This window comes from Chenopodium quinoa, unplaced genomic scaffold, assembly GCF_001683475.1.
Source record: "Chenopodium quinoa cultivar QQ74 unplaced genomic scaffold, ASM168347v1, whole genome shotgun sequence".
Taxonomy (NCBI): domain Eukaryota; kingdom Viridiplantae; phylum Streptophyta; class Magnoliopsida; order Caryophyllales; family Amaranthaceae; genus Chenopodium; species Chenopodium quinoa.
The window spans coordinates 3772190-3826563 of NW_018743593.1; the positions used below are offsets into that span (position 1 = coordinate 3772190).

Below are 54374 nucleotides of genomic sequence, written 5' to 3' on the forward strand. Positions count from 1 at the left end.
CTCTTTTAAAGACCCATCCAAATATTAAATCATTGGACCCAGATTATGGACCAAAATAAATGGATTAAACTTTTTATAAAAAGGACACGAAATGAATGATTTTAAAGGACATGAAATGAATTATTTTGGGTTTAAAGGCACGAAAAGAGAAAAATAAGTTATGGTTTGGGAAAATGGGCTAGGAGTTGGGTTGATTTATGAAATGTATTGGGATTGAATATGGATTTAAGCACTTCAAGATTAAATACTCAACCCGACCAATAATGGCGGTGAAAGGTTGTTCATCATCGGGTTTGGATTTGAGGAGACATTTTTAGGTGTCTACAATGCTGTTAAGGAATTAATGTAATATATGGGTATGTTGATTAAAGTCATTTAAAAGTACAAATTACATCGGTGTAAGCCTACGAGTGGGGTATTAAAGTATTGGTAATGGGTGTTGTGATTGGAGGATTGGCAAACTTGGTGATGCGATAAAGGATATTAGAGGATTAGCAAAGTGGGTGGTGCGATTAGGGCGATTGGAAGATTGGAAAATTGGGTGGTGCAATCAAGGTGATTGGAGAATGGGAAAACTGGCTGGAGCGATTAAGGTGATTAGAGGATTGGCAAAATGGGTGGTGTGATTAAGGCAATTGGAGGTTTGAGTGGAGGATTGGCAAATTGGGTGATGTGATCAAAGCGATGGAAGGATTGACAAACTGGGTGAGGTGCGATCAAGGTGATTTTGGAGGATTAGTAAAAGGAAAGTTGCTTGCATCAGTTTAATGTGTTAATATCAACCCTTACTCAAATTTAAATGAACATAAACAAGTGTGGTTAGACTCCTAATTTAAGGATAAGTATTTTTTTATAATTTAAATACTTATTGATATTAGTATATAAAATAAAATTTGAAAGTTACAAGCAAGAGAGGGAGGTCAAAAGAAAGATGGAGATAAAGAGAAGCTGGGAGAGATAAAGGGATCAATTTCTTCTTTCTTTTCTCCTAGACCCTCTCCCCCTCCCCTTAATTAAGCACAATGTATTTGTTAAAATTGCTTATATATAATTCATGTTGACTACGAGATAATCAATAAGTTTATTTCAAATAAATCCATCTCCTCCCAATCTCTCCTTTTAGTTCTTATTTCAAATAAATCAATTAGTTCAGCTCAGCTCAGTTCATCTAAATTCAGTAAATGTGAACAAACCCTTATTCTCCTCCCAATATCTCCTCTTAGCACTTATTTCAAATAAATCCATCTCCTTCTCCCTCTTGCCTTGAATCTTTTTTTTTTATAAAAAAAAACCCTTGAATCATAAATTGACATAGTTTTGAAATTCATATTTTATACAAAACTATACTATTTCATACTGCAAGATATCGTCAAAAAATGCTTTTGATACTTATTACAAGCTAATAAATCAGTTGATGAATGTAGGGAATATTTCAAGCATTACCCCAAACTTGAACCCCACTGTGATCATACGTACATTTAAGCATGGTGGCGTCCAAAGGGAAGGAAGCTAGAGTAAAAGAGTCGTCAACAAGTTTAAGAAACTTGTAAACCGTTCACGGGGTGAAGGTTACACCCCTTAACGATCCACGGGATCATTAACTCCAATAGGTCTGGAACCAAGACTGGAAGTTCGGGGATGAAGGTACAAATCCAATCTAAAAGAGAAAGAACCTGCCCTAATATATAATAGGCCTCTACTTTATTCTACTCGTACTCATGTGCGCTTTCTTACTAACATGCAATCCTTAGGTTAACTCTAAACTTGTTTAATCTATGTTGGTTGAATATTAATGCACAAATAATTCTATTATTGGTGATCACTTGAATTATAATCATATTAGCCTTAAACCAAATTATTAATTATCTTATTAAGCGTGATTACAAGTATAAATTCCCTTTAACCATGCATAAAAGGTGTGATCAAGCAATAACAATAATAATCATCAAGCAACATAATAATAATAATCATAATAACAAAAGTCCAAATAATTATAATCAAAATCATAATAAAAATAATCATGTTAAAGCATAATAATAGCAAGATTCTAGGCATGATACTAACAAGATTAATAACAAACCCTAGCATGTCACTAAACATTATTAAAAATCAAAGCTTTAGCCCTAACATGATACTAACATGCTATTAGAAAAGAAAATAGGAAGCATCATAGAAATCAGAATTGATATTAGAAATTTTATTCATTACCCTAAACATGATACAGGAAGCAATAAAACATCCTAACATGATACTAGAAATCAAAATAATAATCTAAACATGATTTCTGTGTCAAAAATATCAATAAAACAATTAAAACACTTACTTGGATGCCTCGTACCTCTTTCTAATAACAAAATACACATGTTAGTAACTTCAAGGAAAATAATAAATCAAAACAATTAAGTTAAATAATTGAAATAGAGATTTGGGACCAAACCCTCAGAAATATCAAACCTTTCACGTCTAGGGCGAAGGCAACTTCGAACTTGGCTAGGTGTGACTAGTGCTAATGTATGAGGAATTGTGTTTGTAAAAGGCTAGGCTAGAAAGAGGGAGAGAGAGAATAAGCTTTAGCTTAGAGAGTGAGAAGAATTAGAGAATTCTGGTTATTGAAAAACTGAGGTTCAGGGACCCTATTGTAGGCGTCGTTCGAAGTGCGCCTACATAAAAGCATGTGGTGAATATGCTTGGCACTCATACGAAGTGGGAATTGACATAATACGATTAGGGACAAGGAAAGTAGGGAGCCGCCAACAAGTTTTTAAGGAACTTGTAAACCGTTCACGGATCATAAAAGGCAACCACGAATAAAGGGACAACGAAGGCAACAACGATTGACCCGTGAAGGTTACACCCCATTCATAATCCATGAGATTACTAACTCTATATGGTTCAGAATCACGAAAGGAGGATCGGAGATGATGGTACGAAGTGAGTCATGGAGTCACATTCGCCCGTATTGGCCTCTACTCAATTCTTATAGAGAAAAGTGATTCCTGTGATCTCAAAGGCATACAAACAAAATATTCAATTTTCTCCAAACTATTATTAGGCTAAATTGGTTAAATATTAATGCAACACATAATTCTAAAATATTTATGATCACTTGAATTAAATAACAAGATTAAAAAGGAACCTAAACCGGTAGTCCAAATTATCTTATTAGGCGTGATTTTCCATTACATATTCCCTTTAAACATCCAATATGGTGATCAATAAAAATAATAAAATAAACATTAATATTGGAAGCAATTTAACAATAATAACGTTAGTCAAATCAAATATAAAATAACCCTAATCATGATGCTAGCAATATTAAAATAAAATAAGAGTAATTAAATGATTAATTACTCACTTTCCACATTTCCTTGAATTGCTACATCATGAATAAACTGTTAGTAAATTCAATTAAACTATAAATCAAATGGAAACTAAATTAATTAAATAAATGTATATTTGATTTGGTCCAAATCCTCAGTTAATTATACCTTTCACGCCTTGGTTTAAGTATAGAACTTCAGGTATTGTATGGACTCCTTGGAGTGCTTAGGGGAAGTATTATGAGAGAATAGGGTGGCTAGAATTTAGGCTAAATAGGGAGAAGAGAATTATTTGTGATCAAGCTTATTATTGATTGAAAAAGGGGTGATATGACCTCTATTTATAGAGAAAAAAAGAAGAGTCGAAGAATTAAGATAAGATCCGAATTAAATCGGAATAAAACTCGATAGACTGCAGTTTGTGCGGTTTTTGTTTTATCATATCTTTTGATCCAAAAATTAGAATAAGAAAAATAATATATCGTTGGAAAGATTTTGAATTCTACTTTCTAACCCAATTAAAATCAGATTAAAATATTTTTTAGAATAAAATATATGGCCGAAATAGTGAGACGGTGTTAGTTTTGGATAGAGTTTGATATTTTATTCATATCTTTTCCGTTATAGCTCGGAATTGATATTATAATATATCATTGGAAAGATAATTTCAAGGGCTATCCAACCATATAAGATTCAGATAAAAACTATAAGGCACGAAAATAGTATCTTTCTATCTTTGAACGTCTTTCAATTCGAATAGAATTAGGACTTTCAAAAAGAAAAATTTAATTCAATTTCAAACTCTTTAATTTTATCTTTTCAAAAAGGATAATTAGGATCTTTTAGAAACTTATAGAAGTTTCTAATTAATCCTAATTGGTATAAGAATTGGATTAAATCATTTAGGCTCTCCACATGATCATTGGGTCATAGGTAAGGTGGGCTTAGGTTCAGTTTGGGCTCAGCTTAATATTTTGGCCATAATGTATTCGTTATAACTCGGATTTGGGCTTATAATATATCGTTGGAAAGCTCTTTTAAATACTCATCCAACTATTTAATTATTGGACCCATATTGTGGACCAAAATAAACTGGATTAAACGTTTTTATAAAAATGACACGAAATGAATGATTTCAAAGGACACGAAATGAATTATTTTGGGTTTAAAGGCACGAAAAGAGGAAAATAAGTTATGGTTTGGGGAAATGGGCTAGAAGTTGGGTTGGTTTATGAAATGGAAATATGGATTTAAGCACTCCAAGATTAAATACTCAACCCGACCAATAATGGCGGTGAAAGGTTGTTCATCATCGGGTTTAGTTTTGGGGAGACATTTTTAGGTGTCTACACCTATTTATAAGAAAATAGTCCAGAATTGATAAAAGTGAATCAGATTTCAAAAAGGAATAAAACACGCTTTTGTCGCCAACGATAGGGCTTGTCGCCAGGCGATAGGCTTTGTCTCTAGGCGACAAACCTGTCGTTTGGCGATACAGAAGGTTTTCCACGCGTTTTCAACGCGGAATCTACCTTTTGATAAAATCAAGTCGTAAAGTTCGTACGAAAGGTAAAAACGTAATTTCATTTAAAACACTTCTTTTATTCCAAATAAAACTCATAAAACATAATTATCAATCCTAATAGGACCTATTAGGATTCAAAAGAACCTTCTAGAAGATTTTAGAAGACTATAATCAATCCTAATTGCATTAGGAATGATAATTCATAATAGGCCCTCCTCTAGATCATTGGACCGCATATAAGAACCAAACCAGGCCCAATTAAGTATTTTGGCCATAACTTCCTCATTATTCACCAGAATTGTGCTTATAATATATCGTTGGAAAGCTTTTTTCGAGCCCAATCCAACTACACCATTATTGGACCCTTGTCATGCACCAAACTAAACTGAAAATTGGCTATTTTCATAAAATAGAGTTGGTTTTCAAAAACAGGAAGAAAGATTTTTTAATAAAAACTAACCACAACACTAGACTTTCCACACTTTCAATTCATTCGATTATGATTCGACGCGAAAGGTATTCATCACTGGATTTGGTTTTGGGGAGACACAAATGGGTGATTTCGAAGCCTCTCAGAAAGGTGATTTCGTTCTCATGAAGTGATTTCGGGTTCCTTGGTACACTAGTTAGCCCCTATAAGCAATTTGACATGATCAAGTAGTCGGTTTGATTACAGTCTAAGTGATCGACCTGACGAAAGATCGTCTCACTTAGCTTAAGCGCCTAAAACACTGGCTCATTACAATCGGTTCAAAAGCAAGCACTTAAACGACAACATTTTCAAAGATGGATTGCCGCGCATTCTTATTAAACGACAAAGTTTTCCAAAAATTAGATTGTCACCCCCAATGGATTTTCGTGCATCTTCTTCAACGACAATTTTTCCAAGATTGGATTGTCATATCTGGCAAAGTTTCCAAGCATGGATTGTCGTGCTCCTTCTTTGTTTGGCAAGTTTTTCCAAGTTCGGATTGTCATACATTCATAGATCACTGGCAAGTTTTCCGAGATTGGATTGTCATACACCCAGTTCCCTATGGCAAAATTTCCCAAAGGATTGTCGTAGGACTCTATTCATCATAAATTTCGGCAAAGGTTCCTCAACGTGGATTGTCATTCATTTCAATAAGTGGCAAATTTTCCCGAAGTGGATTGTCGGTCGACTCTTTTTTGCAAATGTTCCAAGACACGGAATGTCAATTGTGGCAATATTTTCCTAAAAGGATTGTCGCATAGCATTGGCAAATTTCCAAGGTGGATTGCTTTCAAGAGTTATATTCCAAGATGTGGATTGTCGATCGTAGCAAAGTTCTTATGAAAGATTGTTACGAAGCATTGGCAACTTTTCCAAAAATTGGATTTTGGCAAATTTTCCGAGATACGGATTGTCGCTTCATCGTGGCAACATTTCCAAGGATGGATTGTTACGTGGCATTGATAACTTTCCCTAAATCGGATTGTCATACATCATACAACAGTTGTGTTGGCAACTATTCCCAAAGAAAAGAGGATTGTCATCACAGCAAAAGCACCGACATACTGGTTCACAAGCAGCAAAGCGCCGACGTACAGGCATAGCGGAAGCAGAGTTCAGGCGAACTTTTAAAGATCGACAGGCGTGGATCTTCGGTAATTTCCTTTGGAAGATTATCGCATCAAATGAGGATGACTTCAAGAGAAGATGTCTTCGACAACATTCCCTAGCTTGCGGAAAGTTGTCACGAACAGCTGAAGGTAATTTCTGGCGAAGTTATCTTCGATGGTATTCCCTAGGATGTGGAATATTATCAATGCGGATGGAGATTGTTTCAAGAGAAATAATCTTCGATGATGTTCCCTAGGATGTGGAATATTATCAATGCGGATGAGGATTATTTCAAGAGAAATAATCTTCGAAAGTATTCCCTTGGACGTGGAACATTATCAAAGCGGAAGAGGATCGTTTCAAGCGAAGCAATCTTCCAGATTTGGTAGCAGTTACAGGCGTAGCGGTTTTCAAGCGGGATGGCATTCTCTAGCTTGCAGGAGGTCATCAAAACGAATCGGTTACTTTCAGAGACGTGTGTTCGACGGTGCAAGATACGCGTTTCTTAACTCTTTTATCTGTTTAATTAACGCTATTTTTTCAGGTATCGGCGTTACAAGAGTGATTTAGGATCGCAGAACGTTCTGAGTCATTCTCCATCCCTATCGCTACTTTGGCTTTCGTTTTTCGATACTTGCGTTTCTCCAAACTCAGTCAAAGTGGGGGCTTCTGTAGACACCCATTTGTGTCTGCCCAAAACCAAACCCAGTGATGAGTACCTTTCACATCAAATCATAATCGAATGAAACGAAAGTGTGGAAAGGTCTAGTGTTGCGGAAAGTTTTTATTTCTTTTCTCTTCTCTCTATTTTTGAAAACATATTTTAAGAAAACAGCCAATCTAGTTTGGTTGGACCATGATATGGGTCAAATAGTAGTGTAGTTGGATGGGGCTTGCAAAGACCTTTCCAACGATATATTATAAGCCCAATTCCGATGAATATTAAGGAAGTTATGGCCAATTTACTAAACTGGGTCCGGTTTGAGCTTTATGTACGGCCCAATGATCTAGGAGAGGGCCTAATATGATTTATCATTCCTATTGCAATTAGGAATGGTTTTAGTCTTCTAGATTCTTCTAGAAAGTTCTTTTCATTCCTAATTCAATTAGCATTGATAAATTGACTTTTGTTGACTTTTCAGAGTTTTAATCAAAATCAAATAGCATTTTTGAGGAAATTATATTATTTTATCCTCCAGTACGGTAAACTTATCGGATTTTCAAAGACGCGTTGGAATCAAGCTTGGCGTCTGACCCCAGGCCTTGGCGCCTGGCGCTAGCCATTGGCGCCAGGCGCTAGTGTTGGTGTCTGGCGCTAGCTAGCCAGGGTTGGCGCCAACTCTGTTTCCTGAGCGTCAGACTCTGTTTTGTTAAATTATCTTTTTTGGCTGATTTTCTCTATAAATATTGTATTAAAAACTCCGTTTTCATTCATCAATTTCACCAATTCTCCTCATTCGCAAGTTTTCATCAACAATCATTAATTCTTTAGCATTCTTTAAATCATTCATCTCTCTTAAACATTCAATTCTTTCTTACTTTGCTTTTTACATACAAAATTCCGCATTCGCAAGATCTAGAAACACCTAGCCATATTCGAAGTTGCCTTCGCTCTAGACGTGAAAGGTTTAATATCTGAGGGTTTGGTCCCAAATCTCTATTTTAATTATTTAATTTAATTTTTTTTATTATTATTTTCCTTGAAGTTACTAACGTGTGTATTTTGTTATTAGAAAGAGGTACGAGGCATCAAAGTAAGTACTTTAATGATTTATTGATTTATGATGTAGAAATCATGTTTATATTGTTATTTTGATATTCCTAGTATCATGTCTAGGGTAATTTTAATATTAAATATGATTGTTACGATGCTTCCTATGTTCTTCCTAATATTTATGATTGTTAGTATCATGTTAGGGTTAAATATTTGATTTTTATTGCTTAGTGACATGCTAGGGTTTGTTATTAATCTTGTTAGTATCATGCCTAGGATCTTGCTATTTTTATTATGCTTTAATATTAACATGATTATGATTATAATTGTTATAATTTATGATGATTATGAATATTATTATTATTATTATTATTATTATTATTATTATTTTGATGATTATTTTATTTATGATTATTATTGTTATGATTATAAATTTATTAATATCATGATATTGATATTTATTATATGTTGCTTGATATTTTATTGTTATTGCTTGATCACCTTTATTGCATGTTTAAAGGGAATTTGTACTTGTAATCACGCTTAATAAGATATTAATAATCTTGCTTAGGGTTAATTGTGATTATAAATTCAAGTGATCGCCAATAATAGATTTATTTGTGCATTAAGTTCAACCAACATAGATTAAACAGGTATAGGGTTAATCCTATTGATTGCATGTTAATTAGAAAGCGCACATGAATACGATCAGAATAAAGTAGAGGCCTATTATTAGGGCAGGTTCAATCTCTTTTAGGTTGGATTTGTACCTTCATCCCCGAACCCTTATTTGGTTCATGACCTTATGGAGTTGACGATCTCTTGGATCGTTAAGGGGTGTAACCTTCAGCTCGTGAACGGTTTATAAGTTCCTAAAAAAACTTGTTGGCGACTCTTTTGCTCTATCTTCTTCCCTTTTGGACGCCACCGTACTTTAGTGTATGATCACAGTGAGGTTCAAGCTAGTGGGATTTAAAGGCTTGAAATTATTCCCTACAATGGGTGTCTACAATGACGATGCTAAGTAAATAATTATCTTTAAGGCTATTCATTAATTATAACATGAGTAGTTAGTTGAACTTTAAAATTGATTGATGGTCTATTTATGTATTTTTTTTTCTTCAAAATTTCTATATTTTTTTAAAAAAATATCTTCTAATCCTAAAAATCTTATCTAAAAGTTCAACGAATGAGAAAGAGGTTAATTTTTAATAATTTACATAATAATTTTTAAAAAAATAAAAATTTATTGAAAAATTAAAGAACAATTAAAAATTTATTTAAGTTATTTAGTTTACTAATGGCACATGTTATTTATAAAATTTCCTCAATTTTTCAAATTGTAATCTACAAAATTTCCTCAATTTTTCAAATTGTAATCTACCATTGAAATCTCGTTGTTGCTCAATTAAGTCGGTAGAAGAATACAGCTTTGTAGAAAAACCTAAAATATTACAAAGACGCAATTAATATTTAAGTAGCCACGATATAAATTAGGAAACTCTAATCATTCACCTTAAAAATGGCTTAAGACATATTTCAACAACCACTAAGTTGTTACTGAACAATTAAGATATGATGTTAGCTTTTTCTACAACTGGATATACAAAATTAATTGTCCTTATTCATTTCCATAAAGAAGTAAGACATTGCTTTTTCCAAATTCTAAAATGAAAGCAAGTTTCGGAAAGAAGCATCTACACACATTAACAATATTCAAAATTATAAATAATAAAAAAAAAATTAAAAAAACTATCGACTAAAGTAAGAAAAAGCTCTAGATTCTAGAACTTGTGAACCAGTTAATAATTATAAGAGCACTAAAGTTAGTAAGGTATCACCGCTTTTTCTCTCTTTTTTTCAAAAAAAAATTTATTTTATACCCCAAAGCCTGGTTATATCATCACCACAAACAAAAGTTAGCCTTTTGACTCTTACATAGAAGACTTGGATCCACCTATACACATTTTCAAGCAGACAAGCACTTGATCTCGAGACAATCCTGTACATTTGTCTATCTTACGACATTGCGTGTGCTGTTAGAGCAACAATTGGATTGTGAACCCTTGTTCCTGATTCAAATATTCGAATCTCTTTTGTTGATTCAAACATCTTCAAGCAGACTGTATATTCTTATTAACTATTTTGAATACTTTGGATAATCAGTATAATTCAATGAAGTGTATTACTTGATAGTCCATTATATTTAAGTCAAATGGAGGGAAGTTCCGGCTTAGAGTTGAAACTATACTTGCTGCTCCTTTGGTATGCTAGAGTGATGTTGTGCAACATCCTTCATCATTTAGAGAGGATTTGAGAGTATTTACTGCCTGTAATTCATATCCGACACCCATCAACCTAGCTCCCACGTACTTTTCCCCGTATTATGGTAGCCACTCTAAGATCTATCTTCTGCAAGGAGGATCTTAATTCCTTCTAAGGATTTATTCTGTTCACTCAAATTCTTTACAAAATGCACATCCTTCCTTTCTTCAGAAATCAGAACTACTGCTAATCTTTTATTGTCGTTAAAATCTCTCGGACTAAGAATGACCCTTACAACCTTAGAATTATCATCCCTCTCTCTCTCCCTCTCTCTCAGATTAAGTATGACCCTCTTGCTTCTTCTCTCCATCCCCCTCCTCTGCCTCTCTCTTTACCTCTATATTTTTAAGTTTTAGATTAATATTGTTCTCAAATTAGGGTTCAATAAGAGGGAAAAATGCGGGAAAACTGAAAATCGAGGAAGAAGAGGGAAAGAGAAAAATAGAAGAAAAAAAAGGGCCATTAAAGTGGTCATGTGTTATGCACCTGATTTATTTTGGCCGGGAAATTTTGGTCAACGCCGGAGTTTGGTCAACGGATTCTCTTCACAACCCAATCTCCATATAAGGACTTTTAGCGCCATCTGTTTCATAAAAGGGTCTTCCTCACAAGGTCGACCACTTAAAAGGACATTCCTCGCAAATTTTCCTAGCTAATTTCAATCATTAATGGTCTAGTATGATTTGGTGACACATCAATTGCCAAACGACAAAATTAGTGACACATGGCAAAATAACATGTCTTGCCATGAGTTTTAATAATATATATTGATTTATGTTTTATAAGTCAAATAATATTTCTTGATATTAAAAGTAAAACCCAGTGCATCGCCCGGGATACACACGGGTTAGTTTATTATTATACGGAGTATCAATTAACAAAGTGCATACGTGTCTATCAGTATGTAACGTGGCAATTAACAAGACATCACTCTAAAAGTTGATACACCTTCATACAACAGTCAATTATTATAGATTGAAGAGTACCAAATAAGAACATTTTGTGCCAAAATTAAATATTAAAATACTAATTAGAAATTAGGAAGGCTTTTTTTTTTTTTTTTTTGGTACTAAAATATTTGATTTTGGTATAAATATGCACTCAAGGCTTGTTCTCTTCAACTTTTTTCATATACTTATTACATATCAAAACTATTAATTATCATTTATTTATGGAAAATTCTCAATGGGAACCCCCAACTTATGTAGTACTGAAATGGTAATTAACCTCTTTCTTTTTCATTATACAAAATGACCTCAATTAAAAATTTATTCTCACTTATAACCTTATTTCACTAAATGGTTAATTTAAACTAACTATGGTTAGGTTTTTTTGTATTTAAAAAAAAAAAAAAACAAAATCACCAACCAACCACCCACATCAGGCCACCACCTCCATATATCTGCCAGCCATTGTCACCACTCCCCTCTTCACTACTGACACCAGCCCATCCTCCCTCCGATGGTGACGATATCCAAGTCCCACGACACTCTCTTTCTCTCCTCCCACCGCGACTCCCCTCCCTTTCTTCTCCGCCTAGATCGAAACCAGACCACAATGGTTAGGGTTTCGACTAAGGTGCAACAGCTCGGGTTAGGGTTTCAAACCACCGCCACCTTGGTCTAAACCCTAAACAGATGGTTTGGGTTGTGGATATGGGTTCTGTCTAGGCGGAGGTGAAAGAGAGGGTGGTGCTGCAAGTGACCCTAGTGTGGGTCGTGGGTCGAAGGAGAGAGAGAGAAAGGGTAGGAAAGAGGGTTGAGGTCGGGTGATGGGCTGGTGGAGGCGAATAGGTGAGGCTAAGGTGAAGGCGTAGGTAGTGGTGGTGGCTGGGAGACGGTGATGGTGATGGTGGCTGGTGAAGGTTGTCGGAGATGGTTGGTGTAGGAAACATTTCAAGCATTAATCCCTAGCTTGAACCCCACTGTGATCATACACTAAAGTATAGTGGCGTCCAAAAGGGAAGAAAATAGAGCAAAAGAGTCGCCAAAAAGTTTTATAGGAACTTGTAAACCGTTCACGAGGTGAAGGTTACACCCCTTAACGATCCAAGAGATCGTCAACTCCATAAGGTCTTGAACCAAATAGGGTTCGGGGATGAAGGTACAAATCCAACCTAAAAGAGATTAAACCTTCCCTAATAATAGGCCTCTACTTTATTCTGATCGTATCCATGTGTGCTTTCTGACTAACATGCAATCAATAGGATTATCCCTAAACCTGTTTATCTATGTTGGTTGAATATTAATGCACAAATAAATCTATTACTGGCGATCACTTGAATTATAATCATATTAACCCTAAACAAGATTATTAATTATCTTATTAAGCGTGATTACAAGTACCAATTCCCTTTAAACATGCATAAAAGGCGTGATCAAGCAATAAAAATAAATATATATCAAGCAACATAATAATAACCAATCATAATAATCATCATAATAATAACCATAATCATAATTAATAATCATAAATCATGTTAAACCATAATAATAATAATAATAGCAAGATCCTAGGCATGATACTAACAAGATTAATAACAAACCCTAGCATGTCACTAAGCATTAAAAATCAAAGCTTTAACCCTAATATGATACAAACAATCGTAAATATTAGGAAGAACATAAAAGGCATTGTAACAATCATATTTAATATTAAAGTTACCCTAGACATGATACTAGGAACATCATAATAACAACCTTAACATGATTTCTACATCATAACATCAATAAAAACCATTAAAATACTTACTTTGATGCCTCGTACCTCTTTCTAATAACAAAATACACACGTTAGTAACTTCAAGGAAAATAATAAACAACAATTAAATCAAATAATTGAAATAGAGATTTGGGACCAAACCCTCAGAAATTAAACCTTTCACGTCTAGGGCGAAGGCAACTTTGAATATGGCTAGGTGTATCTAGATCTAATGAATGCGGAATTTTTTATATTTGAGAGAAGCTAGTTTAGAAAAAGAGAGAGAGAGAAAGAGAGAAAGTAAGAATTGATAGATTCTAGATGAGAACTGGTTATCAAAAACGGAGTTTTTACGACGTTATTTATAAAGCAAATCAGCCAAAAAGATAAAATATAAAAATAGAGTTCTAGCGCACAAAAAACCGAGTTAGCGCCAACGCTGACTATTGGCGCCAGGCGCCAACGGTAGCGCCAGGCGCCAACAGTAGCGCCAGGCGCTAGGCGCCAAGCGTAGCGCCAGGCGCTATTGCTGGCGTTTGGCGCTGATCTAGAAATTCACGCGTTTTCTTAAAATCAGATAAAAATTGCCGTACAGGAGGATAAAATCGTATCTTCCTCCAAACTGTTCTTTGATTTTAATTAAAACTCTGAAATGTCAACAAAAGTCAATTTATCAATGTTAATTGAATTAGGAATGAAAATAACCTTTTAGAAGAATCAAGAAGACTAAAACCATTCCTAATTGCATTAGGAATGATAATTCTATATTAGGCCCTCCCCTAGATCATTAGGCCGTATATAAGGCTCAAACCAGGCCCAGTTCAGTAAATTGGCCATAACTTCCTCAATATTCATTGGAATTGGGCTTATAATATATCGTTGGAAAGCTCTTTTCAAGCCCCATCCAACTACACTATTATTGGACCCATATCATGGACTAACCAAACTGGATTGGCTGTTTTCCTAAAATAAGTTTTCAAAAACAGAGAGAAGAGAAAAGAAATTAAAACTATCCGCAACACTAGACTTTCCACACTTTCACTTCATTCGATTATGATTCGACGTGAAAGGTACTCATCATCGGGTTTGGTTTTGGGGAGACACAAATGGGTGTCTACAGAAGCCCCCACTTTGAATGAGTTTGGAGAAACGCAAGTTTCGAAAACAAAAGTCAAAGTATCGATAGGGACGGAGAATGATTAAGAACGTTCTGCGATCCTAATCCACTCTTGTAACGCCGATACCTGCAAACTAGCGTTAGTTAAACAGATAAAAGAGTTAAGAAACGCGTATATTGCACCGTCGAGCACACGTCTCTGAAAGTAACCGATTTGCTGCTGCTTTGTCGTTGTTTTGATGGCCTCATGAGAAGAGAATGTCATCCCGCTTGAAAATTGCTACGCTTGTAACTGCTTCCAATATTGAAGATTGCTTCACTTGAAACGACCTCCTCCGCTTTGACAATATTCCACGTCCAAGGGAACACTATAGAAGATTGCTTCGCTTGGAACAATCCTCTTCCGCTATGATAATACTCCACGTCCAAGGGAATACTATCGAAGATGACTTCGCCTGAAATCACCTTCAGTTCCTTTTTGACAACTTTCCACAATCTATGGAACGCCATCTTGTTGTTTTGATGTTCACTCGTCTCTGAATAAAGAGCTTCTTTTTTATATTCTTTTGATATGTTCACGCGCCTCTGAACAAAGAGCTTCTTCCTTTTTTTTGGATATGTCCACGCGCCTCTGAACAAAGAGCTTCTTCTTTTTAATATGTCCACGCGCCTCTGGAGCAAAAGAGCTTTGATGACATGCCCGTGCGTCTCTAGAGAAAGAGCTTGATGGAAATGTTCACGCGTCTCTGAACAATAGAGCTTGAAAATAGGATGCCCACGCATCTCTAGAGCAAAAGAGCTTTTGAATATATGTCCACGCGTCTCTGAACAAAGAGCTTGAATAATATGCCCACGCGTCTCTAGAGCAAAAGAGCTTGATGGGAAATGTTCATGCGTCTCTGAACAATAGAGCTTTGATGATATGTCCACGCGTCTCTGAACAATAGAGCTTGAATGATATGTCCACGCGTCTCTGAACAATAGAGCTTGAATGATATGTCCACGCGTCTCTGAACAAAAGAGCTTCGAAGGAAATGTCCACGCTTCTCTGAACAAAAGAGCTTCGATACTTGAACGTTTGTTGCGATAATATTCCGAAGAAGACTAACGCTTTCCGATCTCTAAAGATCGCCTGAACTTTGCTTCCGCTAAAACCAGTACGTCGGTGTCTCCGTGATGAGCCAATTCTAAGGCGCTTTAAACAAGCAACCCGAAATTGATGTATGAAGTCGAAAACACCTTTCTGAGAGGTTTCGAGCTCTGTCACTGCTGAAATATCTCTGGCACCAAGAATTGACTCTGCCACCAGACGCTGAGATCTAGCGCCAAGCGCTGAAATCTGTTTCCATACGCTAGATGTTGTCATCTGGCGCTGGAGTAGGGTCTTCCCTATTCTGCTGCGCATGTATTTATTTTTTACTACAGAAGTTTGCCAATTTCTCTAATTATCTTAGGGTTGAACTAAGGTTTAATGTCGCTTGACTCATTGATTTGACACGACTCAAGGTATGAACTTAACTCTCTGGTACTGACTCGAGGTTGACTCGACTCGAAATGAAATGACACGTGTGACTCATGACGCGTGTGTGCATAGTGTTATGATTGTGCGACTCGAAAATGCAAAAAAGCAAAAATTTTCCGTCATTTTTGTGGAGGGTACCGACTTTCTCCCGAAAAAGAAAGACGCGAAAAAGAATCGAAGTTTTGAGGGTGCATGTTGAATGAGCTTAGTCAAATGTTGTTTGATACTATCTCTCAAGGTGAAAGGATTAATCCACCCTAGGCTATCTCAATGGTTGACTCAATAATGAAAGCATTTGGGTAACTTAGGCACGGAGGCTAAGCACTTCATACTTCGTGATGCAATGACAATTATGATTGATGAGTAATGTTGATATGACAAGGTATGCTTCAGCATTGTGCTAAAATTCCATGACAAAGGGTTCCTAAGGGAAGTATATTTGGTCATGTATGTTTGCGGTGTGTGATAGTGACACTAAAGTTAGGCCGCAAGAGCTAAGTGTGTGGGAAGATATATTGTTTTTTTAAAAAGAGTCAAATGGTGGTGACTCTTAGGCTAGGTAAGCTAATGATGTAGGGATCAAGCCCCCAAGTCTAGCTCTAAATGAAAAGGGATGAGCACAGAGATCCCTTGATATGATCAATTGTGAATGTCAATATGAATGCATTTTTATTACGGTCGCGCCTCGATGTGAGGTTGCCTACGTATCCGTTAGGAATCAGGCCGAACGTAGCTCTAGCCGAACCTCGCACAAGTATGTATACCTCAAAAAGGTCTTTTTAAGGGTTGTAACGTGGTTAAGCTAAAGGTTTGAAGAAGGAGGGGATAAAGGCACAAGACCCTAGATAAGCCCCCAAGGTGTGCAACTTTGCTTTTGAATATTTGTATTTTCATTCTTGAGGTTTATTTCATTTTTATAAGTGTGGACAATACCAATCATGCAGTCTATCACTCACTTGGCATTCATGTTTCTCAGGCACGGTACCGAGCACTCGACAGAGATGCAATCTGAGACGTGTTCTTATCAAAGATATTTTCATATCAAAGACATTGGAACACTTGCCCTTTTGTACACTTTTATTTTTATTTTTTATTGCTATTTCAATCTTTTGAAATCACTCAAGCCTTTTTGAAATTGCATAAGTTACACACCATCCCATCCCAAGGTTAGGTAGATGTAGGTTGAAAAAAGAAAGGTTTATCGTTAGACGAGGCTCAAAGTGGTTTATGAAGAAAGGATGTATAATTGAAGGGTGAAAGGTAATATGATGTGGCTACAAGAGGTGCCTCAAATCATTGGTATACCTTGTGCTTAGCTCGACATGGATTTTGTTTTCCTTTTTTTTTAAATGCAATGTAATGAAATGATCATATGTAAGGAAATAAATGCTCATATTATTAAAAGGGAAAAGAAAGAAACTACAAAATTAATCTAAGAGAAAAGAAAGGGTGCCTATGCTAGACTTATTGGGGAAAGGATAAATAAATAAAAAGAAAAACTGATGTCATGAAATCTCGTCGTTGAAGCTCGCCTCTTGTCTTGTGGCATTCGCTTCATCATCACCCACTCTCCTCGCTAGCTAGAGGCAATGGGATCTTGTTTGCTTCTATGAGATCTTGAATGAGATTTTGAAACCTGTAGCATTCATCAGTGGTATGACCGTTTCCTCGATGGTACTTGCAATAGGAGTTTGGATTCCATCTCGAAGATCGATTTTCTGGTGTTGGATCCTCGGTAGGGCCAATAGGTTTGATTAACCCTCGGTCATAGAGACGATCAAAAGCAGCATCATTGGTCATGCCAATGGGTGTGAACTCTCTCCTGGGTTTCTTTTTAGATCCTTGATTGTCCATGGCTAATACACCATTATGGTCAAAGGTACTAACATTATTACTAGAGTGGGCATTTTCGGAAGAATAAGGATTGTCGTTCTTCTTTCCTTTCCAGCCACTGTGGTTACTATTGTTAGTAGTTTTTTGTTTTGCAAGGTCATCTTCGATTTCAATTCCAATGTCATAAACGGCCTTGAAAGTATTCAGATTTTGTTGATATTTTAAATGCTTCGAATACTTCTCTTGGATATTCTTGATAAACATCCTCACAGATTCTTTTTCAGCGGGCGCCTCAATCATCTTAGCGGAAATTTCCCTCCATTTATTGAAGAAAGAAGTGAACCCTTCGTTTTCTTTTTGTTTTAACATCTCGAGTTGTCTATGGTCCATCTCGTCTTGAATGTTGCACTTATATCTATCTATGAAAGCGTTTGCTATGGATTCCCAAGAAGAGGTTTTCTCTTTGTCAAGGGAAAAGAACCACTGCTGGCAAACGGTCTCGAGAGATAGTGGGAACAGAGAGGGGAAAACCTTCTTATCGATACCCTTAATGCTCATTATAGTTTCAAAAGCTCTTAGATGAAAGTAAGGGTTATCTGTTGCCTTGAATTTAGGGATGTCAGTGGCGTTGAACGTATGCGGAAGAAGTTCCTTGTCCAGCGAGACCCCTTGTGAACTAATGTCCTGTAATTTATAGTCACTAGATAGCTTGCTCAAACTTTCTTGCATGAAGGTCATTTGTTGTTGCTTCACAGGGTCGTCAATTTTGAGGGTTAAAGCCTTTAACACCTCAGTCACATCATTCAATTGATTCCTAAGTTCATTGACCTCTTCTTGACTTGCCATTATCTTTTTAGCTTTCCTCTTTTGACGGATTGGTTTATCAAAAAGTGAGACTTGAATAAAGAGGTTGTCCTTGATTAATCGTCCTTCTCTCCTCGACCAAGTATTGTGGAAAAGGAATTTGGGGATATTCATTGTTAATTATTTGACTCAAACTTTATTCAATATGCAATGGATGGAGGAAGTGAAGAAAGATTGGAATAGAATGTGAAGAAAAATGATGTAGATGGAGGGATATGAAGAATTAGGAATAGGATGTACCCCAACTTAAATGACGGAAAGACCGACTCATGCATGGACCTAAGACATAGTCATGGTGATATATATACTCAAAGTGCGTGCTAAGACTAGTGAGTGTAGGTGATATGTTAAGACTCGTGTCATGACCATATGGCTAGACTATGTGACTAGACTCAATTAATGACTTAACAAGGTGTTATTGACAGCGAAATTAAACCGAATTAATTAGCAAACTGGTTAATTAGACACTAGGTGATGACTCGAGCAATAATCCGAACTGTCGGCAAAACAACAGGACCGGCGTCGCACTGAGTGGTGTAGCGCCAGACGATAGAGTTGTCGCCAGGCGCCACACTCCACAGAGTGGTGCTACAGTTCAAACTTTGGTGCTAATGCTGGAGCTTCAATCTGGGACTGTTTTCGGTGTTATTAATCAACAGGGGAATGCCTAAAGTTGTACTAGGTCAATTCTGATTAAAATATTAGACTTTATTGATTCATATTAATTTATTAATTAATTAATTACCCAAAGTTCTTTAAGCCATTAATTTATTAAATCTCAACACAAGTCAAACAAACGGTTAAGAGAAACATAAAATATATGCACAATAATTAATGCACAATTAGTCAAGTAGGCACGACATGATGCAATGAGTTTGCAACCTAACCATGGCTCTAGTTCTCTAAAGTTTGGGATATGGTTTAGTCAATAGAGGGTCCATCGTTAATTGTCCGGATGCACCGCGCGGAAGCCTAACCGTGAAGGGTTGGCGCGAGTGGATGACCGCGAGTTTTAGAAAAAACTCGCTTCCATGGTTTGGTGAATTCAACATTCTCGGATGTACACTTTGTTGCTCAGAGCGTTCAATCAGGTAGATGGAGCATGAATTCCTAGAGGGTTATGTCCATATGTAGGATCGAGCAAACAATTAATAAATTAATGGCTTAAAGAACTTTGCCTAATTTATTAATCGGGAAGTAGGATCGAGCAAACAATACGAAAAATTGGTCGAAATTAGAACGCATATTTCTGGCTCGGTATTGGAGGAATTTGGCGCCAGCAAACAGAGCTTGGCACCAGGTTCTAACTGTAGCGCCTGGTGACAAGCCTGTCGTCTGGCGCTACAGTTAGAAGTCTAGCGCCAATGCTCTGGTCGCCGACGCTAATTCCTACATGCCTTAGCAGCTTTCTGTGCTCGATAAAATTTTCCAGTTTCGCGCAGTGTTATTTCGGTCCTAGTTGTGAAAGATATTTCTCAAATTTCCTACGTATAAAATCCTATGTTTTTAACTCATTACGGATGGTCTTTCCAATGAGATCTTTTTTATGCATATGACAATAATGTTAATCAAAATTACACACATGAAATACTTAGAACTTTTCGAGTCTCATCCACTTATTCTAAATCATTGTCGAAACAAATTCAGGAATTAAAATAGAAATCCTCCCCAGTGGAGTCGCCAAAAACTGTAGGGAATATTTCAAGCATTAATCCTTAGCTTGAACCCCACTGTGATCATACACTAAAGTACGGTGGCGTCCAAAAGGGAAGAAAATAGAACAAAAGAGTCGCCAACAAGTTTTTTAGGAACTTGTAACCGTTCAAGAGGTGAAGGTTACACCCCTTAACGATCCAAGAGATCGTCAACTCCATAAGGTCTTGAACCAAATAGGGTTCAGGGATGAAGGTACAAATCCAACCTAAAAGATATTGAACCTGCCTTAATAATAGGTCTCTACTTTATTCTGATCGTATTCGTGTGCGCTTTCTGACTAACATGCAATCAATAGGATTAACCCTAAACCTGTTTATCTATGTTGGTTGAATATTAATGCACAAATAAATCTATTACTGGCGATCACTTGAATTATAATCATATTAACCCTAAACAAGATTATTAATTATCTTATTAAGCGTGATTATAAGTACCAATTCCCATTAAACATGCATAAAAGGCGTGATCAAGCAATAAAAATAAATATATATCAAGCAACATAATAATAACCAATCATAATAATAATAATCATAATAATCATCAAAATAATAACCATAATCATAATTAATAATCATAAATCATGTTAAACCATAATAATAATAATAGCAAGATCCTAGGCATGATACTAACAAGATTAATAACAAACCCTAGCATGTCACTAAGCATTAAAAATCAAAGCTTTAACCCTAACATGACACTAACAATCGTAAATATTAGGAAGAACATAAAAGGCATTGTAACAATCATATTTAATATTAAAGTTACCCTAGACATGATACTAGGAATATCATAATAACAACTTAAACATGATTTCTACATCATAACATCAATAAAAACCATTAAAATACTTACTTTGATGTCTTGTACCTCTTTCTAATAACAAAATACACACGTTAGTTAGCGCCAACGCTGGCTATTGGCGTCAGGCGCCAACAGTAGCGACAGGCGCCAATGCTAGCGCCAGGCGCTACAGCTGGCGTTTGGCGCTGATTTGGAAATTCACACGTTTTCTTAAAATCAGATAAAAATTGTCGTACAGGAGGATAAAATCGTATCTTCCTCAAAAATGTTCTTTGATTTTGATTAAAACTCTGAAAAGTCAACACAAGTCAATTTATCAATGCTAATTGAATTAGGAATGAAAAGAACCTTCAAGAAGAATCTAGAAAACTAAAATCATTCCTAATTGCATTAGGAATGATAAATCTATATTAGGCCCTCCCTTAGATCATTGGGCCGTATATAAGGCTCAAACCGGGCCCAGTTCAGTAAATTGGCCATAACTTCCTCAATATTCATCGGAATTGGGCTTATAATATATCGTTGGAAAGATCTTTTCAAGCCCCATCCAACTACACTATTATTGTACCCATATCATGAACCAACCAAAATGGATTGACTGTTTTCTTAAAATAAGTTTTCAAAAATATAGAGAAGAGAAAAGAAATTAAAACTATCCGCAACACTAGACTTTCCACACTTTCACTTCATTCGATTATGATTCGACGTGAAAGGTACTCATCACCGGATTTGGTTTTGGGGAGACACAAATGAGTGTCTACAGTTGGGTTGTTTAATTTTTTTTTTTTTAATCAAATAAAATTCATTAATGTCGTTAATAGGATAAATTTTTTAATAAGGGTCATTTTGTATAATTGAAAAAAGTGAGAGTTACCATTTTAGTGTTACACAAGTTGGAGGTTATCGTTATTGAGAATTTCCCTTTATTTGTTGATAAATATCGCTAGCTATAAATATCATATAAACATAGATTGGATAGTAATACCCGAATCCATACCAAGGTTTTTTTTTTTTTTTAATACTCATTTTTTTCGAACTCTTTTTGTTATGCCGATGGACTAAGACTTTGATGTTGTTGTACTCAAATCCTACCTAAACTCTTAGGGTCTAAAATTTTAAGACCCTACTCGACCCTATTAATCTAATAGGGTTAGGATAGGGCCAGACTCACCGAAGTCTAATTTTTGACCGAAGTCTAATTTTTGACCTGTGGTTTAGTAAATATCTCAAATTAAAAACGATTGAGATTTTATATTAAAAAGACGACTAAGATTAAAATATTACTCGATATAAAATCATTGTAGAATCTTTGGTCCTACTCTATTTATAGTTATAGCATAAAATTGGCAGATTCACACACTTCCAAACATAGAAATGACCCCACTATTTTAAATTGTTTTTCTTCCTAACCACTACATGATAAGAAAACGTGCATAAATAAGCTAACCGCTCTCACTCATAGAAAAGCTCTACTCTTCATTCTACATACATTCATCAATGGCTGAATCTCATCAACCCACCACCATCCGCTTCGGCATCCTAGGCTGTGCCGAAATAGCCCGAAAAGTCTCTCGTGCCATAACACTCTCTCCTAACTCCACCCTTTACGCCATTGGCAGCCGCTCTATAGAAAAAGCTCGAGCTTACGCGGCTGCCAATGACTTCCTCCCTTCCACTAAGATCTACGGAAGCTACGAAGAAGTTCTCGGGGACCCCGATGTTGACGCGGTGTACGTGCCTTTGCCGACTAGCTTGCACCTTCAATGGGTGGTTCGTGCCGCGGAGAAGAAGAAGCATGTGCTTGTTGAGAAACCTCCTGCTTTGAATGTTAAAGAGTTGGATGTTATTTTGAGTGCTTGTGAGTCAAATGGGGTTCAATTTATGGATGGTACAATGTAGGTGCATCACCCTAGGACTAAGGTTATGGCGGAGTTTTTAGCTGATTCTCAGCATTTTGGCCAGCTTAAGACTGTAAGCTTTCTTCTAATACCTTGGATCTAGTTGTAAAATAATTGGTACATTTGACTTTTTGAAATTCTACTTTTGTTGTATTATTTGAATATAAATGGAAAACTATTAGCAAGCTAAATGCTTTCCCTGATTTTTTTAGATCCCCACTTGTGGCTCCATAAATTTGCAAAATCGAGTGTAACAATTTTTTTTGTTTGAAAAAAAGCAGTATATGATTTTTATTTATTTATTTAGATATTTTGTTTAAAACTTTATATAATAGTTTCAAGCTATAAACGTAGCATGTAGTAGAGGTGTTAATTCGAAGTGTTCGGGTCATGTTTGGTAAGGTCGGCTTGGCTCGGCTCGAATCTTTTTCAAATATAAGTCATGCTAATTTGTGTATATGTGAGTCAAAATTTGGATTGATTATCTTTTTTTATCGGTTTGAATTAGATTGGGTCAATCAGGTCAAGTTTTGACACTCGAAGTACAAAGTAGTGGGAAGTTAAATTTAACTGAAATTATTTTGAAATAAAGAAAGTAATTTTTTTCGGTGTATTACTACCTTCATTAATTTTTAGTTGAGACTTGCAATAACAGAATTTTTTGTTTACAAATAATACTCCTTTGCTACAAGTAAAAACTAATCAAGGTGGTACTTTATTGCAAGTGCGTGGAGTAAATTAAAGTGCACAATTTTTTGTATGCGACCTGTTGTACTGTGTGGCAAGCTAAGGGTTACTCGAGTTGCCGAAGTTACTCTAGATTCTCAGTGAAGGGTTACTCGAGTTGCTAGGGTTACTCAAGTTACTCAATCAGGGGTTACTCGAGTTGTCGGGATTACTCAAGTTACTCAGTTAGGGGTTACTTGAGTTACTCATTTGCATAATTTCTAGTCTCACAAAATTTGTTATTCTTTGATCTCATTTGCATAATAAATCCATTTCAACAATCATCATTATTTGATCTCTTTTCCTTACAGTTTGTTTCCTGCAGTAATGTGTTTGACAGGCTTCTAGATAAGGCTTGAAATCCCTAACCCGGCCTGAAGTTATTGAGAGAAACCCAAACCCGAACAATCTGAATTCGACCCAATTTTACCCAAATTTCATATTTTATAATAATATTAAATTTTACACTATTTTCAATATTTTCTAAGCATAACTGTTAGACATATGAGATATCGAAAAATATATGTGTGATATATTTTCCGTAAATATCATTTAAGAGAATAATATATTTAGGTTTATTTTATGTTAAGATATTATTTAGTGAATATATCATTAGGATATATGGTATATCTTTTGAGAAGATTGTTTCCTATCTTATGAGCATAGGTTTTGTATAAATACTCAACCTATTAATGAATAATAATCAAGCAATACAAAAGCCATATGGTTTTGAGCTGGAACCTCCTTAGTCGTATAAAGTGGACAGTTGTGACGGGTGTGGCCCAGACCCGTTTATCATGGTATCAGAGCGGGTTAGATCTTGGGAGTGTTCACAAAATTTTCCCCCGTGCCGGTGGGTTAGAATATTAAACCCACCGGTGGGATGAACTATTATCCAACAATAATTATTTCCCCCCCCCCCCACCCCAAATATTAAAGGATCTTGTTTAATGCATGAATCTTTATAAATTGATCATGTGTGACTTTTGTTCTATTGAGACTAGCTTGTGGTTTGTGCTGCTTGCTCAAATTAATCATGAGATTTTTTGTGAGTTTGTGGATTGACGAGGTGATTGAGGGTCTAAGCTTAGACCTATGAAAACAAATCGGCTCTCTTGTGTCGTGAGACAAGATATATTTGGTTCTCCTTGTACCGTGAGACAAGGTTTGTGAGTTGATTCGAGCATGATTTTGCTCCTTTTGATATGAGTTTGGTTTACTCTTAAAACACCAAGAGATTTGAGTTTGGTTTACTCTGAAAGACCAGTAAAAGATTTGAGTGTGGTTTACTCTGAAAGACCACTAAAAGATTAGAGTGTGGTTTACTCTGAAAAACCAATATTTGATTGGAGCTCGGTTTTGCTCTAGAAAAACAAAAAATTGTTATATTTACAGGTTCGAAAAGAATGGCGTTCCTGTTTGATTGATGACTGATGATTTCAAAAAAATGAACGTTCTTATCGTTGAAAAAGAAGAAAGAAAAAAAAAATGAAGGCGACATCACAAGAGTGTGCATCTCGGCTTCAACAAAGTGAAGAATTTCCAATCGCAACGTTCGCGTTACTGCCGTTACGATTGCGGGAGGGTGTTAGACATATGAGATATCGGAAAATATATATGTGATATATTTTCCGTAAATATCATTTAAGAGAATAATATATTTAGGTTTATTTTATGTTAAGATATTATTTAGTGAATATATCATTAGGATATATGGTATATCTTTTGGGAAGATTGTTTCCTATCTTATGAGCATAGGTTTTGTATAAATACTCAACCTATTGATGAATAATAATCAAGCAATACAAAAGCCATATGGTTTTGAGGTGGAACCTCCTTAGTCGTATAAAGTGGACAGTTGTGACGGGTGTGGCCCAGACCCGTTTATCAATAACACAAAATTGACCCGAACTCAACCTGTTGACCCGGATTGCCACCCCTACTTCTAGACAGTGCTAAATCATAAGTCCTAGTATTTCAGAAACTATTCTCAATTTAACATTGTCTCAACTTTTGACAGGTACACTCAATTTTCACCTTCATGGCTAACGACGATTTCCTTCGCAACAATATTCGGGTGCAACCTGGTCTTGATTCTCTTGGTGCTCTGGGTGATGCAGGTTGGTACTGTATCAGAGCGAGTCTGTGGGCTGCAAACTAAGAACTGCCTAAATCCGTGACTGCTCTAAGGAACCCGGTTACAAATGATGCAGGTGTCATATTATCCTGTGATGCTTGTATGTGTTGGGAGGATGGCAAAATAGCCACCTTTCATTGTTCTTTTCTTGCAAACTTAACCATGGATATAACAGCTGTTGGAACAAATGGGACCTTACATGTGAATGATTTCATTATTCCCTATAATGCTGCAGAGGTTTTGTAGACATCTAAAAATGTCTCCCCAAAACCAAACCCGGTGATGAATAACCTTTCACCGCCATTATTGGTCGGGTTGAGTATTTAATCTTAGAGTGCTTAAATCCATATTTTCATTTCATAACCTCTTTTCGTGCCTTTAAACCCAAAATAATTCATTTCGTGTCCTTTAAAATCATTCATTTCGTGTCCTTTTTATAAAAACGTTTGATACAGTTTATTTTGGTCCATAATCTGGGTCCAACGATTGAATATTTGGATGGGGCTTTAAAAGAGCTTTCCAACGATATATTATAAGCCCAAATCCGATTTATAACGAATAAGTTATGGCCAAAATATTAAACTGAGCCCAAACCGAACCTAATCCCACCTTACCTACGACCCAATGATCATGTGGAGGGTCCAAATTATTTAATCCAATTCCTAAACCAATTAGGATTAATTAGAAGCTTCTATAAGTTTCTAAAATATCTTAATTATCCTTTTTGAAAAGATAAGATTAACGAGTTTGAAATTGAATAAAACTTTTTCTTTTTGAAAATTCTATTTATATCCGAATTGAAAAACGTTCAAAGATAGACAGATATTATTTTCGTGCATCATATTTTTATTTTATATGGTTGGATAGCCCTTGAAATTATCTTTCCAATGATATATTATAATATCAATTCCAAGCTATAACGGAAAAGATATGAATAAAATGTCAAACTCTATCCAAAACTGACATTGTCTCACTATTTCGTCCATATCTTTTATTCTACAAAATATTATAATCTTATTTTGATTGGGTTAGAAAGTAGACTTCAAGAGCTTTCCAACTATATCTTGTTCATCTTATTCCGATTTCTGGAACAAAAGATATGATAAAAACAAAAATCGCAAAAACTGTTGTCTATCGAGTTTTATTCCGATTTAATTCGGATCTTATCTTAATTCTTCGACCCTTCTTTTTTTTTTCTCTATAAATAGAGGTCATATCAATCCTTTTTCAATAATCAACAAGCTTGATCATAAAATAATTCTCTTCTCCCTCTTTAGCCTAAACACTAACCTCTCTATTCTTCCATAATATATACTTCCCCTAAGCAGTCCAAGGAATCCATACAATACCCGAAATTCTATACTTTAACCAAGGCGTGAAAGTTATAATTAACTGAGGGTTTGGACCAAATCAAATTTACATTTATTTAATTTAATTTCATTTGCTTTATATTTTTATAGAAGTTACTAACAGTTTATTCATGATGTAGCAATTTAAAGGAACGCGCGGAATGTGAGTAATTAATTAATTTAATTACTCTTATTTTATTTTAATATTGCTAGCATCATGATTAGGTTATTTTATATTTAATTTGACTAACGATATTATGGTTAAATTGCTTCCAATATTGATGTTTATTCTATTATTTTTATGATCACCATATTGCATGTTTAAAGGGAATATGTAATTGAAAATCACGCCTAATAAGATAATTTGGACAACCGGTTTAGGTTCCTTTTTAATCTTGTAATATTTTAGAATAATATGTTGAATTAATGTTCAACCAATTTAGCTTCATAATAGATTGGAGCAAATTGAATCTTTGTTTGTATGCCTTTGAGATCGCAGGAATCATTTTTCACTATAAGAATCGAGTAGAGGTCAACACGGGCGAATGTGACTCCATGACTCACTTCGTACCATCATCCTCGATCCTCCTTTCGTGGTTATGAACCATGTGGAGTTAGTAATCTCATGGATTATGAATGGGGTGTAACCTTCACGGGTCAATCGTTGTTGCCTTCGTTGTCCCTTTATTCGTGGTTGCCTTTTATGATCCGTGAACGGTTTACAAGTTCCTTTAAAACTTGTTGGCGGCTCCCTATTTTCCTTGTCCCTAATCGTATATGTCAATTCCTACTTCCTAAGAGTGCCAAGCATATTCACACATGCTTTAACGTAGGCGCACTTCGAGCTACGCCTGCAGGTTTCATTTTCAGCAGCATCCAAAACTTGGTTTACTGATAAGGCCTTGGAATGGACTCACAAATCGAGTGAGCATGTTGTGAGGACAGATCTTCCTCAGGAAGCTCTTATGGTAAAGGAGTTTTCGGCTTTGGTTGATGGTGTAAAACACCGCGATTCAGCACCAGAGAAGATGTGGCCTACTATTAGTAGGAAAACACAACTTGTAATTGATGTTGTGATGGCTTCTATTGACGAAGGATGTCAGCCAGTCGAGGTAGTTTATTGATTGGCAAACATATATTGCCCTTGAAATGTGGAAGTGTAATGCTTAATTTGTTGTTCTTTTGTTGTGTGCTTATGTTTTTCTTTTAGACATTTGAAGTGCTATAATGCATTCATGTTTGTTTTAGACAATGTTTGTTTGCATTCAACGAAATGTGTGTATTTTTATTGGAAATAAGTTGTTGCGTTTGATAATTTGAGCCTTTAAAAAAGTCTTCTATAATGCGGATCTACGTTAATTTTATTGAAAGACGGTCAATTTGAGGGTAACATTAACCATTTTTATGATAATTTTTACTCATTTGAGGGTAATTTTTAATTTGTGACGAATTTAATTTATATAAATGTGTACTTTATGATAAATACATGTAATAAAAGCTAAAATGATTAATCTAATACTTACCTTCGTTTTTTATTAGTTGACACGTATTCCTTTTTAGGAAGCGTTTTTTCAGATGACATGTTTCCTTTTTGCGTAAGTTTTATATCTTGCTTTTAAATGTACTCCACTTGCTTTATCATTCTCTTTCACTCTCTCTCCTCTCCTTAATATGTGTCCCTAAATTGAATGTGTCAACTAAATAGAAACGGAGGAAGTATATTATAAGTGTTTTTCTAAAAGTAATTTATGTTAGAATTTAAAAAAAAGGTAAATTTATACTCCATTTAGAGGTGTACAAAAACTTGCCCGGTTGAAAACCGACCTGAACCGAACCTGTTGGGACCTGACCTGATCCTGACCTGTAGATTCAGGTCCGGTCCCGGTCCTTGAAATTCAAGGATTCCAGGTTTCAGGTCCGGTCCAGGTTAAACCCGGAATTTTCAGGTCCGGACCTGAAACCATTAAAGCTACTTTTTATAATTTAATAAGTCTAAACAGGTGCATGAACAGGTCCAAACTGGTCCATAATAGGTCCAAACAGGTCTAAATAGGTCCAAACAGCTCAACAATTTTATATTATTTAAAAAAAACGAAAAAAATCAATTAATCAAGTCTATTGAGGTCCAAACCCGGACCGGGCCTGATTTTTCAGGTCTGGACCGGAACCGGACCTGTTAATTCAGGTCCGGTTTCCGGTTCTTAAAAATCAAGGATTCAGGTCCCGATCCAATCAAATCCGGTCCGGTTTTGGACCGGTATACAGCCCTAACGCCATTTGTCCCTTTATTTTTGCCCTATTGTCATTTTTTGGGGTCAAACTTTGTAAATATTGACCGTAAATACCATTAAGCTATAGAAGATATATGCGTTCTTAGACACGTTTTTGAGACTATGAAAAGTCAAATGGGAAAAAAATAAAGACAGAGGAAGGTATTATATTAAGGATAACTTTATTTTTTTAGGGAAACTTTAACAAGTCTTACAATAATTTAACGTGAGTCTGCCTTAAATATAAATTTGTGTTTGTATGTTTACAATTATTCCAAAAATGTATAATCGTTGTAAACTTGCAAATAATTAATACTCCCTCGGTCCAAGGATACTTGAGACGTTGCGGTGGACATGTAGGTTAAGAGAAAACTATAAGTAGGTTAATTTAAAACATTTTTTTATTGTGTAAAGGATTCTCTTTTGTATAGAGATGGATGGATCGGGTTTGGGGCGGGTGGAGCATCACTCGCACCACCACCCGCCTCCATCCACCCCACCCGATCCATCCACCACCCGCCAATATATCCACCCGAATCCATCCATCCATCACCCACGGGTGAAACGGATGGATCGGGTGGTAATTAGATATTTAATAAAATTAAAAAAAAATTAAATTACTCTTAGTTCTTCCCAAGAAAATTCACATATATATGAACCCTAAAAACCATAAATTAACAAAAAAAATTGTGGCAAATTCGTGAAAAAGGACAGAAATCAAGAAAATATATGATTCATGTATATAAACCATAAAAACAAGCAGCAAATTCATGAAATTAAACCTAAGAACAAGCAAAAAATTCGAATTAAATTCGAATGAACAAGGCAAAAATAGCAACAAAAAGTCAAGAATATATCTTAAGAATGGAGGCCATCGTAGTTTGCCTTGCTTAGGAATTACAATATTGAAATATTCTTTAATTTTGCATTCTCAATAAACCCAGAAAATTAAGATATAGATATATAAATGGAGTTTTGGGAATTCTGGGTGTATTTGAGGGTTCGAGAGTAAATTGTGAAGAAGACCCTCCGCGACTTTGATAGATGCGAAATCTGTGAAACCGCTTCAATGGAAAACTCATAGTATGCTATAATGGAGGAGAGAGAGGGGAGGAGGAGAGAGAAAAAGAGGGGAGGAGGCGTGTCTACTGAGTACTGAATACATTTTTTTTTTCAATTTAATAGTCAGTATTCTTTTCTTTCTTTCTTTCTTTCTTTTATTTTTTTTAATATTCGGGTGATGGATGGATTAACGGGTCGGGTGATGGGTGAAATTTGTCCACCCGAATCCGATCCGTCACCCGCATCCGTTAATCCTTCATCCGCCTATCATTCCTTTAAATCGGGTTTTTCACCCATCCAATAAGATGGGTGGACTGGGTAAGTGGGTAACCCACTGGATATTTCCATCTCTACTTTTGCATTTTTATGTAGTAAGAAACATAAGCGGGAATGTGAGATTTAATTAGGATTTGGAGTTTGCGGTCTCAAATTGGAAAATATTTTTTTATTAACGGTCTCATTTCATATTTAGTAACGTGTCAATTGGGACTAGACTTGGCAACCGGGTCATTCGGGTCGGGTATGGGTCGGGTCATTCCGGGTCAGGTCAAATTCGAGTTAGCAAATGTTCGGGTCGGGTTTGGGTCGGGCCGGGTCATTTCGGGTTTCGGGTCAAGTTCGGGTCAATAAATTATCGGGTCGGGTCAGGTATCGGGTCAACTTTGGGTCGGGTCGGGTCATTTCGAGTCGGGTCAGTTTTTGAGTCCATGTATCGGGTCAAGTTCGAGTTGGGACAAGTTCGGGTCGGGTCGACTTTAGGTCAGGTCATTTCGGGTTGATATTTTGAGTCAAGCAATTAAGCTTAAAATAGTATATTTGTAATTTTTATACGGATTAATTATTATTATTTTTTTTACTAAAAATATAGTTGTTTGTGTTAATATCATCATCATCATCATCATCATCATTATTATTATTATATATCAAAAATAGAAAAAGTCATACAACTTACAAACAATTACTGGGAAGCCAAGATACAATATGAGCCCCTACTCCTCTAGCTACATCAAAATCAATCCTAATGAAGATGTGAGCAACAACACGTTTCCCAATGTGTTGAGTTTTTGAGAACTTATGTACCCGCTTTGGCAACACAACAAGAGAAAGAGAAAGAGAAAGGAAGGAGACCATACCCAACCACCTAAGAACTAGTTTCATACCTAACCTGCTAACAATTATTATTATTATTTATAATACTCCCTTTGTTTTTATTTACGTACTCCATTTTCATTGGATATTTATGCAATAATGCAGATGCGTGCAAAACTTTGACATATATTTTGTAATTATCAATGAGTATACAAATAAAATAGTTGAATCTTAACAGACTATTCAACGTGACTAGCTCATTTTGCGTATAAGGTAGTTTTAGTTTGGGTCACACATGTAGTACAGGCTTAAATAGATTTAGGTCATTTTGCATATAAGGTAGTTTTAGTTCGGGTTAGTTTAGGTTTTGGGTATGTTCGAGTCAATTAATTCGGGTTGAATTCAGGCGAGGTCGATTCGGTTATCAGGTCAATTAGGGTTGGGTCATTTCGGGTATCAGGTTAATTTCGGGTCGGGTCACTTCGGGTCGAGTTATTTCGGGTATCGGGTCAAATTTGGGTCAAGCCATTTTGGGTCGGGTCAATTTCGGGTCGAGTCAATTTGGGTATCGGGTCAACTTTGGGTCAGGTATAATCGGTTCGGGTCAACTTCGGGTTTCGGGTCAAGGTCGGGTCAACTCTACATCGGGTCGGGTCAATTTCGGGTTTCGGATCAATGTTTTCGGGTTAATTTCGGGTCATGGGTCGGGTTATTCGGGTCGGATCATCGGGTTCGGGTCAGGATTGCCAGGTCTAATTGGGACAGACGAAATGGGAAATGCATCAGGTATTGTAAATTAGAGTGAGAAATTGAAAAAAATTTACTCCCTCCATTTCATTTTGTTATTTAGATTTAGAATCTCTTTTAACTATTAAAATTTAATGGAAATTTTCTAAATTTCTCTATATATATATAAGAACAAATATAGTCATATGAGATCTAATTTTAGTTGTCTCAATAAATACTTTATTAATATCTAATTTTTACTCCCTGAGTCCCTAAATGATAGTCCCTTATGGTCTATTTTTAGTCCCAAATTGATAGTCCCATTTGTTTTTTTCAAGTATCATTAATATCAATTTTTTTTATCAAATTCCCTCCAATTGCAACAATATTTTTGCAAATTTAACTTTTCCATGTAAATTTTGTTTTTCAATGTACTTTTATTACTTTATCTCTCTACTATTTTACATACCCAATTAGGGATGGCAATGGATCTGGACCCGACCAGGATCCGTGGATCCAAATCCGTTTGGGTCTTAAAATTTTGGACCCGACGGATCCGGGTCTTGCTGACAAAAACGAATTTGGATCTGGGTCTGGACCCTAGACCCGGATCCAGATCCGTGGACCCGTTTTTTTTATTTTTCCTATTTAAAAAAAACTAAAATTATTTTTTCTTTATTAAAAATGTTGATAATGTTAGTAATGATAAAGATTAACCCTTTCAAGAGATGAATTTTGGATGCTCATATTATATACATTATCGTTGTTTTTTCACTAGTTCATATGTAACATCGTATTTTTTTGTTGTTTATAATTTTAATTCAAAATATGAGTCTATAAGTTGGTTAATTTGGGGTTGAACTTAATAACCAACAACGTAAGTTTGAAATAAATTTTTTGACCCGAACATTACATTTATTGCAAAAAAATTAGGCAAAATATATTGGACCCGTTTTGGACCCGGATCCGTTGGACCCGATGGATCCGGATCCGGGTCTTCATTTTCTGGACCCGACGGATCCGGGTCGGATCTGGATCCTATATACGAAAACGGATCTGGATCCGGGTCCATCCGGACCCTGTCCAGATCCAACCTGTTGCCATCCCTATACCCAATGTAAATTTATCTTTTCAATCTAATTTTACTACTTTTATTTAAGGGTTCGTTTGACATTGCTGTGGTTTTCTGTTTTTTGGTTCTTTGTTGTATAAAAGTATATGATATATATCACATAATGAATCAAAAATTATTTAAACTTATTAAAATCATAATAATTTTGAAAACTGACAATAAAAAAGTGGAAACACCTTTTTCTTGTTTCCTGTTTTTGGTTTTTAGTTTTAAAAAAAACAGGAAACTAAAAACAAAAAATGATGCCAAAAAGGCCTAAGTTTCTTAATTCCCGTAATTTTTGCCCATAAGGGACTATCATTTTGGGACGGAGGGAGTATAATTTTTGCTAGTGTGTGATTAAATAGCTTTATAATTAAAAGATTTACATCGATAGAAGCGATGAGCTCATTACACAAAAAAAAAAAAAAAAAAAAAACCTAGCCTCCTTTTCTCCCTTTTCTCTCCTAAACCTAGTCTCCATTGTCAATTTTAAAGGGGCTTCCATCGGATTTCACCGGTGGAAAGCCCCAATCTTTATTTACTTTTAAGCCTTTTGTTTTAGATTACAATATCGTCTCTCTCGAAAGAAAGAGTTTATCTCCTTTGAAAGACAAGATTTTTTCGATATTTTTCGAAAGACAAGGTTTTATTTGTGCTTAAGTTGGTCTCCGGTTCGAAAGAAAGGGGCTACTATTGATTGTGGCTCGGATTCGGGTAACGGAATCAGCATAAGAATTTACTTTCTCGCAAAAATGCGAAGCAACGACGAATCCATTCAAAAAGTTGTATGAGACAACGAATCGAGAATATGCCGAATTGTTATATTTATGTATTTGGATTCTTAGCTCTTCCCCGATTAATTCTTGTTTGAATTGTTACATCGATATATGTAAATGAATAAATAACACTAATTAACGGCGGGAGTATTGATAATGACGTGGTAGTGCCGTTGATATGACACATATGAACGGTATAGAACCTCCTAATCTACTGAAAACAAACAAGAATATCCTGATTCTGGCGCTTTCTCAACAATTCAATACCATTCACTCTTTCTCTGTAACTCCTCCATCATTCATCAATGGCGGAACCTCATCAATCCACCACCATTCGCTTCGGCATCCTAGGCTGCGCAGACATAGCCCGCAAAGTATCTCGTGCCATCCTCCACTCCCCAAACTCCACCCTCTACGCCATTGGCAGCCGCTCAATCGAGAAAGCTCGAACTTACGCGGCCGCCAATGGCTTCCCTTCTTCCACCAAGATTTACGGAAGCTACGATGAAGTTCTCGATGACCCAGAAGTGGATGCCCTTTATGTACCCTTGCCCACTAGCCTCCATCTTTATTGGGTGGTTCGTGCTGCGGAGAAGAAGAAGCATATTCTTGTTGAGAAACCTCCTGCTTTGAATGTTAAGGAATTGGATGTGATTTTGAAGGCTTGTCAGTCAAATGGGGTTCAATTTATGGATGGGACTATGTGGATGCATCATCCTAGGACTAAGATTATGGGGGAATTTTTGAGGGATTCTCAACGTTTTGGTCAACTTAAGGCGGTAAGTTTTTTGTGATTGATAGTTTCTTTGTTGTTGTAGTAGTTTTCGTTAAACAATAGGCCATATTTCTATTTTGTAATTGTCCTGTTTAATCCATGTTATTGAATAGATAGGCTAAAAGGGTATATTTAGATTAATCAATCATAACTTGAGATTACTTTAAGAAAATGGGTGAAAATTGGATTGTTTAATATCAAATTATACTTTGTGATATTGGTTTTATTACTTGATTTGGTTGTAAGAATATTATAGTGAAGTTTGGGGTTATTTTAAGCATGTTAAATGAAATAGTAAGTTTGGTTGAAAACTTAGAATTAGTAATATTGTGGAAGAAGGGTTTTAATGTTTGAAGATATATAAAAATCTTGTGTGGAATGAAGAGTTTGTGTTCTGTAGGTAGGTTAGTTGGCTACTGATGTTACATTATTCAAATTTGTGTTTGTTGTGGATCGAATGAGGACAATTTGTTTGTTTGAGGACAACTGACCAATTGACATCCTTCTCATTCACTTTGTCAGCAGTTCAAAATTTTAGATTTTAAGATGTTGGTCATGCAATGGTATCCAATTCCCCAAGGTTTGAAGTTTGAATACATCTAGAGAATTAGATTGGTTAGGCTTTGGTTGCTAATGAGGAATGATTTGTTTGCGGATTTGTTCGAATGGTTAATGCTGTTGTGGTGACTATGTTCTCAATTTTGCATTAGCAAAAGTCTAGTATACTATTCTTCGAAAAGGGTAAGACAAGGAACACTAAAGAAGGCTTACTTAAGTTGCATCTGAAGTATCCCTTCTTTCATTAAAGGCATGCCATTTTATTGTATTGTTGCTCCTCCGTCCCAACTCCAAGTATTCATTAAGAAATTACATGCCTTTTCTTTACCTTTCTTCCATTGGCCTCCACATCGCCCGTTCAAAACAGAGGTTATTTTGCTGGATGTACTATGAAGGCATGCTATTTTTTGTTGAAAGACTTGAAACTCATTTACAAGTTGCCACTTACCAGCAATGTAATGTACGTCATATACAAGAATCTTCTTAACGGTGTTTTTCATAAAAAGTCAGAGAACCTTGCTCATCAGACTTGTAATTTGATTATATTGCTGTTTTTTAGTATCCCAGGGCCCATTCCTCTAAAAACTAGGACAAAAGGTTAATCTTCAAAGCTTACTACCTGTCAAGCTTAGGCTTACTTTAATAAACCTTGTGAGGATTTTTGCTGAAAGCTTGGAGGTGAATCATCGTATGTTGGTTGATTGCTAGATGTTTAGATAGTGTACAATATTGGAGCTTGTCTGTTGCATGTACGGGAAAGGATGATAATTGCAAATTTCATTATAAGGTAGTGATTTAGAAGAAGTGCATCCTAGCATAGGTGCCAATGAGATTGATTCTAACTCTAATTCCCTTCTATACTTGGGGGACTTTCTATCTTGGCTGTTTGGGATGGATGTATGTAAATTATTTCTTGTTTCTATCTTAGTGTGTGTTCTTCCTAACTTCTGTTAATAGTGTATCTTCTTCTGGGCCTCTTGGTTGTTTGTTTCTAGACTGTCTACCAAAATAACTTTGTTGTGGCTTAATGCTGTATGGAATTAAGTCTTTGATTGATTGATTGTGTCTTAATGCTGTGGTGAATTTGTATTTAAAATCGAATGTTATGTCTAGCCTTTTTGCTAGAATTCTAAAATTGAAATGTTGATCATACTGTGTTAGGCATTTACGCTTACCTGGGCTGAGAATTGAATTAATTCTCAGCCCAGGGGAAGTGATGAAAGATTTATTACAACAAAAAATACCCTAAAAGTAGATTAAGATTGTAGCATCGGAGGAAAAATAAGAGTTACCTGCACAATTTGTTATACCAATGCTTCAGCTTATACCAATATTCATTTATTAATTCATCATCAGATCAATTAATGGTTCTAATTAAAAGACCAGGAAAAAGAGTCATGGAAAAAAAGTTAGGAAAAAAATAATTACAGAAAATGCATTTAGATAAAATGAGGTGGCATGTGTCCCCAAAAATACTAGGTCTAGCTGATGGCAAAATGTTTTTTGAGGCTTGTTGAGCATGTATTAGCTGCGGATTCATTCTTTCATCTAACTTAGGGTCTGTTTGTTTTATTTTCTTTTAACTTATTTTATCTTATCCAAAAAATTAATGAAGAGATTATAATAATCACTAAATGTAATTTATACTTCTCCTTGATTTGCATAAGCATTGAAAAGTTAAAAGATAGGTGCTGAATTGATTCATCAAAACTCCACCGTGTCAATGAGCTCTTTACATAAGATACGTGAAATTGTGAAGTATTGGCCCTGTTTTAAAAAAAGGTGAGCATCCAACTAAGGCTGGGATTACATCTTTTGTTTGAGACTTCCTACTATTTGTTGAAACTGGTATCTCATGTGTTGTATCTCATAGCTGGTGAGTGTGACTATGAGAGCTCATAGGTCAGAGCCTGAATATACTACGTGAAGTCTAGGATTAGATGCCATGATTGAACTTCATTCAACTATTGTTTAGTAAAAGTGTAGGATGTTATAGTATGTTAAAAAAGGATGCAAACAAAAGGATAAGGGAAATTAGCCGTAAAAGCCCCTGTGATGAACAATGATGGGATGACTAAAAGAGAGCCAGGAAAGATTCCCTTGTCTTTTTTGTGAAATTAGACAACATCAATAGATGTTTCTCAACTCTTTTCAGTTCCAGGGGATCCTTCTCATGATCTCTTTCTATTATGATAGATCAGAAAACACTTTCCATTTACGTATGTGAATTACAGGAGGTAATTGGGTTAATCTTGTTACAAAGATAGTCTTTTGGGACTAGCTGAGGTACTGAAAATTTACTTGTATTACTGTTAATTCAGATTCTACTGAAGGTTGGGTGAATTTGATTGAAGATAATATTGAGTGAATCCTAGTTGTGGGACCAGTGACAATAATTTAGGCTCTCCTGAGTGCCAAAAAGAACTGAGGAAACCTTTTAGCATTCTATACTCTGGAAGACTATATGGTCTAAAGTATGGATATCATAAGAAAATTTATACATTCACCATAAATTTTTGGTTCAATTGGCTGGCGTCCTAATTTTTGTTTTGAGTGCTTTGTCAATACATTGTTGTGATCTTTCAGAAGCTCTATTCTCATTATCGGCCCACATTTTACAGGTGCAATCATCCTTCACCTTTTCTGCTGATGAGGACTTCCTTGAAAATGACATCCGGGTAAAGCCCGATCTCGATGCTCTTGGTGCCCTAGGTGATGCTGGCTGGTACTGCATCAGGGCAAGTCTGTGGGCTGCAAATTACGAACTTCCTAAATATGTGACTGCTTTAAGGTTTCCTATTAAAAACTCTGCTGGGGTGTTGTTATCCTGCGATGCTTCCTTGCACTGGGAAGATGGCAAAGTAGCCACCTTCCACTGCTCTTTTCTCTCCAACTTAACCATGGATATAACCGCTATTGGCACCAAAGGCACCTTGCAAGTGAATGATTTCATTATTCCATATAAAGAAGTGGATGCCTCTTTCTCAACAGTCTCTGAAGCTTGGTTCACTGACAAAGATTTGGAATGGAATCAAAAACCGAGTGAGCACATTGTTACTACGGATCTTACCCAGGAAGCTCTTATGGTTAAAGAGTTTTCAGCTTTGGTTTATGGCATAAAACACCATGGTCTAGCTCCAGAGAAGAAATGGCCTACTATTAGTCGGAAAACTCAACTTGTAATTGATGCTGTGGTTGCTTCCATTGACAAAGGCTTTGAGCCAGTCGAAGTAAACTATTGATTTCAGTAATCGCCCTTGTAATGTAACTGCAATGCTTGTTTTCCTTTTGTTACCCATTTCTGGCAATAATAAAGAGTAATTCATTCTGTATTATGGAACTGCTTAAGCATTCATGTTTGTTTTTGTCGATATGCTTCGCATTCAACTGTCTTATTTTGGTAGGACAATTCAGCATTCGAAAGTCTGAGCCTCGGTGATGACTTCCCGTCTTAAAACAATAAGCACAATGAACTGTCAATTATACTTTCAGTTGTGTGTTGCAAGGATAGTGTTCATTAATTAGGTTTCTGTTGGAGATTAAGCTTGTAATCCTTGTATTATCTTGGTTTATTCCTAGTTTGTTCCTACATTGAGTGTCATATAGAGATTGAATAGAAGCAGTAGAATACTAAATAAGTCCGTAAAAGTTACGGGGTATACGCATGCATTATTTGCATTAACACGAATTATCTGGTGTATGTGAAAGGGGAGTGACTAGTTGAATTTTCAAATCTACTACTTGTCCCGGATGTAACCCGTCAACTTGTATTCAAGATCCGTGAAGACCTTATCGTCCTGCTATGCACGTACAAAGTCAATGCAGATTAGCTAACCCCGGGGTGAGTTCGGGGATAACCACTCTGATAATAAAGTTAGCGATGAATTAAAAAGAAGAAGAGATAGAATTATTACAATTACCTTCAAATGAAGAATTAAAAGGGCTATTTATAGGAATTCCAACTGCCAAGTGACTGCATGTCTGCATGTCATGCAAATAACACAACACCAGGTGTTGGTAGTCACCCGCTACTTGGGGGGGGGGGGGGTTGAAGAGTGATCATATCCTATGCCATTATGGAGTTCTGGCCGGTATGCATATTTGGTATTCTGGTAGCAATCCGGCCTGTATTTGAGTAATATGATATCGACACGGATATCTTCCCATACACTACTTATTATTCATAACAAATTGACATGTATGACTTTTACTCCCTATACAACTTTACTTTACCCAAAATTTGCACAAAGTATTAAGTGAATCCATTAAATTGTAAGTCCACCCACCCAAAAACTAACACATATGTCTAATAACTTGTATGCAAATTTCACAAACATATATAAAATGCCTAGAAACTTATAGGAAATTTCTAATGTCAAGATGTTCAAAAGTTTATTATAACTTATAGGAAATTTTGACAATTACCACCTTCTGTTATGTCCATTTTAGTAATTACCACCTTTTATTTTATTTTATTTTTGAAAATTACCACATTCTATTTTCAAAAACATCAAAAGTTACACCTTCTTGCCCCCCAACTAGCACGTGACGTCATTTTGGGCCAATTCTTTCCCTTCCCTCCCTATTTCCCTCACATTTCTCATTCCTATTTGGATTCTCATCTCCCCTTTCACTTTTTTTCCCCCAAACCACCAATAATTTTCCGTCAATTTTGATTTGGAGGAGTGAATTGAAGAGTTTCTGAATTTTTGGGGGAAAATAAGTGAATGAGAAGGTAAGAATCGGGTTATGGAAGAGAAATGGGAAAGAAATAGGGAGGAAAGGGAAAGAATGAGCCCAAAATGATGTCACGTGGTAGTTGAGAGGCAAGAAGGTGGTAACTTTTGATGTTTTTGAAAATAAAAGGTGGTAATTTTCAAAGAAAAATAGAAGGTAGTAATTGCTAAAACGGACATAACAGAAGGTGGTAATTGTCAAAATTTCCTAACTTATATTCGTCTCACCATTAGTCTGAACTTACATAATGCCTTCTCAATCTTCTTGTAAAATGACATATTGAGTAGAATGTGAGATGGTGTAATTTTAAGCTTGATCACGTAATAACATAGTCTAAAAACACAAATCCATACCTTAGCTTCCTCGTCTCCAACTAGGGCGGGTGTGGTGCGGTGTCCATTTTACCATCCCTATTATGTTATGATCAACCAACCAAATCCATGAAAAAAAAAAATTAAACAAAACTGACAAGCAAGTGCTCAAGTGACTAAAAAAACGTGTCAACTAAAAAGAAACGAGGAAATAACATATTACTCTATCCGTCCCTAAATTATATTTCTACTAATTTTCTCTATTATGTGAGGAATAAATGCTAGACCTAGAAATGTAATTTAGGGACGGAGGGAGTAACATACCAACACGTATGACTTCTAATCTTTACCCTTCACTTTACCTTACATTCTTCTACCCAAAATTTTCACAAATCCAATTATCAAGTGAGTCCACTTTACAAGAGCCCACCCACTCAAAAACTAATACATAGTACGGAGTATTTTGTACTAGCTCAAAAAGACAAAAATAAATAAATAAATAAATAAAAGAACGTAATATATACTCCCTCCGTTTTTAAATACTTATTTCATTTCTCTATGCACGGATTTGTAGGAGAAATTGAAGAAAGTAATAAAATATGGAGGTAGTGGGTAGTTGAGAAAATAAAAAATTGTAAAAAGCAAAAGTAGTGGAAGAATAGGAGGAGAAAGAGTATTATGTTGGGTCCACTAAGTGTGAGAAATGAATTAAATATTGTAATAGCTTTCCATAAAAGGAAATGGAGCAAGTATTAAAAAACGGCCGGAAAAGAAAAGTGGAACAAATATTTAAAAACGGAGGGAGTATGTCTAATAACTTATGCAGATTTCAAAAACGTATAGAAAATGTCTAAAAACTTTTTAGTAAATTTCTTACTACCTATGTAGAAATATTCAATAACTTATATGAAATTATCTAACTACTTAGGGTAAGTTTATCCTCATATCCAAACTCATAATACAGACTCTACCACATTAGCTTTCCACTAAGGTTAAATTATATTTTTAATTATAATAAGACTCATACAAGATTTTTTTCCACTTTCAACCCATTAAATTATACCAAGACTCACCCTAGATTTAATATTTACATATCCATTTCTTTTATAAAAATCAATAACTTTGTTTTAGCCGATGAGTTTCATTGACCATAAAAAAAATCAGATTGTTTACAAAATTTGTAGAGTCTTAAAGACTCCCTATAGTCTTGCACTAATTTATAGCAAAAAAAACATATAGTCTAGTATGTGAGTGAGTCTTGAATCAAGACTCCACTCAAGACTCACCAACAAACTTACACAAAACATAATATCTTCTAAATTTTCAATTAAAATGACATATTTAATAGAATGTGAGATGGTGTAATTTTATAGTTGGTCATTATTGGTGGACCAACTTAACTAAAAGCTTAAGCTGGCAAAACATTAAACTTACACAAAACATAATATCTTCTCAATTTTCTTGTAAAATGACATATTTAATAGAATGTGAGATGGTGTGATTTTATTGTTGGTCATTGTTGGTGGACCAACTCAACTAAAAGCTTAAGCTGATAGTTGAGGCCTAGAAATATGTTTTATACTCTATTAGTCATGTTACACAGTCTAGAAACCCAAATCCATACCCTCATCTCCAACTAGGGCGGGTGTGGTGCGGTGTCCATTTTACTATCCCTACTATGCTATTATCAACCAACCAAATCCATGAAAAAATAACAAAATTAACAAGCAAGAGCTCACGTGTGAGTGTCCTAGATAATTGTTTCATAAAACAACTTTCAAGAAAATAACAAGTTACTAAATCAAACAAAGAGCAAAAAAAATTAACAAGAAGAAATTAGAAGCAATAAGTAAGGTTCAATATATATTCTAGGAAGTATAAATTCACAAATTCCATGTACAATTAGAGAAACGAGCAAGTAAGGTACACCAAAATAAAATTGATCTAATCTTGGGATTTTTTTAAAATCGTTGGAAACACACAAACATGTTGCCTTATAATGTTGGGATTAGTGAAGCAATCGTGGCACAAGCAATGGAGTACATTTGTAAGTTTCATGGACAATTAACTTTGTTCTTTCCAAGGTTGCTACTTGCTACATTACCGCCGTCTTTCTTATTGTTTTCTTAGATGTTAATCAATCAAACAATCTTAGGTAATGACTAATTACCATTATTATACGTATTGTAAGGACCAATTTGTTGAGACATGTGGATGCCAAGTGATGTAGTGTGATCACTTCCATTTATTTCGGTTATTCATCTTGGGATGGTGGTTGTTTTGAGATGGTCGATTCGATTTGTTTCGTGATGTGTAGGTATAAGGTATTCATAAAGGACAGTATTATGGGAGGGATTTGATCTTGAATCTTGGATGTAATTCGCGTTGTTTCTTGATCAATAAGATAGTCATAAATAAAAGAAAGTAGCATGGATGGAATTTGCATAATGATTGTGAATATTGAACATTATCGTACAAATCTTAACCAACTATCTAGTTGGCATCCACTAACCCGTGTTTTATTTGGTGTCAATTGCTAGCTCAATGCTTAGAGCTAATTTGCAGCCATTTTTTAGTCACAAAAGTTCAAAATTAATCTTAAGAGGATAAGTTTATAGGTGACTTTTAATTGTCGTAATTTTAAATTTATTGGACGCCTTAATTGGTTGGAAAAAAAGAAAAATGTTGGCTTGAAGTTTAGCAATTGAGGGGCTATACCCAATTGTCCATTTAAAAGCAATGCATTTTGCAAATGATTTTCTATGAAGCAAGTTTTATTCATCTAATTTTTATCAGACAACTAAAAGGATCCCAAAAAAAAGGTCTAAATTATGTTATATTATTTTTACTATATATGTACAATATATAAGGGGAACCACTAGATCATATATATGTTAAATTTAGTGTTGTCAAATTTCAAACCGAAACCGTTTAACTACCCGAAACCGACCGACCAAAATGAGAACCGAACCGATTAAAAACCGATTTTTTTGAAACCGAAAACCGACCCGAACCGTATTTTAGTAAACCCGAAATCGAATCGACCCGAATAATGTTAAATCGTATAAGAACCGAACCCGTTAACAAACCGAACCGAATATAAACCGAACTGAAAGAAAACCGAACCGAAAAAGAACTGAACCGTATCTAACCCGAAACCGGTTCCAATCTGAAACCGTTTAAACTGGCAAAAAAACCGCTTACACCGAACCGTTAGCAAACTGCTACCCGTTTGCACCGAACCATTTAAAAACCGAACTGATTGTAAACCGAACTGGTTATAAACCGAACCGTTTATGAACCAAACCGCTTCTAAATCGAACCGTTTACAAACTTTTTTATATAATTAAATGGATTTTTTTTTTTTTGACGGGGATATAATTAAATGGATTAAATATTAGAAATCTTAGAATTTTTTTTTTAAATAGCAAGGCAAATCATTCATTAAGGTTTTAAGGATAATCATTGTTCACAAACAAGAGCAAAACAAGCAGCCTCAGGCCCTGCCTCAAAATATTAGCAACACTACTGCCTCTAGTCATGTATACATTTGAGGTGATGAAACCAAATGAACAAAAAGCTTGTAATATTAAGTACCAAGGCTTGGCTGAAGGCGTAATAAATAAAATTAATTCACAGAGACTATTAATTCTGTGAGTAATAATGAAATAAAGATGGGAGTGTGCTAGTGACATGAATATACTATTAGGCTATGTTTTAATTCAGATTCAACTATAATTTTGTAAACTTGAAATGGAACCGATATGAATAACGTTAAAGTGGTTAAACAATGGAAGAACCGAACCAGTTATAAACTGAACCGAAAAAGAACCGAACCAGTTAAAAACTGAACCGAAAAAGAACCGAACCAGTTATAAACTGAACCAAAAAAGAACCGAACTGTTTCTAACCCGAAACCGTTTCCAACCCGAAACTGTTTGAACCGGGATAAAAACCGTTTACACCGCACCGTTAACAAACCGTAACCCGTCTGCACCGAACCGTTTACTACCCGGACTGTTTACAACCCGAACCGAATTAAAACCGCTTAAGAATAAACCGAAACCGAATCGAACCGATAACTATTTAAATCGAACCAAAACCGACCCGTGAGACAATTAAACCGATTCCAAACCGACCCAATTAAATACCGAACCGATTTCAAACCGAACCGAAATCGAACTGTCAAACCGTTTTGACAGTGCTAGTTAAATTGGTAGCATTTGTGATGTCTTTTAAATCTTACTTGTTAGATCGATCTTCATTATTATCACAAAATTAATTGACTAAAAATGTTTGTATCAAAATTGTATGCGTACATCTTTGGAAAAAGAAATTAAGAATCAAAATTCAGAAAGTTGCATGGGGCTTTTGTCATCGTGATATATACATTCGTCAAAAAGACTTGCGTGGACCTGGTACACAATAATATTATTGTGGACCCGAGCTCTATACACACGCAACTGACTTTATATTGAACATAGTGACCATTATTTTTAACATAGTAACCTTATTTTTAACCTAGTAACCTTTATTAAAACTACTACAACGTTTAATAATATTGTGAACTTGAAATACGACGCTATTACCCTAATTTTAACATAGTGGCCTTTATTATTCATATTAATCAATATATAAAATATTTCATTACAAAAATAACCACTTAGGCCTATATATTACCAAAATGATTTTTATTTCAATATAGTGACTTTTTTTTAGTTATAGTGACATTTTTTTTATTAATAAAACAACCATACTTTCTTTAATGTTAGTGGTCCACAATAAATTAGTGTGAACCAGGTCCATTTAAGAATTTGTATACATTCGTAGTTGCTTATAATCTAACTAGAGATTATCATTATTTATGTGAACTTAATAATTCCAAATTTGTGGACACTATTTTTTTTTTAGGTGAAAATAAGGTAAACAAAATATAATCTTAGTTAATAATTATGCTAGTCAATCGCTAAAAACGATATTTGTGAGTAAGACAAGTCCAAAATTTTTGAACCCTAGACAAGTTCAAGTTTAGTTTGTGTAAGCTTTACATAAATCGTATGAATCAAAGTTAAAGGATTTTTATTAGACTGTACAAATTCTTTATTGGATGGACGACAAGTTTAAAAAGGCTTGCCCACTATAAAAAGAAAATCGGGATGATATAGGCAGCCCCAGCTGACATATCGCAAAATGGCTACAAATATGGTCTCGTATTCACATGTACTTACTTTTATCTGTCTCATAGATTTGTCCATTATTCAACTCACGATCTGACCCGACCTACTTTGATCCAATAGAAAATGACCATCTTCTAATCGAGCCTACACACTATCAACATGCATAGCACCGAGCCAATAGCCTTGATCCGATTCACCCAATAACCAAGTCCAACGCGAGTAGAGCCTTTTCACTGATGGCTAGGCACTCTAAAAGCCAAAATGGCTACATACTTGGCATTTTTTTTTTAGAATATTTTATCATTCATTTCATTTCGAGACATTGTGCATAAAACTTTCCATCATGCGCTTAAAGTTTTATGCAGCCATACTATTTCTCTAGCTAAAAAGCAAGTTCTACTCCGTACTAATTTGTTATCTTAATTTAAAGAATTGATATGCATACTATACGGCTATACTCCCTTATTAAGGGTCTATTCTTATTGATTGAGCTGAGCTGAATTGAACTGAACTAAAATGAATTTTTTATAAGAGAAGAAAATTAGGAGCTGAACTGAATTGAGTTGAGCTTAAATGAACTGAACTAAATTAAATTGAAATGAACTGAAAATAAACATATGAGAACAGGCCTTAAGCTAGGTTGTTAATAGACTTCTTTAACAAATCACACAAATTTTACAATCATTTCATGAATTGACTTATCAATTGTATATATTTTCGAGTGGGCCTATATCAAATTGAGTGGATTGAACATATGTGGACCTATAGAACGGTTGTCAAAAGTTGTCCGTCTAACTGCAATCTGACAAAAATCAAAGTGATTCAATCCATATGCATTTAGCATTATTATACTTAATAGGGTTATGTAAAATACATAAACTTATATGATAGTTATGTTTTAATTATAGTATAAAGCAAATCATTAATTATGCAATACAAGAATACCAAATTAACTTTAATGACCATAAGGTATTTTATAAATTATTATTAAGTACAATAAGTAGGATGATAGCCATAACATAAAATGTGATACAACACTTACGGACTTTATAGAGATACATTAAGTCAAGAAAAAGAGGGATGGATGGAAATGATGTAAATATTGTGACAAAGAATGAATTATAATTAAGAACTAAAAAAGGTTTGTTTGTTGTTTTTTTTTTTTTTTTTAAAAAAAAATTATTTTTCTTAATCATGTTACATGTAGATAGTTGTTTACGTGAAATTGCTAAAACATGGCCCCCACCCCACTTTCTCCAAATGACCCTAATCCACAGCCTAATTCTAGCATTTGGAGGCCTATAAATATAGAGACAAATAGTGTTGTCTACCTCACCTCTCTACTCTTTCTCATTCTCATACTCTCTCTTAATATCTTTTTTTCTCTTAATCCTTGAGAACATGGCAGCAACAATCCCAAATGATGAAAAACTTTGGTTATTTTTCACCCTACCACAAATTATCACCTTTGAAAACATTATTTCAACCAATTTAACAAGTTTCCCTTTTTTAGCTACCCTTATTGTACTCTATTTTCTCGGTCTTTTTACTTGGGCTATCTTCTCTTCACCTGGTGGTCCGGCCTGGAAAAAAGGCCGCAACCATATGGGTCAAGTCCCAATCCCTAGCCCGAAAGGCCTGCCTGTTTTTGGTAGCTTATTCACCTTAAGCCATGGCTTGGCTCACCAAACCCTAGCCTATATGGCTCAGGGTTTTGGGAGTAAGCAGCTCATGGCTCTTAGCCTTGGCTCAACCCCAGTGGTTGTGACCTCGGACCCTGAGATTGCCCGTGAGATCCTAACATCACCGTACTTTGCTGATCGCCCAATCAAACAGTCGGCTAAGCAACTCATGTTTAGCCGAGCCATTGGGTTCGCTCCTAGTGGGGCCCATTGGAGGCTCCTAAGGAGAATAGCTGCCTCCCACTTATTTTCACCAAGGCGCATTTTAGCCCATGAAAGTGGGCGCATGCTAGAATGCACCAACATGGTTAATGCAATATTTAAAGAGCAAGTTTTGCATGGGGTTGTTTCTATTAGGAAGCATCTCCAAGCAGCTGCCCTAAACAATATTATGGGGAGTGTTTTTGGCAAAAGATATGACCTAATGAATGGAGAAGGCAACATGAGTCACGAGGCGAAAGAGCTAGATGAGCTTGTTAAGGAGGGTTTTGAGTTGTTAGGAGCCTTCAATTGGAGTGATCATTTGCCATGGTTGAAGCATTTTTGTGACCCTAGTGGGATCGTACAACGTTGCTCGTCCCTCGTTCCTCATGTTCGAAGATTGGTACAACTAATCATCGACGAACATCGAGAACGTAGGATGAATAATGGTAGTGATGCATCTGAAAATTCGGATTTTGTTGATGTGTTGCTCTCCTTGGAAGGTGAAGAAAAACTACAAGAGGATGACATGGTCGCTGTACTTTGGGTATGTTCATACTTCATATAGTAGTCTATTTATCCAAAACAATGTTTTCTTTGTACGTACCACTTTTCACGTTTGTCAATAAAATAGAATCTAAATAATCACTATAATTTAATTAATTAATAATCTTTTAGCCTTAAACAATGGGAATAAATAATTTAATTAATAATTAGTATCCATATTTTTAAAAATAATTACACTTAGAAAAACCAAAAAGGTTAGATAGACTAAATAGCGAACAATATCTTGTCGTTAAATTATATTGGCTAAGATAAACTTTGTAAGTAGTAGCATATATAAAAGTTACTTAGAATAAAGAAAGAAATGTTTGCAAAGCACTAGGTATATCCGTATATTATTAGTACTTATTAGCTAGTGTTATTACTTAAACCGATAATTTTAATTTATAGGTATGTAGTAAAGTCTTTTTTTTTTTATTGATTTTGGGAATATATATTAACATTTTTCTATCTGTATAGGAAATGATTTTCCGTGGAACAGACACAATTGCACTACTTATTGAGTGGATTTTAGCTGAATTGGTATTGAACCCAACAATACAATCCAAGCTACAAAATGAGATTGCCAACGCAATGGAAAGTGCAGCCACAAACTCAGCCATTGCCAAGTTACCTTATTTACAAGCTGTGGTAAAGGAAACCCTACGTCTCCACCCTCCCGGTCCACTTCTCTCATGGGCTCGACTGTCCACAACCAATGTCAGTCTTAGCAATGGCATGGTTGTCCCTAAGGGAACCACCACAATGGTTAACATGTGGTCCATAACCCATGACCCTAACGTGTGGGACAATCCTGCTATGTTTAATCCGGAAAGGTTCTTACATAATTCAGCCACTGCTGGCATAGATATTGATGTCCGAGGAAGTGACCTACGACTTGCCCCGTTTGGGGCAGGCCGTAGAGTCTGTCCTGGAAAAGACCTAGCACTTGTGACAGTGAGCCAATGGGTGGCCATGCTAGTTCACAACTTTAAGTGGATCCAACACGAGACAAACCCAATCGATCTTGGTGAAGTGTTGAAGTTGTCATGTGAAATGAAGTGCCCTCTCTCAGCTGTGGCTATTCCAAGGAATTGCTTTGTTACAAAACAATACAAATATTAATTAACAAAATCAACAAAGTACAATCATTCTAAGCTATCTACATACACTTTAACGTGTTATTACGTTACACTATATACAATATAGTTTTGCATGGAAATGATGCACCAAAAATACTTTATATTATAGCACACACCTATACATATGTCAACGTTCAAGTGTTATGTTTTCCACCTTTTCATATTGCTATGTAAACCTTTTTATTTGTAAGCGTGTGCAATACTGTGTACCTTTTTATATATGTTAGCTTGGTTTTATGTGCAATTGTATACTCAACAACGAGAATAATAAAAGTTTTGTTATATTATATATTTATATGTTTAGAATTTTTGGTCTATGGATTATTATTTTTGTAATCAATTTAAGTATATGCTTTAATACGATTAAAGTATGTATACTCTTATGATCAGTCAAAAAGTTGAAAAGTTTTTTCCATCATTTTTTTTTTCCTGAAAAGTTTAATTCTATGTAGCAATTTTTTTATTTTCCTCTTTTGCAATGTTCTACTCGTATTTAGCAATTGTGGTTGCGTTAAATTCTAGTGAGTCATGCAAGCCTATCTCAATCCCTTAATTATATTGGGATGTTGGGGAGGTAGGTATGGATTGATAATTGTTGAAATCCATTGTATCCCATTTGTGAGTGTCCCACATTGGAGAAATAGAAGAGGTGGTTCCACTTCATAAGGTAGAGGAGTTACTCCTATTATTGCCAATTGGTTTTAGTATGGAAGCTCAAAAGCCTTGTTTGTGGACCAAACTCTCCTCCTCCTTGTTCGGGTTGCCCAGGCCCATTTCATATTGTTTCGAAATTTAACATTAAACTGGGTATTTACCTCGACAGGATGTCCAGCCCCTAAGAGAATTCGGGTGTAAAAAAAAATAACATATATCTACGTAACATATAGTAATAGCTACTGTTGATCCAACTGACCCTCCCTAAATTCAATTTTTTTTTTTTTTCTAGTGGAGTTTATGTGATATTAGACAAATTTACATATAGTTCATATTTATAGTTTTCTAATGTGGCTTTGTAACTATCTCTTTGAGAGGTTTTTCTTTAAGAAAATTGTCACATCTTGTTTTACTTATCATTTGAAAAGTTGAAAGCAAATAGTATTAAGAATTAGCAAATCGTCATGCATGGCGGGTTGGCTTGTGTCGTGTCACTAATGAACAACTTGAATATGTCTTAACCAAAACTCATTAATTTATCGAATGAGTTTGAAAGACTAATCCCTAACCTAAAGCTAATTAGATCAGATTGTCTAATGACTTGTTTAACCTATTGATTAAAAAAATTGAAAACACAAATTTCTTTATAGGTAAACATAGAAGTACAAACTAAGTAATAATTAACTCTGTATTTTTAAAATATATATATATATATATATATATATATATATATATATATATATATATACTTGGTATATGTTTAAAGAAAATTCTACATATAGGAACACTATCTTAAAATTTTCATCTATTTTGACCCAGACTTCTCCTTGACTTAAAGTTTTTTAGGAGATGGCACATAAAGCCATTATATGTGTCTTAAAAAGCTAAACTAACTAGGAGATGGTAATGGAGAGTTTACGGTAAAGTCAGCAACCTGGTTAGCTCATAACTTTAATTCTCCTGCAAAATGGGAATTTTCTTGGATTTGGAAACTTGATATTGCTCCAAAACTAAAGATATTTATTTGGCAACTGCTGCTTAATGGTCTTCCAACTAGAAATAATTTGATTTACCGTAATATTAATGTCCCTCATACTTGCCCCTTTTGTAATTCACATGCTGAAACACAGGATCATCTGTTTCTAAATTGTCCATTTATTAGACAGTACTGGGATGCAGATATCGTTAGTCATTGGATGGGAACTCAAGTTAATACCCCGAATCTCCTTACTCTTTTTTGGGACATTCGTCATAATGTTAACCTTCCTGTAAAAAAAATTATTGTTTCTTTATGGAGTATATGGAAAGGTCGTAATGCTCTTATTTTTAGTCATATCCCCTCTACTATTATGAGTATTTATTCTAGAGCTTACAAAACATTTACAGAATGGAATATTCGTTCTCATCTTGATTCTTTTAATGACATTGTTCCCAAGACCCATTCTCCTCTTTACCATAAAACCATCCAAGTAGCTTGGTCCCCCCCTGCCCCTGGTGTTTTCAAAATTAATTTTGATGGTTCTGTTTGTAATAACTTTGGGTCAGCCAGAGTTGTTATTAGAGATTATACAGGAAATAATGTTGTTAGTCATGCTTATAATCTTGGTACCTCGACTCCTATTATTGCAGAAGCTACAGCTCTGCGTAACAGTCTTCTCTTAGCTATTGAACATAATATACGAAAAAAATTTATTGAAGGTGATAACCTTTTAATTATAAATATTTTGCAGGATAAAGCACGTTGTCCTTGGAAAATTCATTTGCTAATGAATGACGTTAAGAAGTTGTTGGCTCACTTCGAGGTTGTTGCTTCTTGCCATGTGTATCAAGAAGCTAATCGTGCAGCAGATTATGTTGCAACTATAGGTCATCAAATTTCAGGCTATGTAAACATTGACCCTAATGTAGATGCTAATTTTTCTTATTTTATTTCTTTAGATAAGTTAGGGTATAGTCTTGAGAGAAGACTTACCTAACTTTTGTATTTTTCTTATCAAAAAAAAAAATAAAAATTAAAGGTGTCTAAAACTAAACTAACTAAACCGATCAACCCGATTTTAAAAATCCCTATAAAGTTTGACTTGTATGAACAGTAATTTAGGGCATGTTCTCATTGACTGAACTCAGCTGAACTGAGCTGAACTGAACTGAACTGAACTGAATTTCAACGTAAGAGAACAGGCCCTTAATCAACATGACATGAATTTGCGATAGACCTAATTGACTCAACCCAACCTAATCAAATTCAACCAGTTACCTGAATCTACATTTCTAATCATGCATGCATTAATGGGTTTGACTAAGGGCATGTTCTCTTCCATTGAAATTTAGTTCAGTTCAGTTCAGTTCAGTTCAGCTCTTAATTTACGTCTAATGATATTCCTAATGATATAAAGCCAAATTTCATTATTTTAAGCTCTTATTAATAATAATAATAATAATAAAATAATAATAATAACAATAATAATAATAATAATAATAATAATAATAATTGAAATAATAATACTAATAATAATAATCAATAAATAATAATAATAATCATCAATAAATAATAATAATAATAATAATAATAATAATAATCAATAAATAATAATAATAATAATCATCAATAATTAATAATAACAATATTATTATTATTATTATTATGTACATTTGTATATACACATATGTATAGTAATAAATAATCAATAAATAATCAAAGATCACTTATCCGTAGTTAAAAATCACTAATTAATAAGTTCAGTTCAGTTCAGTTCAGCTCAGTTCAGTTCAGTTCAGTTCAGTTCACCTGAGTTCAGTCAATCGGAACAGGCCCTAATTACTTCTGAGTTGAAACCTGAAAGGAGTTTAAGAACACTTGGGGGGGAATTTTGGAATTGAAAGAATGAATGGTTTTTTAGAAGTTTTTTTTTTTTTTGACAAATATAAATAAATAAATAAATAAAATAAAAGCTTTGATATTTTTGCAAAAATGAATTACTGAAATTGCATGGAAGATTGAAGCTTTAATTAAATAATAAGTCGACATATTTTTTTTTTAAGACAGCTAAGTCGACATTCATTTAGATGTTCCATTTGTTAAGTTGTTCGTCATTTGTTTCATCAAATATCGATGGACGTACTTTTTTTTCTTTTATTTTCTGTTTGCTCAAATTATGCTGTTTTTGCACGTCTGTTACAAATTTATAATATCAACACTTCTAATTTAGGGACATTTGACACCTGGAATTTAATTGGATCCACAATGTTATGTAATGTTTGAAGTTTCTATGGCATTATTTGAAAGTCCAATACTTGTTATATTTCCAGCTAGATTTTTTATTATAATATTAATATCTCTGATTTATAGTTATTTTGTCTAGATTTATAGAAACTGATGAAACTAAAGCCGGTTCACTTCACCTCAAAAAAAATAATATTAAGTAAAATTAATTTCATTTCAGTAAGTTCTATTCATCGACAATAATTTTAGTTCAATAAAAATCAGTAAACTTATTGAAAAAATATAACAGAAAATCAGTAAAAAAATAATTTCAGTTTAGCAAAATAATTTCAGTTCGGTAAATTTAATTTTAGTTCAGTAAAAATAATAAAAGTTCGTTCAGCAAAAATAATTTCAGTTCATGAACGAGGCCTAAATTTACTGATTTTTATTGAACTGAAATGATTTTTTTTAACTAAAATTATTTTTACTGAAATGAACTTATTTTTGTTGAACTAGAATTATTGTCATTAAATTTTTTTTAAAGTGAAGTGAACAGGACCCAATACGGATTACTCCATAATTTCAGATGAAGGATCTTCGTTGAGACTCAGGATATCAATAATTGATCCAACCGGCCTAAAAAAAGAAAAAAAAACAATTAATATTTTGACTTGTATGGATGCATAACATAACTCAACTTTAATTTGGAATAGACCCGACCTCACAAAACCTAACCAAGTGTAATTAGTCTCCTCATCACACCAATACTAATACAATAAGATTAATTATTCATGTTTAGGAAGATGATAAATGCAATTCTTATAGCTACAGAATAATAAGCTTTGTAAAAGAAAAGCTTAATAACCATTCTCATATTTATGTATATATTTTTCTTTAATTAGGTCCAGGGTTACTGATCTAGCTCATACTTTAAATGTGAAATCACCCTTTTTTTTTTTTCAGGATTTTTTTGTGAGAAACTACCTAATAAAACCTAGATTTTGTGAGAAAATACCTAATTAAAAAATGTTGTAAGTAACTACCTAATAAAAGGTAAAATATTGTAAGAAACTACCTTTGACCGAGTTTCCCCCGTTGACTTAATTTTACGACGTATAACAACCCCTCCCCCCCCCCTCCCCCCAAAAAAAAAAAAAAAAAAACCACCGTGATGGACGATGGTTGGCTTATTTTGAAGGTGGTAAGGTTATTTTTGGGGT

At 34.9% G+C, this 54374-nt stretch overlaps 2 protein-coding genes and 1 pseudogene across 2 annotated transcripts; all 3 read left to right on the forward strand.

Moving 5' to 3' along the window:
* The first annotated feature begins 21849 nt into the window (after nt 1-21849).
* On the forward strand, nt 21850-28360 carry LOC110682739 (annotated as a pseudogene).
* A 6002-nt stretch (nt 28361-34362) lies between these two features.
* On the forward strand, nt 34363-38873 carry LOC110682810 (uncharacterized oxidoreductase At4g09670-like). The gene is made up of 2 exons (XM_021859155.1): nt 34363-34948; nt 38124-38873. The coding sequence occupies exons 1-2, from the start codon at nt 34475-34477 to the stop codon at nt 38742-38744; spliced, it is 1095 nt and encodes a 364-aa protein (XP_021714847.1). The 5' UTR covers nt 34363-34474; the 3' UTR covers nt 38745-38873.
* Nucleotides 38874-46810: 7937 nt separating this feature from the next.
* Nucleotides 46811-49552, forward strand: LOC110682729 (cytochrome P450 78A7-like). Its single transcript, XM_021859052.1, has 2 exons — nt 46811-48157; nt 48634-49552. The coding sequence occupies exons 1-2, from the start codon at nt 47129-47131 to the stop codon at nt 49276-49278; spliced, it is 1674 nt and encodes a 557-aa protein (XP_021714744.1). The 5' UTR covers nt 46811-47128; the 3' UTR covers nt 49279-49552.
* The last annotated feature ends 4822 nt before the right edge of the window (nt 49553-54374 follow it).

What these genes read in the sequence shown, in the direction of transcription:
- LOC110682810 (XM_021859155.1), top strand. Translation starts at nt 34,475, where the DNA reads ATGGCGGAACCTCATCAATCCACCACCATTCGCTTCGGCATCCTAGGC. An exon ending in GTTTTGGTCAACTTAAGGCG is followed by an intron (nt 34,949 to 38,123) that starts GTAAGTTTTTTG and finishes CACATTTTACAG; the next exon opens with GTGCAATCATCCTTCACCTT.
- LOC110682729 (XM_021859052.1), top strand. Translation starts at nt 47,129, where the DNA reads ATGGCAGCAACAATCCCAAATGATGAAAAACTTTGGTTATTTTTCACC. An exon ending in ACATGGTCGCTGTACTTTGG is followed by an intron (nt 48,158 to 48,633) that starts GTATGTTCATAC and finishes CTATCTGTATAG; the next exon opens with GAAATGATTTTCCGTGGAAC.